This window comes from Ictidomys tridecemlineatus, chromosome 8 (assembly GCF_052094955.1).
Source record: "Ictidomys tridecemlineatus isolate mIctTri1 chromosome 8, mIctTri1.hap1, whole genome shotgun sequence".
Lineage (NCBI taxonomy): Eukaryota > Metazoa > Chordata > Mammalia > Rodentia > Sciuridae > Ictidomys > Ictidomys tridecemlineatus.
This window is the reverse complement of record NC_135484.1, coordinates 27,284,499-27,356,587: the sequence shown is the minus strand read 5'-3', so window position 1 is coordinate 27,356,587 and position 72,089 is coordinate 27,284,499. Positions and strand designations below refer to the sequence as shown.

General features: G+C 38.6%; 1 protein-coding gene across 6 annotated transcripts; it reads right to left on the bottom strand.

The window, feature by feature from the left end:
• Positions 1–23,436: 23,436 nt before the first annotated feature.
• Il20ra (interleukin 20 receptor subunit alpha) lies at positions 23,437–61,438 on the bottom strand. Of its 6 annotated transcripts, none has more exons than XM_078019056.1 (7): positions 60,970–61,438; positions 38,325–38,460; positions 34,454–34,635; positions 32,699–32,874; positions 31,735–31,879; positions 27,674–27,813; positions 23,437–25,773 (listed from the first exon to the last, which is right to left on the bottom strand). In XM_078019056.1, the coding sequence occupies exons 1-7, from the start codon at positions 61,055–61,057 to the stop codon at positions 24,979–24,981; spliced, it is 1,662 nt and encodes a 553-aa protein (XP_077875182.1). In that variant the 5' UTR covers positions 61,058–61,438; the 3' UTR covers positions 23,437–24,978. The 6 variants fall into 6 exon arrangements, with proteins under 6 accessions (XP_077875182.1, XP_005329859.3, XP_077875183.1 ...); XM_005329802.4 differs by having other exon boundaries at positions 34,454–34,632; positions 60,970–61,437; XM_078019057.1 differs by lacking the exon at positions 38,325–38,460.
• Between the last annotated feature and the right edge of the window lie 10,651 nt (positions 61,439–72,089).

Here is a 72,089-nt window from a genome sequence, read left to right as displayed (position 1 = left end):
AGCCGATAAGGTTACTGGTGAGATTTTCCTTGTGGTACCTTGGGATGGACCTTATACATGCTAGGAAAGTGTTCTACCACTGAGCCACACCCCATCCCCTAGTAGATTGGTTTTAAATTACAAAAAGTAATCATTGCCCATATGAATTAGTTCAATAAATTACTATATGTGCATAAAATCAAATATTTTGCAATTTATTAAAATCTTAGTGGTAAACAATACACAACAGTATGGGAAAATTGAATACTATAATATTAGGTGAAAAATAAAGACACACAAAAGACATAAATTTAAATGTAAATTTATAAATAGAGGCTCATTTTTCCCAACTGGCTCTACTGGTATGGCAAAAGCAAATATTCTGGAAATGAAAAATTATTGGCACTGGAGGGCATAGGAGCAAGCTTGGCTTACCCTAGAATAATTGTATGGAAATTGCCTTACATTCCCTGAAGTGATAGGTCTTTGGGAGACTGAAAATAGACAAATAAAAAAGAAAAGAAAACATTGAGTCAAAATATACCGGTCATCTCTGTTTGGAAGTAGATATCTTAAGCCAGTGCTCTCTCCTTTCCTGTCACACTTAGAGCTCACGTTGCCTAATCTGTGTTTCTGGAGACATAACCTTATTCATTGGCCAGGGTCTACACTAGAAGAAATTGATTGCTCAGCCTTGGCCTTTGTCTCCCTGGGAAATGAGAGAACTGCACAACACTATAGGAAAAAATCCCTTCTAAATCCTCAGAGGGTGTGATTACTTTCTAGACAACCTAGCTGTTGATATCCTTTCTCTCTGCATCTGCCTGGTGGGGTGGACCTGGGCATAAAATTCTGGTCTCTCTCTCTCTCTCCTCCCATTTTCTTTCTTATTCTACTTCCCATTTTGCTTCTCTTCCTTCTTTCTCAGAAGCAAAACAAATTCTTGCCTCTTGAATCTTATTTTGGCATTTTTTTTTCTTACCTGAATTGTGACCTTGAGATCTCACCCTCAATCCTAACCAGTTTCATCAAATATGTCTTCCCAATAAATATGGAGTTCTTCTTTAGAGGAAGTCCAGTGAGTGAAAGTTGCTCTAACCCATTACATGTTTAACAGTGATGTCATGGAACTTGCAAAATATGATTTAAAAAATTAAACTTTAGTTTCCTCTTTGAAGACCACCAGTTATTGTACAATCATGATGTTCTGGGCACTCTCCAAGTGATTTTCCCACCTCATCTTACTCACCTTTCTGGGAACTCTATAAAATAAGTACTGCACTCCCTATTGTTCTGATGAAGAAAGTGATCACTAGGAGATTAAGCAATCTGTTGAAAAGCACACATCTAGTGAGCAGTGAAGCTGGGATTCAAATCCAGGTTGGTTATTATTATTATGACATAGTGTATATCTAAGGAGGAAGGGAAGGACTTACGTTTTAATCTAAATGTTGATGGAGAAGCAGGAGATAGTATTAGGAAAGTTAATAAACTTGGAAATATGTCCTCAAAAACTTGTTATACTTTATTAATTATTCTCCTTGTTAGATATTGCTTTTTGTTTGGGATATGAGTTAGGCACAAAATAATTCTTAACTTCCTGCTTGAAATTTGTTTTCAACCAGTTCAGAATTCAAGAAGGAAGTTAGGGGTGGCTGGGTTTAGTGATTAGGGGTGTCTTCTACATAACTGTGCACCTTGCCCTGAAGGTCCTACATGAGCTCTGGTCATTCAGTCTTGGCCATAGGGGCCAGGGTCCCATCCTACCGTCTTGGACACTCCTTTCTATTTAGACACTCAGATTTCTTCTTGAACTGTCTGCTTCCTCTCTGTTATTTGTTCTAGCCTCCCTGGCCCTCTCTTCTTCCAGAGAAGATGCCCATTCCCTCCCCCATTCTGGATGGGGTTTGAGTGGAAATGACCTTGGATAATGCATGTGTAGCGTCTGCAAGACATAAGTCCACTTATACCTCTAGTGGACCTTCAGTGTGGTTGGTTCTTATCCCTTGTGCTCTCTGAAGCTGGGCTCCTGAAGGCCTTCTCTTCATATCTTGTCTTCCATGTGACAGACTTAGAAAGGTGGTGAAGGCAAGGGGATAAAAATAATTTTTCTGAGATGCACCATTGTTTTTATACCTTTATTCTCTTAGACATCAACTATCAGTACATACTAGTATATAAAATGTAGTTTTGGACAAGAGGGATAATAGTGACTATTTCTTGGGAGAGATTACATAATATTTTTTCTGTAAACAAATCTATGTTTTTAAATCCTCACGGCAACTTTAGGGTGGCGAGTTAGATATGCTTATCTTTTGTGAATCACAAGTTTGCATATTTTCTTTATTACTATTTTACTTGTTGTGGCCTGTGATAACTATATTCAGGAAGGTTAGTTTGCTGCATCTGCCTAGTTTTTCTTAACTATCACCGGTAAATTAACCTGTCCTATTCCTTTTTATTTCTTAAGATTGACAGGATATAAAAGTGTTTGATGATAAATATTATAGTGATTTTCTTTTACTACTGACTTGAGAGAATAGCTTCAATGTCTCCCTCCTTTTTTTTTCTGTTTTAAAATTTTATTTTCTTTTGCACTTTTGTGAATGCTTACCTTTTTTCCTCATTTACAACTTATGACACTTTATACATTTTCTTTTGTACAAAGCTCAAAGAATATAAAAGTCACCATCCCTGTAAAACAATTCCACTTAAAAATAAATCTGTAAACTATTTTGTGCATATTCCTTTCATCTTCTCAGGTTATCTCTATTTTTATAGTAGCATAAATCATTACAATTTCTAATTATATAATTTCATTGTTTATAATTTCCCTGTACTTTAAAAGATACCATAAGACTAATATACTTAATATCAGATTACATCTGAAAAATTTCGAGTAAAACTGCATAATCAAATGTGAGACTTTTTCTTGATGAAAATAACCAAAATGCTATCCAAAAGTTTTACCAATGTATGCTTTCTATAACTTTGCAGGGGAATGTGTATTTTATCATATCCTAAACAGACTTAAGCATAATTACTTGAATCTTTCTCTACTTGTGTGTGTGAATTATCTTTTCACATTTCCCCCCATTTTTTTCTACTGAGTAATTAATAAAAATGAGAAAAACCTATATTGTAGAATTCTTTTTAATTGTTCTTATACATGACAGTAAATGCATTTTGACACATCATATATAAATGGAGTATAACTTCTCAGTCTTCTGGTTGTACATTATGTATAATTACACTGGTCATGAACTCATATATGTACCTAGGGTAATAAAGTCCAATTCATTCTACTATCTTTCCTACCTCCATACTTCCTCCCTCCCATCACTCCCCTCTGTCTAATCCAAAGTACCTCTATTCTTCTCTAGCCACCCCCTCATTGTAAATTAGCATCAGCATATCAGAGAAAACATTTGGCCTTTGGTTCTTTGGGACTGGCTAATTTTGTTTAGCACGATATCCTCCAGCTGTATCCATGTATTGGCAAATGCCATAATTTCATTCTTCTTTAAGGCTGAGTAATGTTACATTGTGTATATATATCACATTTTCTTTATCCATTCACCTATGTTGGCACCATAGTTTAGCTATTGTGAATTGAGCTGCTATAAACCTTGATGTGGCTGCATCATTTTAGTATGCTGATTTAAGTCCTTTGGGTATAAACTGAGGAGTGGAATAATAGGGTCAAATGGTGGTTCCATTCCAAGTTATCTTTTAGAGTTATTTCTATACTAAAAATATTAACCTCCTGTCTATCACAAATTCTAATTAGCTTTCCCTTTACCTTTTTAATGGTGGTTTAGCAACTTTTTTCAAATTAAAAAGTATGAATGGTTATTGAATTTTACTAAGTATTTTATTTATACCTATTGATAGTTTTTCTTATTTTTAAATCTACTGGGCAGTAAGGACTTTAAACAATATGTTGAACTATTCTGGTATTACATATAAACCCTAGCTTGCCATGGTATAAGTTTGAATTTTACAGAACTTTTCAGGAGAGCAAACCATCTCAGGTTATCATAGGTGCCCTTTGTTTCCTGCCAGGAGTTAAAGATTCTTCTGCAGCTAAGTGGCCTGGTCTCCTCTACCACAGCATCAAGTGACTATACTAGGATTGGATGCTTGACTTCAGCAGATTCACCAGTGGCCAGGCTGACATGACAGCAGGTAAGACCAATTAGGTTTCCCTCCTGAGGACTTAGTAGTCAATCCACGGTGCTCTCTGAAGCTTGGAGCCCATGCCAGAGATGACATGGCAGGTGTGCTGGACCATGTGGAAGATGAACATGCAGTTGTGCAGGAACCCCTGTAATTCCTGAGAGGTGGTGGTGTTCAGTGGGTTCCTGAGGTTTGAATTCTTCAAATTTCCAATGCTTCTCAGATGTACTCCTTGTCCTTGAAAGCCTCAAGACCTTTCAATTGCATACTTCCTCTTTATGCAAGGTAACTGGAGTAGGTTTCTGGTTATGCAATCTGAAGACCTTCCCTGGACACACACATGCCTTCCTACCCAGCAGCCTGCTGGGTAAAGTGTATGGCCTGTGCGACCACAACCCAGGAGGTCACTGCCTCTTTCTAAAATTAAAAGGGCTGAACTGAGCATTAAATGATCCCCAAGTAGATATTTCCTTCCAGTCCTATAATTCAATGAGTCTTTAAAATTAATGAAGCTTTTTATTTGCAACATTTTCTTGATAGAACTCCAGAATGACAAAGATTCAATAAAAAGTCAAAGTAAGAGAAGGGGCCAGAAGGGATGTGTTATTGAGGCAGACCCATTAAGGCAGGAAGAAGACAGGCACAGTGGTGCATGTCTATGGTCCCAGTGAATCAGAACTGGCAAGTTCAAGGTCAGCCTGTGCAGGGGCTGGGGGGAGCTGGGGGTGTAGCTCAGAATTAGAGCAACCTTGGGTTCCATTAATCCCCAGTACCAAGACATACAAGCAAACAAACAACAAAACTCCACAAAAACAAACAAAAACAAACAAAAAACAGGGAGAAGTTTCCCATTTCCACAAAGTTGTGTTTCTTTCAAACTAGAAGGAACATTTTTCTTCTGCTGTCAGTGAATTGCAAGAGCACCTCTGCTTCCTACGTGTTATGACTACAGCTGTCTGTGCTTCTCTTCACGTACAGAGCAGGCCTCTGGCAGTGGCAGGTAATCAAATCACCTCCAGGGACTGGGCCATCTGCCCCTGATCTGAGCTCCCAGAAGGGAGCTGTTGGAAAGGGTTGCAGCTTTTCATCTTTAGTTACCCAGTGGGTGGGCTCCAGTTTTCTCAATGAAAGTATTGATTTAGGTCTTTGAAAACAATTGCCAACCTTGACATCAAGGTGATCACTCTCAGCAGCAAGATAAAAGAAAATCACACTGTGAATAAAGCTGTTTTCTTTTACATGCAAAACAAAACTTTACAATGAGCTTCTTAACCCATTATGTCCCATTTCCCTACATGTAAGACATCCATAAAAACATAAATTGAGCAATTTTATAGGTAACCTATAAAAATTATAGAGGTTTTTAAAGATCTCCTATATATGTGAAGATGGAACACAATGGGTTAAATGGCCAACAGGAAAGATCAGTAAGATTTCTAGGACTTAGCAATGGAAGATGACAGTCTTGGGAGGTGATAGGAGGCTGAGGGTCCTTTAGCCCACCCCCCCCAGAGCCAGTGCAGTGTTGGAGTGCTCCCTCCACCCTCGGGAAGTTGGTCTGAGATGTGAGAGACAGCTCTTAGTCAACACTTTAACAAATATATGTGTACACACACATGCACACACACATAATAAATATATTATATATTATATATATATATATGTATTCTCTGTGTGTCTCTCATCTGTGGGTAACAAGATGGGGCATTTTCAGAGTGATCATATTTGTGTTATATTTAAACTATTAAGTATATATTTATTTATATTTATAATTTGAATTATATTTGAACTATAAAAAAATTTCTGGGTTTTTCTCTGCTGGGATATGTGAAGAGGGACAGGGTTTTCATTTCTTTATTCCTAATGAAGCCTCAATTTACAAATAAACATGAAAATCGATTGGCTTGTAAATTACTTTTAAATCCCTATTAGTACCTATTCTATTTATAATCTCTGGATTGCATCTCAGGTTGGGTTTCCCAGAAGTGGCCCAGGAGGTGAGGATATATCTGAGAGTAGTCGACTAGGAAATGTGCCCAGGAGAAACTGGTAGCAGGTGGGCAATTAGGACAGAGAAGGGAAAAGCCAAGCAAGGTTGCTATATCAAAATCCCACAGAATATCACTCAGTCCTGCAGTAAGACCTTCCCCAGGGCAAGAGTTAAGAAAGCTCCTCAGAGATGAAAATTCCTTTGCACTTGGGGCTCTGGGATCAACTGGCTTGCAGCCTGAGGGTGGCCCTCTAATAAAGAGCTGCAAGTACTGGTTGGTAGGAGAGCATGCACACTGAGGGAAGGCGTACAGATGCAAAAAGGGATCTTATAGGATATGGAGGAGTCAAGTTGCAAGTTGCAAAAAACCAAAAACCCACACAAACTAATATAAGCAAAGTGATATCTCAATGTAGATTGCATTTGACTGCACATAATGAAAGGCTGACTCAGTGGTCTAGCTGGAGTTTTTATTGCCAATCTAACTTGAAATCCAGAGATTGGCAGCTGGGATTGATGTGGCAACTTCCTGATGCTATCAGCAAACAATGTCCCAGCCCTTGCTTGTTGCTGCATGTTGGCAACGTTACTCTTCTACCTCCAGCCTGGAGTCTGCATTCCTGGCAGGAAGAGGAAGGGGAACAGGAACAGGAAGAAGGCTGTATGCCTATCAGGAAAGCAAACATTTTCCAGAAACCTCTAGCAGACTTCTGCTTTGTTTAATTGGCCATAACTGAATCACATAATTACTTTTAGATATAAGGAATTCTGGGAAAGTGACACAACTCCCCTGAAAAGAACCACTTTTTTTTTTTCCTCTTCTTTCTGTCTCTGTCTCTCTGTAAAGAAGAGAGAATGCGTAATGATTGAGCCTATACTAGGGTCTACCCAATAGGGATTTTTTTTTGTAAAAAAGATATTAACTGGGCCATCTTTTGAGCATCCAAGGACAAGACAGAAGTCGAGCTTGGCTATCTGAGGGATGGTACCAGAACCAGCTGGTGAGGAATTGAGGTGGGGATGGTTCATAGGCTGGTTCATGTGACCTTGGCCCTTGCCCAGAGTCCTGAGCCCAGATTGGTGGCAATGATGGTGACATTCACAGGTGAAGCAGTAGTAGTGAGAGCAGTGGCCAGATCCCGGGAAAAGGAGGAACTCTCCATAAGGACAGTGTTAGGATTCCAACTGGGGAGATTTGCTTGCCTATCTGTTTCTGGGCACTTGTACAAATCTTTATTCTTTGGCCAGAAATTACTGTGTTGCAAGCAATAAAACTGATAATAAATTATTACAAAAAAGTACACATGGATAGTGCAATAAATCCTTTTAGGTACTTATTAGAATTTTAAAAAAATATTTATTTTTTAGATGTACTTGGACACAATACCTTTATTTTATTTATTTATTTTTATGTGGTGCTGAGGATTGAACCCAGGGCCTTGCACATGCTAGATGAGGGCTCTACCACTGAGCCACAACCCCAGTCCTACTATTTTCTAGAAGTTAAAATTTGTGGTTTGAAAACTACTATAACATTGCAAAACAAATAACCATAAGCTTTGAAATAGAAATTGAATTTTAAAGATCATCTCTTTTGATAGAAAATAACTCTATTTGTATATAAAGCATCAAGTAAACCAATTTTTAATGAAGCAGTTTTATAGTTAAATTTTCTCTTGCAATTGATAAGACAGTGATAGAATACATAAATAGGTGTCTGAATTATCACAAATCATGAAGTCAATTTTTTTACAATCCCTGCAAGCTACAGGAAATATTAAAATATCATTGTACAAATTTGCATTTAAAATCAAATTCAGGCTTACATGAATCTGGTTTGTATGAAGAGTTAAATCTTTTTTAGAAAAATTGTTCTGTCAGAATCATCAACCCTAGATGTACAGCTGGTCATATTTCCAAATAATTTATCAGAAATCAATATTGTCACAGCCTATAAAATACTCTTAAAATTGCTCCAGTAAAAGTCTTATCAGCAGAAAGATTTTCTCCAAAATTAAAATTTACCCCAAATTATTTGCAATCTCGTATTGTTCAAAAGCAACTCACATTGCTTTCAATTATGCCAGTTGAAAATGAAGTTCCTCAAAGTATAAATTTTGATGACTTAATATATACATTTGCAGAAGTGAGCCAGAAAAATCTTATGATCAAGCAAGATATCACAATAATAAAGTATTACTTATCTTTTTATATAAAGTATTTGAAAGGAAAGTGACCACAACACTCGGAGCAACCAAGAAATCTTTATTGCAGCAGTGCAACAGAAAAGAGAGAGAGAGAGAGAAGTGGGGGAGGGAGAGAGCACGCGTGCAAAGGAGACAGAGAGAGCAAGAGAGAGGAGAGAGAGGGGCCCAGAAGGAGGGAGTTTTTATAGCCCGAATCTAATGGGGTCTCTGGGTCTGCAAGCTGCCTTGTTGGCACACAAGGAGGTTAAGTGCTCAGCCTTGAGCGGGGGGCTTGGGCGTTTGGGCTTGAAGCAAACAGATGATAAAGAACCAGACAGAAGGTTTGAGTGGCCAGGTCATCCTGCAGCTAACTTTGTTTGGTATGCCCTGTAGACAACTTACTCAGCCTGTCCTGCACCTAACAGTATTATTTATCTCATATATAAGATTGGGACACCAAAATATCTTCTTCAGTTTGCAGGTTCATGTTTTAACTATGTATCACCTTTACCCCTTGTTATGAACTGAATTTTGTGCCCCTAAATTTTGAATCCCCAACCATAAATGTGATTATATTTGGAGAAAGGGTCTTTAATGAAGTAACTAAGACTAAATGAGATCCTAAAGGTGGAACCCTACTCCAATAGGAGTGCTGTCCTTATAAGGACAAAAAAAAAAAAAAATACGAGAACTCTCTCTCTCTCTCTCTCTCTCTCTCTCTCAGTGTAAAAAGAAAAGGTCACATGAGACTCAGTGAGAAGATGGTTGGCAATCTGCCAGCTATAAGAAAAGGCCTCAGCAGAAACCAACTCTGAGTCACCTTGATTTTTGATTTCCAGTCTCCAGAATTCTGAGAAAATTAATATCTGTTGTTTAAACCATCCAGTGTGTGCTATTTTGTTATAGCAGCTGAGCTAATACATATACCTTATTACATTTATAAATTATATATATAATGTATACATATATTATGCATTCATATATATGTATATGTGTGTATATATATGTATATGTGTATATATGTGTATATGTGTGTGTATATACACACACACACATATATAATTTTTTTTGTGTGTGTGTGTGGTGCTGGGGATTGAACTCAGGGGGCCTAGCTACAGCCCCTAAAAATATTTTTAAAATAAAAACTTTTATATTTTAGTACATTTACATTTTTCTCTTGCTTTTAATGGGTTCTCCTAATTTTGCATATTTTCATTTTGTACTAGACTTCACAAATTATATAGCTGGCCATGCTCTGAATTGGGGCCACTCTGTGCCTCCCCTTGCATCTCAGAGTGGTTCTTCTCTCTACTTCTCTCTCTAGGTCAGCTACTTCCTCTCTGACTCTATATGACCTTTTAATTCAAGTGTTAACAGCTACGGGCTACTTCTGTCTCAGAGCTCTAAGGCTGAATGTCTGGCAGAAAGATTCTAATTGGCTTAGTGAAGCCTGTGGATTTGTTGTCAGGTATCCATCTGTTCTGATGGGCTGGACTACACAGGTATACTGGGTTGTCCACACCTACGTTTGCTGGGGCTCAGATGGAAGGCAATTCCAAAGGAGCAAGTACAGGCTGGTTTATACAGCCAACGGAGGCAATTACAATATGTACAAGGAAATGACTTGGCTTCAGTTCCCAAATCAGCTTCTTTTTACAAGGGTATATAGCATCTTCACTCCAAGAAATAAATACAATCCATCACAGCTTAAAAAGAAAAAGAAGATATCAGTGCTATGTGCTGGGAAGTATTTCAGGACTGTTTTGCTCACCTCTACATTCACAAAGAGCCCATTAGCCATAGAATTTATTTGGAGATTTTCAACAGAATATTGTAAATGTCTATTAATTCTTAGTCAAGAGTGCTCTGAATTTATTTTACTTTTTTTTTTTTTTGGTGCCAGGAATTGAACCCAAGGCCTCGTGCATGCTAAGGAAAGTTCTGACACTCAGCCTAGTCCTTTAACATGGACATAAAAAAAAATTTTTTTTTAAAAAGAATTTTTTTAGTTGTAAATGGCCACAATGCCTTTACTTTATTTATTTATTTTATGTGGTGCCAAGGATTAAACCCAGTGCTTTACTTGTGCCAGACAATTGCTCTACTACTGAGCCACAACCCCAGTCCCTTAACATGGACTTTTAATATCTTGTGTCATTTAACATTAAGCTGTGTTTGAAAAGTTTAAGCAGCAAAGATATAAATATTATCTAGTAAAAAAATACTATTTTTTTATTTGTTTTTGATAATGGGGATTGAACCCAGGGGTGCTTTACCACTGAACTACATCCCCATCCTTTTTTATTTTGTATTTTGAAACAGAGTCTTGCTAAGTTACTTAGAGCCTTGCTAAATTGATGAAACTAGCTTCAAACTTGTTTTCCTTCTGCCTTAGCCTCCTGAGCTACTGGCATTACAAGCATGTGTCACTGTGCCTGGCTAAGAACATATTTTTGGTAAAACTGAACTATTGATCATAAAAACATAGTAAAATCAAGATTCTTGCCATAAATATCCACATACGAATTGGAAAGATTCCTGATGAAATAAAAATATAAATTAAAATCACTGATTACCAAGAAGTTTAGTATAGTAACACTTTGGTACCCTAGAAGTCAGACCTAATGCCTACTCCAATCTGGAGCACAGCAATGAAACGAAGTTCCCTCAAGGCACTGAAACAATTTTTACAAAATGAATACACTGAAGCTCATTTGCTTTAATTGTAAACGAGAGACTCAGAGCCTGCGTCCTTCTTTATACTCTGCCTAAGCAACTTTAGTTATTTGGTTTACTAGCCCAAAGCAGATGATAACCAACAATTTATTATAGTCATAGAGGGCTACTAAAATACTGAGAGTGATTTTTGCCATTCTTCAAGGAGGATGCTGAAGAGGAAAAACTGTAAAAACCACAGTGTTTGGAGACATCAATGCCCACATGTATCCATTCACCATTCTTGCATATTTCTACTAACTGAGTTGGGTGCCTGTCACTAGCCCATCACAGTAGTAATGCTCAGGATACAGAAATTAAAAATTCAATGCCTACTCTCAAAAGTTCATAATCTAGCCTAAAGGCTGACCAAAGGCTATAGTGCTGTAGCAAGAAGAATGAACTTAAATATGGCTTAAGTCAGAGCAACGAGCTAAAGTGCATTTCAAGTACTCCAAGTGAGAAGGTCGAAACTCTGAACTAAGACAGTGACGGCAGAGATGGGGCATATTTAAGACTTGAAAGGTTAGAGAAAGAATTCCCAGCTCAGGATGGCTGATTGGATGTGAGGGGTGAGGGAGAAGAAAAAGCCCAGGATGCTCTTTCTGCTTAGATTTCTGGCTGCTGTGAACAAAAACTTAAGAGACTCCTGTCTTCCTGGAGGTATCATTTTCTTATAGCTGACATTTGAAACAAAGACTTGGGAATCACCAGCAAAAGGTCAGAGAACTGCAAAATCCATTTAGCAGTGAATTTCTCTGCCAGGGAAGAAAACACCTCACTCCAAATGACTGGTCCACAGTGGAGGTCTTGTAAGTTCCTTGAGGGCAGGACACACATCATTTATCCACATGTCCCCAGAGCCCAAATATGGTGGGTAATGAATAATAATAAATTTATTTGATTTATAGAAACCAGTTAAAATCACCTTGACCTTTTCTAGTCACCTTCGATAAGACTGAGGCAATTTATAGGTGTCTTCTGTCCTTGGGCAGATAGCAGTTGGCTCCAGGCATATTTCTCTTTCAAACCATTTTTCTTCAAGGGTGTGAATAGCCCAGAATGGGTCAGATTTCCTTAAAACACTGACAGGCAGTCCTTCCATCTTTTCAGGTTTTAGCTGCTTTTATAGTTGCAAACACCTGTCAGCTGCCTGACTCATGCAGGCACGGAGCGGGGCAAGCATGGCATCTCAGGCCACCAGAGCAGCCCTGGGTGTCCACAGCCCAGAGGCATGCTTTCAGGTCTAGTGAAGGGTTGTCATTCCCTCAATGAAAGGAGGTCTTCTTCAGCTAACCTCGGGGAACACATTGTCCCCTGAAAACTTCGGACCCCTAGAAGGTTCCCCTGGGGGTTCTACTCAGAAAAGAAACTCATCTCCACTGGTAAATAATTAAGTCAAGATGCGCTTAAAAGAAAAGCCAGAATTAGGTCGGGTTTGGACAAAGGGAAAGAACAGTCTAGATGCATGATAGAGCTTCTCATAAAAGAACTGTTTTTATGATTTTAATTACTGACATCTATTGGAGCAATTTTTTTTTTCATTTGAATGTTTGATTTTCTCAGCTAAGCCTGGGAAATTGAAGCATTTTATTCTTTATTAAATAGCTGTGAGTCATGGTTGATATATCTGAAAAAAAAATCAGCTCTAAAAAATTTCAGCGGGCTATGAAGCAAGAACTAAAACAAAATAAAACAAGAAACGAATTGCACAAGGAAAACCAGTGCCTGAAACCCTCATGAGAATGGTCATCTTTGTTTATGAAATACACTCTATTACTGCAGATTATCAAATCTGTGAGTTCAAACAGTAGATATTGCCATTATGAAGTCTTTGATTAGACGTCCATGGTGCCGCCTGGGTAAAGGTGCTTGAAATAAAGCTAAACTGGGCGATGAAGTTTATGTCCCTTCTCTGGAAGAGCCTTGTTTGTCCCCTTTTCCCTTTTCTTTTGCATCTCCTGAAACAGCTCAGATTTTCTGCAAACCTGAGCTGAACTGTTTCTGCTTTAGCCACTTCTTTGTGGAGAGATCCTTCTGGATGCATTTAACAGGGCAGAGAGAGGACATTAAGGCTCCTGGGAGCAGAGAGAGGGCCCTATAGGGGGCAAGATGCATGGAGGGTCTTCATCACTCTCCCTGGACTTGCTGCTCTCAACCAGGGGCCACAACGACTTTGGAAGAACGGGCTTATGAACAAAACGGAACCTGTGGCCTGAAGATAGGCAGGCACAGGAGTAGTGGAGGGCGTATTAGGATTAGGAATCTGCACCGGGCAGATTCTAACCCTGTCCCATCTCTGAGTTCCAGCGGGGACCACTGATAACGCCATCTCCCTGTTGAGAGCGGATCTTTGCCCTCAGTGGAGGGGGATGAAGGCATGACAGACGTTTCTGGGAAGGCTGTGGGATCCCATCAAGCCATTTTTGGATATAAATGTCTGGGGCTTTGCCTGCGGCAGTTCAAGGAAGACATAATTGCTGCCTCCCTCCACTCCTTTCCCTGCACTTAACCACCCACCTCCCTGAGCGCAACCGCGGGCTGGGGCGGAGGGCACGGCAGCCAGGCAGCCCGCTCTTTCCCACGCTCAGCTGGCATCTGAGTCTTCCTCGGGGCTGCGAACCCCAGAGCAGAAGGTACCGAGCAGGCCAGGCGGAGGGAAGCTCCTGAGCCACCGATGCCAGGACCGCCCAGGCTGCTCTGGAAGAAACAAAACCCAGGAGTCCCCTCTGCAAAGATACGCTGAGTTTTGTGCATTCTGGGATGAATTCAGGACTTTTATGAATTTTCACTGGGGGTCCCAAAATTTATTTATTTATTTTTCGGTGTTGAGGATGAAACCTAGGGACTCGCCCATGCCAAGCACACTCTCTACTGCGGAGCCACCCTCCAGCCTAGGGTCTCAAAGTTTAATTCGGAGGCACTGCCTTCTGTACTTTCTCTGGAAATACCGACCCAGAAGAGATGCTTATATTGACTCACTCCTGCCTTCCAGATTTGTAGGGTCTTAAAAAAAAATCCTTGTAAACTTTGCAACCTTACCACAGCTTTTTCTGTTATATCTAAGGCCTGGTATTTAAAAGGCATTTGTATATCAAGTTCTATACAAACCCAAAGTGGCTTCCATAAATGAACACCTGTTTTGTATCTAGCAATATCAAAAAATATATAAAAAAATCATCCCACTTAAAACTGCAGATTACTTTAAAAACAACAAAACAATTACAATTCAGGGATGGACCACTTGCCCCTAAGTTGGATGTACTCCTTTTCTGTGACCAGGGTGAAGAGATACCATTGTTCTTATGGACAGTAGTAGACTCTGCTGTTTTCTAATTTCAGCTAGACAGACACCTTGCAGGATTGTTCATCTTCAGCTGTATTCACCTTGCTTTACTTCTGAATTTCTAATGCATTTTGAAAGTTGCCTATCTGAGCTTGTATGCTGGCAACTGTACTTTGTAACATTGTTGGACAGATACTATTCATTTAATTCTCACCATTCCATTCTAATTATTTTTTCTGAGAGGCATTGGGCTTTAAAAATGCACTAGTCTAAAGGACTAAAGGTCTCTCTGTTCCTGAGAGTGGTGCCAATAACAGAGTAAATGTGTTCATAATAGAATTTCCACTGTTCTCTTTTTAAATTCTTTTAAAATGTCACAAGTAATACATATCCATGATGATAAATGAAAACAGGTAAGCAGAAAGAAAAACCATGCATTTTATATTTAGGTATTTATAAATATGTATTTAAAATATGTATGTATTTATAAAAATGTGATTCATTTCATTGCTTTTAAAAATTTCCTGCTTAATTTGGTGTGAACATTTTCCTTTTCTTTAACAGAGGACTAATTGTGCCTTGTACAGCTGTAGTGAAATTGATTTAATTGATCTTTTGTTGGAGTTGCAAATTATTTCAAAATCTTTGCTATTATAAATGCAGTGATGAACATCTTAGAGTTACATTCTTGTGCATTTGCCCAATTCTTTTTGTAAGATACATTTTCTGGGACCTAATTTCTTTTTGATCACAGCTCTGCTCATGGCCTCAACCTCTCTCCTTCAATGCAAGCTGATTTTGCTGATACAGAAGATGGTATTGCCTGTATTAGATTTTTCATGTTAGGTCTTCTGGCCTTACATATTTATTTTGGTTTTATGTTTTTTGGAATTTCTCACTTTGGGTTTTCTGTTCTTTGCTAGAAGCTATCTGGGGTTGGCCAATGTTGCCTCTATAATTTCCCCATTCCCTCCTATCTTTCACAACCTCCTTTCCCTGTCCTCTCTTTAAATGCCACATTTCCCATGATTCTGTCCCTGGCTTCCCTTCTCTGTAGTCTATACTCATCCATAGCTTGTTCATCCTCTGATAGTAATTTGAGAATGATTCATTTTTAATCTTTATAATTTTCCCCAATCATTTGACATATATTTCCATATATTCCTTGGCATGTCCACAGGATGGTAGTGCCATTTATCTCAAAAACTGTCTTCCTCAGACTCAAATTATGCTTTACTCCAACTTCCAGCAAAACAAATTCAAAAGACCCCCTCCCATCCCTCCCCCCAAAAAAGATAGCCCAAATCTAAACATCTCATTTTTCTCTATTTGTTCTCTTTTTTAAAGTTGAAGGTGCCCTCTAGTCTAGAATCACATAGTCAGATGCAAGTGAAATTAACACTTATTGATTGTATCAAATCCTATCAGCCTCCAGTGCAAGGTTCTCTAGTGGCTTCCCATTGCCATTAATTACAGTGTAACCCAAACTCCTCATAGGTGCTTCGGGGCTCCTGTGATCCTGCCCTTGCCTGGTGCCTGCCCTCACCTCTTCCCAGGCTCCCCTGCTTCACCATGAGCAGCTACCTTCTTTCTGACCTCCCTTCCAGCGTACAAGTATGCGTGTGAGTCAGAGACCAAGCACTTGACCTGGTCCTTCCCTTGGCCAAGAACCCCTTTCTGGATTGTGCTTTAGATGTTGTAATTAAAAACTCATTACCAATCCCAGTGTAACCTGGAGTTTCTGTCAACTTTTTGGGAAGTTTAATGGTTTTGCATCTTACATTTAGTTTATAATAATCCATTCTAAGTTAAATTTAGTGTGTATGAAAGGGGGGGGGTCTTTGTTTAGATTCTTTTTCTCTCAGCAGTGGATACTCAATTGTTTGGCAGCATTTATTGAATACTCTATCCTTTTTTTTTTTCATTGAATTACCCTTGTACCAAAGTTTTTTTTTTGTGTGTGTGTGTGGCTTTATTTTGTGGCACAAATTCATATAATTTTTAGGATTCATTTGTTGATACATCCCATCAGCAAATACTTAAATTGAGCAGTGCAATATGATAGGTACAATTTTAGTTGTGGTAAAATTTCAGTGGGATAAAAGAATCCCTGTCTTCATGGAGTTTATTTACATTCTAGAAGTGATATATTACATGTGAGAAAGTTTTTCGAGTTATTCACAATCCTCTCCCAGCTAAGTGGCAACCTGCACTTCTATGCTTCTGAGTCTTTGCTCGTGCTCTCAGGACATTTGCTCAGCACAAACTTGAGCTGGGTGCTGCAAGGTGCTGGGGGTGTGAACATATCTTCCCTCCCTCCCACCTCCCCTTATTCCACAATCACTTTTTTCTACCTGTTGAAAAGCACATGATATGATTTTTAGATTTAAGCATACCTGAGACCTTGAGTGCATTAAGAAATGGGATATTAGCTAAGTTATGTTTCAGAATGTACTGGGATATAGTTGGGGTCAGAGGCACATGCTTGTTAATCCCAGCTACTCAGGAGGCTGAGGCAGGAGGATGACAAGTTTGAGGCCAGTCTTGGCAACTTAGGGAGCCCCTATCTCAAAACCAAAACAAAATAAACAATAACAACAACAAAGGGCTGAGGCTGTAGCTCATTGGTAAAGCACTCCTAGGTTCAATCCTCAGTACCAGAAAATAAAAATGAAAATAACGTAATTTACTTCCAGCAAAGAAACCTGAAAACTTCAGTCTAATGTTAACTACCTATGTTTGTTTGTTTATTTATTTATTTCTGGATCAAAGGTATGAGAATGGATAATTTTATTCAGATTGATTGGTGATACAGGCAATGTTTGAAAATAGTGAACCTATCATTTATTTGAGCCTCTCAGATGCATTGCTGTTCTTGTGATGTCTAGCCTTAGTCTAGGAGTTAGAGGTAGCTATGGGAGCCAGATAGCTTCTGAGCCTTAACTGTACAGTCCTTCCTTTTCTGACAACCCAAAAACTTCATTAAGGAGAAAAATAAATACATAAAATTGACTTACTTACACACGATAGTGTAATGAAAGGGATGGTGGTGGGGGTGACAAAGAAGAGATTTCTAGACTCAAACTAATTTCTTGGAAGGTAGAACACAGAGCTGCCACTGTAGTGCAGAGGTCCCAGGTGAGCTGCTAGTCTGGTGTTTGTCACATGCAAGGACAGGCACTACTTGGCTCTTCTCGACTGTATGGAAGGTCAAGTCCATGACAATTTATGGAAAGCAGAATGAGTTGCAAGCTAGCAAAGCTAGAAGAAAACACTAAATCCTGGATTCTTTCCTAATTTCTCCTTATGTCTTGGTTTCCAGACTCTCTTTAAGCTTTCTTTTTTTAAAAAAAATTGTTTTAGACGTCGTTGGACCTTTATTTTATTCATTTATTTATATGTGGTGCTAAGAGTTGAACCCAGTGCTTCACATATGCTAGGCAAGTGCTCTGCCATCGAGCCATGACCCCAGCCCCCTCTTTAAGCTTTCTTGTTGGTTAAAACTCTTATTAAAATGTGGTATTCTGAAGGATCACAACACTTTTGGTTTTTGAGACTAGGATTTAGATGATATCAAGAAATGTCTTGGGGCTGGGGATGTGGCTCAAGAAGTAGCGAGCTCGCCTGGCATGCGCGGGGCGCTGGGTTCGATCCTTGGCACCACATAAAAATAAAATAAAGATGTTGTGTCCAGCAAAAACTAAAAAATAAATATTAAAAAAAGAAATGTCTAAATTATTCTCAATTATTGTTCTGTTTATACTTTTATTCTCTCTCTCTTTTTGCAAAGATTAAATGCTCTAAATTTCTTTATATGCTTGGATTAAAGATGTTTTCACTTGAAAGTGGTGTTTAAATTTAATTTCATGAATCTCTCAATTTGGAGGTTGGTGGCAACACACTGGCAGGAAATATGGGACAAAGGAAAAGCAAACACATTCTGTTTGCTAATGGCCACGAAGCATTTGTAACCAAGGCAAGTTTATTACAGAAAGGAACAGTTGGCCGAAGTGCAAAGGCAAAGCATTCTCAAATCCAAAGATGATTCTTCTCCACATACTAAAATCAGTTCCACAGAGGTCAGGTATTACCTGTTTGATGGAGAAGGGATCTGTTCACATGGTGTGACTCTCAGTAGGGCTGCCTGCCTGCCTGAGGCCTTATGCCTAATTAATTCTTAGTGCCTGTGAGAAGTAGACAGGTGCTTGCAGTTCAGAGACTTGAGTGAATCACTGTCCTCCTCACTTCCTGCCAAGGCTCAGGTATCCTTTTTGAGTAATGAAAGTTCTTAGGAAAGCCCAAGTGTTAAACTTGGCAATGCCCTTCAACATAGAAACTCAGTTAAACAGATCGTCAACAGCTCTTTCCTATTCAGAATTTTAGACTTAGCTGAAAACTTTGTACACAGAATATGACCATAAATACACTTGTTTTTGACTTCCAAGGGAAACTGGATAATAGCTCTTGTAATTCCAGTGTTGAGAAGCTGAGGGTTCTCTTATCATTTTGCATAATTAAGTATACATACATTGGGGTACATGCTCAGTTTAAAGAAAACTAATCAAAGAAACACCGTTTCCACCACCATTCAAGGAGAACATTGCCAATTCCAAAGAAGCCCCTTGGAGCTCAGTCCTGCTCTGTAGTTTGATTTACATGAAGGAGCCATGATCCTGAGCTTTGTGTCAGTCATGTCTCTGCCTTTCTTTATAGTTTAACCACATAGGTATGTGTCCCTAAGCACCATAGTGTTTATTTCCACACGGTTGGGGACTTTATGCAAGTGGAATTATCCTCTAGGTGGGAATCACTCTTTTTGTTCAATGTTACCTTTGTCAGATTCATGCACATTTGCCATGATCAGCTGTAGCTTATTTATTTTCAATGCTTTCTACTACTGATGAACATTTGTGTTTCTTCTAGATTTCTTTTTCAGTTAACAATGCTTCTATAAACATTCTTGTATGTCTTCTGATGCTCTTTATTTTTATTAGCAACATTTACTGAGCACTTATTTTGTCTCAATCATTGTTCTAAGCATTTTATTAAAATCTCCCATAATCCTATGAGGTATACGAAATTATTATCTTCTGACAAGTAAATTTTTCAGTCAAATGCAACCAAATTATTTTAAAAGCAAAAAAGTCAATAAATTTAAGAGATCCAAGACCCCATACCTCCTTTTATGGGGGTTGGGAATAAAATTTTTATCATGTTTTCCCCATTGTATCAAACCCCCTGAAGTTTCTACATTTTCAATCAATTTCAGGATGGGGAAGAATGTACTTGTATGAGAAGAAAGAATAATATGTGAATTATCTTAACTGTATGAGACCTGTAAGAGCAGAGTCTTATTTTTATGTCCCATAGAAATCAATTCCAGGGACACAAATGGATGATGGTGTTTTCCTCATCAGTGTTCATCTCTCTCTGTGGCCAGAGTATGAAAATGTAAACATGGGCCATATGTCCATCTTCTGGGTTGGTGGGAAGCCTCCAGGTACCACCTAATCCAGAGAATGACAGACTGAGAAATCAAAGAAAATTTGCTGGGCAGGGTAAGGCAGAAAGTGCCTCATATGTTTCCAGATGTAGCAAAGAGCCATAGATCCAGTTCCTTGGGACAGAAGGAACCTCAATCCACCAACACAAACATTAACATAAAGCTACCAAGTCACATCACATACCAGCCCACATCCCGCCCTAGAGGGAGATTGTGTGCAGCAATGCAGGGACAAACTTAGCCTGGCATCTTTACGAGCATGAAAACGAGTTGGCAAACTTGTTAAAGATTAAAATTAGCAAAGTAGGATTAAAATCTTGCAGCTGCCACAGGCAAGGAGCCAGGAGAAACACGGGTCTTGCTGAAATGGTAACAGGACTGGGCTGCAAAGCCTTTGTCAACGAGGGTCTGAAGTCCTGCATGTAGTGCTTTTCAGGAAATAATGTTGTTGAAAGTTTTTTGTGGTGCTGGGCATGGAACCAAGGGCCTTGTGCATATGAGGTAAGCACTCTACCAACTGAGCTATATACCCAGCCCAAGTTTTAGTTATCTTTAACAGACTCATACTATCTGTTCTGGAACAACCCAGGCCCCATGCATGAGAACTGGCCCCAAGGTACAATGAAACTGGAGGAAGAGGCAGACAGATCCAGGGTTGCTCAGAGTGCAATTCATTGGCATCTTATTGACAGAAATGAAGTCCCAGGTGGCAGCAAGACCAGGGGATCCCCACAATTTGAACCAGAAATAGAGGGCTTATAATGTGGTTGAGATGAAAGTGACTTCATCCAAGCTCCACAGACCACTCTAATGCTTTAGCTTATTTACAGTATGCTGGAAAACTATGTGGGAAAACCTAGTAGGGCCATCACGGCAGTTATGATTAATGATGGCTACAGTCATGTCAAGATGGATCCCTGTAGTATCTGTAAAGGAGTCTTAATAGCTCCAAAGTGTGGTCACTGTTTCAGTAAAAAAAAATTCTAAGAGCATTATGTTTAGAGAAAATCATTCCTAATGTGCTGCTTCAAAAGTTCAAGTTTGAATAAGATTAGTGCATTATAAATTTTAATCTAGAGTTAAGATTGTTAAGTATTTTTGAATGAAAGGAGTAAGTTATAAAAGATTTCAATATGATCCTCCTTTTATGGAAAAATATATACAATGCAACAGCAGTGTCTGAAAAGTTCTAAACTGGGGTTTATTCACCTAGGTACTATTGACATTTTGGGCCACATAATTCTTGATCACACAGAGCAGAAGGGCTGTTCTGTATATTGTATGATATTCAGTAACATTCTCAGCCTTTCCCCATTAGAAGCTACATTTTCCCTGTGAGCCATGACAATAAAATATGTCTCCAAGACTTGTGTTTGGGGGGGTGCACCTGCAGTCCCAACTACATGGGAGGTTGGGGCGAGAGGATCACTTGAACTCACAAGTTTGATACTAGCCTAGGCAATATAGTGGGGGACAAAACAACACAAAACAGCAACAATAATAAAAAAAAAATGTCTCCAGACACTGCCAAATGTTCCAGGAGAGACAAAATTGGAAATATTATAGATAATTTTCCTTTTCTTCTCCACTTATTTCTTGTTATTCTAACATATAAACAAACATGTATATAACATGCATATGCTATACATATAAATTTGAGAATATAGAATATACGTCTTCAATAATAAAAATAAAAACTACTATTAAAATACCCACAGCCATAGCATTATTTATTTTAAAACTATAGGCACATGTTTTTGAGCAGTCTTTGAAAAAAAATGTAGATGGAAAATTTATGGTTGATACAACGTGGGGAACAAAAAGAAAATCAAGAAAAACAATTCTAGGTTAATTTAGCCTAAACTCATCTGCAAGATGTGGGGGTGGTAATGTGTGGGCCAGAAGGAATTTGATTTATGACCCAGGTGCACCCATCCATGATGATCAAACCCTCTGTTTAATGTTCTCATTAGATTCATCACCCTGGGCAGGCTTGTGCTCTGGGCTGTACAAATAGTTTTTCCTTGCTGTACTGATTTTTTTTGGAGCTGAGCTCAGCCCAGGGCACTAGATCTTTCTCATTTTACAGCCTGAGGTGACAAGCTCACTTTGCTTCCTTTCTACCCTCATGACACTCAGTTTTGTTTCCTAGTTGTTTAGGATTTATAGGGTATGGAAATAGTCACTAAGACATGTTGTCACAAGGAAAATTAATCTGATGTGGAAGGACCATGTAAAGCTCTAGAATTGAGGGATGCCTAGAGGCAGGAGGAGTATACTTGACTTGTCAAAGACCCTGACACTTCAACATCACAGCTCCACTGGAACCTCAGGCCTAGAGGTGGAATCTTTTGAGGTCCCAGAGGCGGTGGAGAGGTCTGGCCACAGAAGACAGGATGCATGACAGCTGCCTACATCTGAGAAGATGTAACTTTTCCCCACAAGAAATATCCATCATGTACTCGAGTTTGAACATACAGATGTGCCTCAACTAATGATGGAGTTATATTCTGATACACTTGATATAAGTTGAACATATAAGTAAAAACTGCATTTAATAAATTGTGTCAGTCAGCTTCATATCACTACAACAAAATACACAGGCTTCTTATGAAGTAAAGAGAGGTTTATTCTGGCTCACAATTCTGGAGACTTAAGCCCAAGATTGGGTGGATTTGGGCCTCTGGCAGGGGTGGTCCATCATGATGGGAGTGTATGTGGGACCAGTGTTCCCAATACAAGCCAGGTCCTTCAGGGCACAACCCAATGAGCTAAGAACCTCCGACCTCCTAACAGTGCCACCCTGTACAACAAGCCTTTAACATATGGACTTTGGGGGACACTCATCCATGTCATGGTAACCTACACATACAGCAAGGCAGGCCACCACAGCGTCCCTTGTTGCCTCTGGGATCACATGGCTGACTGGCAGCTGTGGCTTGCTGCCGGGGCCTGTTATGCAGAGAGAGGATCATAACCCGTATTGTTAGCCCAGGAAAAGATTAAAATGCAAAATTTGGAGGAAGGTTTCTTCATAATGTGTATGGCTTTTGCACCATGGAAAAGATGAACAAGCATCAAGTTGAACCATCATTAAGCCAGGGACCACCAGTGTATACATGTATGTTGTAAAGTACTGAAGCAGCAAAATTAGAGAAAAGCTCAGTACTTCTGGCATGCCTAGAATGACAAGAGATGGAAAAACAACTCAGAATTAGATTCCCTTTTCAAAAGCCAGAAAATGTGGTTTAACCCCTGAGGGATTTGAATCTGAAGGCATAGAGCAGGGAGCAATATACTACAGTACTGTCAGGTCAGAAAAATAAAGAGAGGCAAGGACTGCTTTTGAATCAAAATAGTCTTATGTCTAAATGGCTTCTCTTTCCAGTACAAAGTGTATGATCTGGCAGTGAATAGTGATGATAACAAACGCTTACAGAGCACCTTTATGTGCCAGGCACTGCTGTAAGTGGCTTCTACAGTCTCTTTTCAAAGCAATTCAAAGGAGGTTGTTATTTTTATTTCACAGATGAGGCTATGGAAAGATATAGTAGATGCTCAATAAATATTTTGTCAATGAAATGAACATGCCAAACTATTATCAGTTACTTTTTTTTGCTTTAATAACAACTCATTCTCTTGCACTCCTGAACTTTTTTTATAGTTCATGTTGAAATTTTGCTCTTCAAAACAACAGAATCATTTCTACAAATATAGTTAGAACAGAACACTCTGGTTAATATAATTATGCTGTAAATTAAACCATTAGATCATAAACTGTTTGGATTTGTGGACAATCACAAAAGACCATGACCCCCAAATCCATCTTTCCTACCAACGTTGTCTGCCTTTGTTAAAAACATGATGAGGAAATATGGATAGTATCTGTTTTCCTGAAAGAGCATCAGTGAATTATGAGTTCATGATTAAAACAAATATATATTAAGGTAGGCCATATGTAATTGCTGTTTACACAGATCTCAAACAACTTAATACCAATAATTTTTTATGGTTCCACTTTATAAATTCTGTCACATTTTAATGCAATATGACTGTAGAATTGTCTAAACAATTGGAAAAGCACATGGAGATAGTTACTGGAATTTAACCAAGAAGGTGTTATTTCATGGTACATTTTAGTTCCCACAGTAAATTATGTCAAATGTTAATAAACTCTCCAAGTTCATTAAATTATCTTTTCTTATGACCTGCATTTATTTACTGATTTTCATATTATGCAGACAGAGGATACTCACTCACACATACTCCAAAGAGTCTGCCAGGCACTTGAAAATACTTGACAAAAAAGAGTAACATAGTACTCCAGCTTCTGGAACCCCCTGGATTACAGATTATGTAAATATCTTTTTAACAACACATTTCCAGAAATAAATGTAATAACCTATTATAAAATGTGGCAATTATGTTTGGGTTAGTTTTGAGGGACAACAAAAGCCCCTACTGAATGACTGAAGGGGCATTTTTCTGTTACAAAAGAATAATCATTTATGTTCATGCTCCAGAACTTAGGGTATCACCTCTTAGGGTAGACAAAAGCAAGTAACATCATGGAGGTTTGTGCCTGAGTACTCCCTCTAAGCCTGGATTATTATGAGTGAAGAGTGGGTTGGTCTTTAACATGTGACCAACTTACGTACCACTGACCTATTTTTTTTTAAATATATTTTTCCAGTATCTCATCCTCAAAATCAAAATGTTCTAGAAAAGTAGCATTGTAACATGAATGGCCTTTATGAACTGTCTTTATAGCATTACATACATGTGGTAAATGCCCAGAAGAAAACTGGAGAAGCATGCTTGTTAGAACCTAATACACAAAGTGGCCTCAATGCACCCTCCTGAATAAGTTCTGCACTCAACATGGAAAACATTCACTGAATGCCCAGTCCAGTGGCCAGTCCCTGTACCCCAGGGGGGCACATCACTGTTGTAAGAGACCCACATGTGTGAGCCAGACACCCACAGGAAGCAAGACCAAACAAGTGCAAAGGAGAACAGGAAGAAGAAATAACTCATTCTTGCTGACCCTGATGAATCTGAATACACTACTTGTAGTCCAGGTTCTTTATTGTTGGGTCCCTCGTTTGCTTGCACTGAGTCATGGTAGGGAAGTCTTGGGTTAGTTTTCCATTTGTACATACAATTCCCATTCCTCCATAAATTGCTTGAGATAGTTTTCCTTCTCTTCTGGTGACTTGCCTGGTGCCTGTTTCTCATAGAGTCTAGACAAAAGGCCCTCCTCTGAGAGTTGGTCAGGCTCATGATGCTCACAGCCCTGGGAGTCCTGGTCAAAGGTAGATAGTGAAGGTATACACAGCCTGCCCGTCCGAGGGTCCCAATCGACCAGTGTTGTGGATGGCTCTTCCTCTAGCCCCTCTTCTGAGCCTGTTTGCTGGAGTTCCAGGTGAAGCAAGTCGCTGAGCCGAGGGGTATAGGAACCCAGTAACGTTTGTGGGCCCAAGTTGGCCAAAGCTGCTTGTTGATCAACTAATTTTCCTTGCGTGGACACCCCTTCCTGCACACAGAGCTCTTCATCTTCAGGCCCCCTGCAGATGCCAGTTGTTACGTCATACTCATATTGGACAACTGCTTTACCCGCGGGGATTGTTCTGCTGGGCGACTCTTGCTGGGTTAGAGAAGTTTCTTTGGCGTTCTCCTCGGAGTCACAGAAGATTTCCATCAAATGGGAAGCATACCCTAGGTGTATGGTCTCCACCTCCTCTGGATGGGGCTCTGGGTCCCCGAGGGACTCAGCATCATTAAGGTTGGTTCCGTCGCTACTTCTCTCCAGTAAACTCATATCCTTCTGAGGAATTTTAGAATCATCCAAAAGACTGAGGGTGATAAAGTTAATCATGATTTTTTCAGCAGGCACAAAGAACCTTTTGTCAAATTCATTTCCATAAATCAAAATCTATAAAGAGAGAAGAGAATGATTTTTCACCTTTTCACTTTAGAAGAGACATTAAAAACAGCTGTTACCTAGAATTTATGGTGTCATCAGATAGTTTGAAAAACCTACTCTCACCAGCTCAGGGAAGTTATGCTCAGAATATACAGAAAATCTCATTTTCTGGGAGCCAAGAGACCCACGACACACAAAATATGTATGGAAGGAACTGTCATTTGCAGGTGGGCGTTTACCCAATCTGAGGCGCAGGGTGTGGCTGTCCCCTCCTCTAACAGGTGGAGGGATTGCAGGTGAGTTGATAAATTTCTTGAGCTTTTAAATTCTTCAAAATTAGGATCTCTGACACATTAAAAGTAGTAAAGATTGAGAGTTTGTATAATTGCTTTGGTATTGATAGCATGCTATGTATTTGCTAATAAGTGGGGGTCCTCTAGGGTGCCATGGCATGTGGAAAGGTATGTTGGATGTAGAATGGATGTAAGAATGTGAGTAGAAATGGTTTTTCTCACTGTCCCCGACTCCTCGCCATGCATGAATCATGGTAGAGTAAGTCCAAACAAGGGACATTGACCTGCCAGTTTATGGTAAATAGAGAACCTCTAAATTGTGTCAGGGAAGGTCATTTGAGATTAAAATTTTGGTGGGATATGTGGAAGGCATCTGTTACCTATGAAAGCACCAGTTGTTGATAAGTTAGGTTATGACTTCCATTATCACCCCAAGACATGATTTCATTTAACATTAGAAAAAAGGACCTTTAGCCTCAGGCTTTTACAAAATATTCAGTATTCAAAAAAAAAAAAAATCAACATCAATTCTCCTGTGAATTTTCCTCCCAGGAAAGGGCTTCCCTTAAGAAATAACTCTGAAACCTAAATGCCAGCAGAATAGCAGAAAAGTCTACAAATGGAACTAACAGGAACAGGTATTCCTGCTGTGTACACATATGTTTGAACACATCTTTTACTAATTCCCAAGGAAATAAGTTCTTATGTGAAACAAATGCTGCTCAGGCCTTGGGGACCTTTCTGCAGACAGTCTGGGGACATTGGGCTTATTCCTTCTTGCTCCCGCTTGCTTCTCCTGGCCTTCAGTGATCAAGACCTGGCCATATTGCTCCTAAGTGTTTTTCCATTCCACATCCCACTTTCTTTGTTTGGTCTTTTTTCTTCCCTGGACAATTGTCCCAGTCTCCTAGTGGCTTTTCTTGTTTTATAATCTTATTTCTTTTAAGGTCATCCTAATATCCAGTTAGATCTAAAAGACAATGGTGGCTATGACACTCTTAATTTAAAACCCTGTGGTGATTTCTCTCTGCCAACAGAATAGAGCTCAGGCTCTTTAGAATATCATCCCAATTTCCCCGTTACCAGGCCTGACCCCAGCTCTTCAGTCTAGCCCCTTATCAGGAACCTTATGGTTCAGCAATATGGCGTGGTTTACCACACATCTGCCCCTTCCCCCCCTTTTCCTCTGCTCTCTCTTCTGCCTACAGTAAATGTCCAAACTTCCCCTGCATACCCAAGCTCTGACGGGAGAATTGGCCCCATATGTAGGGTTGGGGGGGCCTCCCTGTACCTCCAGAGTCTCCATGACCTGATTTCACCTTAACCTTCATGTATTACATTCTAGCCTGATTAGACTGGAACCTCCAGGAGGACAGGGATCATAACTTAATTTTATCTGTGCATCCCAAGACTTTGTCTAATCCAGTCATTAAATATAAAATCTTTTCAAAGTGAAGGAATCTTTATTTTTGGTTATGTTCATGAGCTAATCCAGTATAAAAAGTGCTTTTTAACACATAAACTCTTTAACTTCAAATCCATTCTGCCCTTAGAGGAACTATATCTGTACTAGCACTTCCATTTCTGTCCTGGAACATGGTATGCCAAGCACTCACCAAATTTGCTGGGTGCTTCTCTTTGCCAACGTGGATATATCGGTAGATGGAGTAGCCAATCACAGAAAAAAGAAACACGATTACAGATATGGGCAAAACATACCAGAAGATGATTTTAACTTTCAATGCTGATGATGGATCTGTTTACAAAAGAGAGGAGGTGGGTAAGGATTGGATAGCTGTGATTTCATATGATGAGAAAACGCAGGCCACGTTGAGATGCTTTGAGCAAGTCATTTACATTAGGGACTCAGTCTTCTCACTTCTACATTGAGAAGCTCGAGCTAAATGATACAAAGGGCCTCAGAATTCTCAATCTCCCAACAATAAATAATCAGAAGGAATCATCTAGACTCATCTTACATTTTTATAGTAAGGAAATGTTAACAATTGACATCAGTGGATACTCTAACATCTTACATCTGGCTCTGAGATTTATGCTGGGTTGCACATTTGTGGGGCAGTGTGTCTGACTGCAGGTAACTTACAGCTCTTCAAACCGCATGGCAAAACTCTTGCAAAGATCCCATGAAGCTGCCCCACTTTCCCATGCCACTCATCTGGCTCAATCATTTCCACATATTCAGTAGAGGACATGAATGTATGACATGGCCACGTAGGTGTCTAACAGAACCATTTTGCACTTGGTAGGCCAGACTTTCTGGGTAGGGTCGGAGCTTGGGCACGTGTGTAGGAAGGTGGCCAAGCAGGAGCTCTGGGAATGGCAGCAACACCTTCTCAGTGCTATAGGCTTAGGATGAGCAAAAGTCTCAGAGGAATGAAAAGACCTTACGAACAACTTTCAGAAACGCAGCCCTGGCCCACCATTTCAACCAGGGCCCACCAGCCCTGGATGAAAGTTGGGATGGTTGATTTTATGCATCAATGTGGCTAGGCCATAGTACCCAAATATGTGGCAAAACATTATCCTAGATATTTCTCTGAAGGCAGTTTTTAGATGAGATTAACATTTTAATTGGTAGATTTTGCACAAATTATCCCTTATAATGTGGATGGGTCCCATCCAATCAGTTGAAGCCCTTAGTTCAAACAAGCAAAACAAAACAAATCAAACCTGATGACCCTGGAAGAAGAGGGAATTCTGTGAGCAGACTGCCTCTGGACACAAACAGCAACATCAGCTCTCCCCTGGGTCTCTAGCCTGCCACCTGCCCTACAGATTTTAGACTAGCCAGCGTATATAATTGCATGAGTTGACTCCTCAGTATCAATCTCTTTCTCTCTTTCTTTTCTTTAATTATCTACAATCTATCTATCCTATTGGTTCTGTTTTTTTAAAAAAAATTATGACTAAAACAGATGTAGAAAAAGGACACAAATTTAGCATAAATGGCAAAAGTTCTAAAGTATTCCTTACACAGTAATAAAACCAGTATGAATGTCACGGGAGCATTCTAGTCTAACATTCTAGAATGTTGGATGCTTTTGATTCCTGGGTCTAAGAGAAAGCAGCAAAGTAACTGTCCAGATGGCAAACAGGTGTGTCTTGGAGAGTGCGAGTGGTCAACAATAGCCGGTGGGAAAAGTCCAGTATAGGGTGGAGCTCAGCCTCTTCTACATTGCTCAGTTCCAGAAGAGCATGCTTATCTTCAGCTCCTACACAGTAACATGCCAAGGCTGTGGTGCAGGTGGTACATGTGTCCAAATACCACCTGTTTCCGCTTTAGGCTGCAGGTCAGCTCTATCTTCTTAATACAACCCCTAGGTCCTTGATTGAGCCTGTCCTAATTAAGAGGAGTCATGACAACAATGACTGAGGGCATCTGTGTACACTAGCACATGAGCCTCAATGAACCTGATCACCTGCATCTGCATTTTAGGGATTGGGAGATTGTGGAGAGCAGAAATATTTTTCAAAGAATTACCTCCAAAGAGGTAATAGTGATTTTTAAGAAAGTGGTGCTTTGGAAAATTAATGTCCAGTGATCTAACAGTTGAGATGATGGGGGAAGTTCAGAATCAGAAATGCCTCATTATTTTATTCCTTTTTCTACACTGGTGAGAAAGTGGGCTCCATCTGCTCACCGGGAAGTGTTTAATTCAATCTGTGCTTTAGTTGGCGTTGGTTCTGCCAACTGAGTAAATGATTTCCACTGGAAATTAATTCCCACCATTTGGCACTGATCAAGCTGTGAGTAAACACAGCACTTTTTCCAAATACAAAAATGATTTCTTCAATCTGCTTTGTTTTGCTCTTTGCTTGCTGGGCATTTTAGTTTTAATTATAATATTGCAAGGGACTCTTCATTGTAAAGAAAAAGGTATGAGAAATACAGGAATTCAACAATGATGAGGATTTCCATATATCTTCACAATAGTCCCCCCTTTTCCTTAAGTTTCCTTAAGTTTCATCTTGGATGATGAGAGGGAGAGGGGAGAGGAAAATGGGGGCTCTGGAATCCTATTTATAGCTGGCAATAGAATCGAGGCTTTGGGCAAAGTGTGTTTGTTGGAAGGGAGAAGTGAAGAATTATGCATAAAGAGGCATTCCATGCAGCTTTAGGATTTATTCAGGTTTGAGGTAATGCTCCTGTCAACCTTGGAGCAGAAAGATTAAAGAAGTGCCATGCTCAGAACACCAAATCTACTAACAGGAGCAAATACCTTCTACCAGAGCTCCTCGGCAGTCCCACTCAGAAAATGTGAGAAAGAGACAAAGGAGAGACAGAAGCCAACTCTAACACCAGGGGAGTAATTACTGATTTGCTGATTCCATCCCCTCATGCAGCTAAGTGGTATTGGAGCACAACATGAGAAGCCTGTAATTTGAATTCCCAAGGGAGAGCAAGAACAATTCTGTTTTTAAAGATTTTTTCAGGACAGTGCTTTGTTTCTTGCAATAAAATTTTCGGATGCTCTTGAAGACCACTGAGCTTCTATTGATCAGAGTGATTATGACTTTAAAGAAGAAAAAGGATGTGTGTGAACATTCTTAAGGTTATTTCCTAAGACAGGAAGCTGTGTGACCAGGGAGGGTTGTTGGCAGTGGACCCTGGATCCTGTGCTTAGGGCTCCCGGAGGTGGTGACAACATTCCTTAACATTGGCAAGCTTGAAGGCTGAGTCTCAGGCAGTTTAATTCATTTCAGATGATAGAAGTTTCTGCCTTTGCCTCAACCTGCCTTTCTTGGGCATGGATTCGTCAGCATCTTGTCTAAACTCAAATCAAGAAAACCTGATAATTTATCATCTCCAATTAATTTGCAGAACAAAGTCTTCTAGTGTTAGTTAGGAGTAATGATCATTATCACCTGGAAACAGTTAATAAATATTTTAGTCATAAGAGTTTAAAATAGCAGACAGCTGTCATTTTGCCCACAGTTGTGAATGCATCCCTTCTTCCTATGTCTCCCCTCAGAGTACACTTGTTTGGTGGCTCTAATCTTCCCTAGGCTGGGAAGAGTTTATGATTTGATGTTTCAATGGCTTTTTAGTCTAACAGTAGCAGTAGAAGAGGAAGGATAACTGCTCTTGAGGGCATTATTCATTACCATATACTCAAGTTTTTTTTTTTTTTTTTTGAAGAACTATTCAATGTTAGTATCAGGAAAAACTAGATTGTTATTAAGCAACTGGTTTAATTGGAGTCCCATGGGTCGTGATTGTGCAACTGGTTATGTATCTCTTTCTATCTGGTCTGTTGAAAAACCTGGAAACAATTTAAAGATTACTAGTAGCAACCATAGAGATTCTCTTACACTGCTTTTCTAGATTGGCTTCTTTCATGGATCAATTTCTATGAACTTGCCCATTTTTCTTTCTTAGTTTGTTTACCTTTAATTTATATTACCTTATTCTAGTACATATACTTTAAATCACTATCAATCCTTTCTAGAACAAAAAGTAATAAAATAAAAGACAAAGTGAAATGTAACCTTGTTTCATTTTGTGTTAGAACTAGTGAACATAAACTGCTTTAAATAAATTGTCTTCAAGGTTTAAAAAAAAAAATCTTGTTTAAACTGCTATACTTCCTTCTAGCCTTATCAGATTTCCTTCCTCAAATTAGCTGAGATTTTTTTTTTTTTTTTTGAAGCTTACCTTCCAAAGTACTGACACACTGCTTCTGAGAAGGTCGCATGCGGCGAGGGGGCCCTGGGACAAAGGACTCCACGTGGACACAGTATAGAGTGTTTGGCTCCAACCAGCTGAGCACCAGTGTGTGGTTGGTGACACACTGGGACCACTAGGACAGGGAATTGCAAACAGCAGTTAAAGTCAAAGATTCTGGGACGACCAGACAACTCCAGAAGGAAATAGAAGACTGAGCTGCCATTTGACCCATGAGTATCACTACAAGTTTTTACTTTTTCAGGAAGAATTTTAAAAATCCTTTTATTTATTTGTTTGTTTGTTTGTTTATAGCTCAGCAAAGCATGGTTAGGAACTGGACCAATTCTAGGAACAATTCTAAGTAATAACATAGGGCTGTGAGTTTCTTAATCATCTTTGTCCTGTATTCTTGCTGACTTTTTGACTTTTTTTTTTTTTAATCCTTAGAGTGACTGACAGGTGACATATAAGTAAAGGCTCTTCATCAAGGGAAGCACACAATTGCTCTATACTCCAACAATAGCATCAGGCACTGTTAATAGAGCTTCTAGGAGGAACATCTTAGCTCAGCTCTGTAAATTTTCTACAAATGAGCTTCAGCTATCTCTCATATCACACATCTTTTTCTTTTTGGTACTAGGGATTGAACCCAGGGGCGCTTAACTACTGAGCCACATCCCCAGCCCTTTTTATATTTTATTTAGAGACAAGATCTCAGAGTTGTTTAGGGCCTTGTTAAATTGCTGAGGCTGGCTTTGAACTTGTGATCCTCCTGCTTCAGGCTCCCAAGCAGCTGAAATGACAAGTGTGTGCCACCGTGACCACTGGGGCATCTCTTAAAGAGCGCGTTTCCCTTATTCTCACACAGAGAGAAAGGATTAGGGCTGCTTGTTCCACTTGAGTGACAGAAAGTGGTACATGGGGTATGTGCCCCATTCCATTTCAGGCTTACCATTCTTTTTGATTTGGTGTTATACACGGACACGTTGTACTTCAGATTGGAGTATATTTGTTGCATGGAAACTGTTCTGTCTTCTGGATTTCTCTTCCACTTCTCTGGAGCCGTCAGGACAATAGAAATGGACTTTTCGTCAGTGGTTAGAGCAACCTCTGGTGGGCCAATTTGTGCTTAAACGGGAATAGGGAGGGTATTATGTTAAAAAAATCACCTTATTGTTAAAGTACAATATAATTCTACTTTCATCAAAGACCTAAAATGCCTGCTGTAAGAGATGCCACAAAACATGCTAAGTTGGGCTTCAGGTACACCAGATCTTGAAACAGTCATTTCACACACCTTGACACAAAGTTCAAACAGCAAATCTGGGGCACAGTGTATACTTAGTTCCTAGGCACAGGGATAAACAGTACTTGGTGATGGTAAATAGAACCAAAAGTGTTTGCAACATCGCTGTGACTTGAAAAGTGGTGATATTAATATTATGATTCAATAAATGGAAAAATCAGAGATAACAATTAGAATGATCTCAGAGATCAGTGAACTTTTATCAAAAAGGTCCAGAAAGGAAATACTTAAGACCCTGTGGGCCATAGGCTTCTGTTGCAACAATTCTACTCTAGCACAAAAGTAGTTAGAGATAACTATGTAAACAAATGAACATGGTTTGTGTCACAAAATATTCTTCTTTTGATTTTTTTCCCCCAGTATTGGGGATTGAACCCAGTGATACTCTACCACTGAGCCACATCCCCAGCTCTTTTTATTATTTTGAGACAGGGCCTTGCTAAGTCACAGAGGCTGGCCTTCTACTTGAAATCCTCCTGCCTCATCCTCCCAAGTTACTGGGATTCCAGGTATGGACTACCTCATCCTGCTTTCTTTAGAGTTTTTAAAAACTATTTAAAAATATAAGCACCATTCTTAGCACCTGGAGAAGAATAGAAAGAAGGAGCTGGATCTGGCCTGAGGGCTGTAGCTTGCCAACCTCTGATTTGCAGAGCACTGGGAATGGCACCAGCTCTGGGAGCCTCTGGAGACCTTGCAGGATTCATCATGGTGGCCCCATGTTAGTTCTTCACGGCTGAGTCAGCCACAGATCACAAGAAAGCAAACTATAAAAGCAAATACCAAGAAGATGTTGCCTTAATTCTGAGTCACACCTTGAAGTGACATCACCACACTACCAAGTTTATGACAAGGAGAGACTTAGTTGAGTGATCAGGACAAAAAGGACAATCTCTGAATTGCATTAATTTACAACATTAAAAAGAATCTGTTGGCCAGGCGCAGTGGTGCATGCCTGTAATCCCAGCAGCTCAAGAGTCTGAGGCAGGAGGATGGAGAATTCAAAGCCAGCCCCTGTAAAGGCAAGGCATTAAGCAACTCAGGAAGACCCTGTCTCTAAATAAAACATTAAAGAGTGCTAGGGAAGTGGCTCAGTGGCTGAGTGCCCCTGAGTTCAATCCCTGTTTCAAACAGAAAAAAAAAATCTGTTGGTTGTTTCTCAAATTTTATAGCTTCCACCAAATGATAAAACAAAATTAAATTCAATATTATTAGCACTTGCCTTGATTTTGGTTTGGCAAGGTAAGTACCTTGGCCTGGTCACTCAACCTGCTGGGGCAGAACAGAACCAAGCAGAGCCTTTTCTCTGTGGTAAGATTGTCTATGGGGCTGAGAAGTCAAACCAGGAGGGCAGAATAATGTGATATTAATGCATGTTTGACCAATGATTGCATTACTTACTTTCTAAAAAAGGATAGAATCGTCCAGTTTCAGTCCATTTAGAACAATTTTTTTCCCAAATGGCCTTAACTTTGGCATAATATTGGTGTTCATAGTCAGAAGTTTCAGCAGAAAGATCACAGTAGGTCCTATTGATATTTCTACATTCGGATTTATTCAGCCACTTCTTTTGCCCATATCTGCTAAGAGGGAAACTATGAATTAATAATGAGGTACCCTCTATGTTTTACAATTACAAAAGAAAAAAAAAAGAACAGCCATTATATAAAATTGAATGGAAGACCTTCTCTTCAGATAAACAAAAGTGCCTGTCATTGAGATAAAAAAGAATCCACTTTTGCTGCTGGCAATTTTTTCATTAGCTGTCAGGAATATGAGTCAGAGTTTCTGTAATCACCTTTCTTTTCTGTGAATTATAATGTGGATAGTACATTTTGAAAGCATGTATTTTATTTTTATTCTTCACCTACAGTAAAACTTACATATTATGTGATCAATTCTTCTAGTTATTATCTAAGGTTTTAGTCCACTCTGTAGATGAGGTCAGTTTGATGGGTTATTTTAAGAAAAGTTAGTCATTTTTTTTTCTTGAAAGAAAAATTACCATGACATTCTCATAAAATTTAAAAATCTTTTAGTCATCCAGAGTGTTGGTGAAAACTCACTAGGTTGGAATATGTACCAAAAACTGAATTTTCAATAATGATGATGTTGATGGTGATGATGATACTGACTAGGGTTATTCATTTTGGTTTTCTTTTCCTTTATTAAAAATACACAACATTCATAAAAATAGGGTAGGGGAAATATTTTTAGCACTTTTTGGGTGGGAGAGACTGAAGTATAAAGGGTTTAAGTAAAATGTGATGAGCCAGTATAGGGATGCATGGGAGGCTACTAAAGAGATTAAAGGTGAGGACAGGAGAGAGGCATGGTTTAGAAAGCAACTCTGCTTTGTGGTGTGGAGAATGTAATGGGTTAGGAGTGGCATCCTGGGAGCAGTTGAGGGGATACTGCAGTCATTGAGGTGGAAGACACAGATGCCTTGGACAAGATGGTGACCATGGAATGAGTGAGGACATGACAGCAAGAAATAAAAGGAGACAGGACTTGGTGATTGAGTGCATGTGAGATCAAAGATGGGATGGATGGAATAGTGGTAACATTTACCATGACAAGGGACATTAAAAAAGGGCAGGCTTGGGAAATGGGGATGGCAGGACTAGAAAGAGGGAAAGAGTGAGTTCGGTGTTGACCCATTGAGCTTGAATTATGTGAGAGCTATCTAAGTGCAGATGCCAGGGATTGGGCAATGTGGTTCAGGAGAGAGGTGTAGAGGGAGGGAGAGGATTTGGAGTTAATGGCATACATCTGCTCATTGAGGGAGTAGGCGAGAATGAACTCATCCATGAATGCAAAGCATAGTCTAGTGGAAAACTTCAGGAGCATAGAGATTTGAAGGGTGGATACAAAATCAAATTGGAAATAACAGCTAAAGAGGGAGGAGGAAAGACAGATATCACAAAAGTTAAGGTAAGAGGGTGTCTTGATAAGGAGGATCTGGCAACTTTATCAAGTATTGCCAAGGCTTAAGGATGCCTTTCCTTTTCAGAATGTGGCAACAGATTTCTGAAAGCCAACATTTCTCACTTTATGAATACCATACCTGCCAAACAGGTATTACAAATACTGTCAGATCTTATGAGCCAACTTCTCCATCTAAGTGATCAAAACTGCCTAGGGACTCTCAAACATTTTTTACTATGATCCACTTTCAAAAGATATATTTTACATTGTGATCCAGATCATAGAGCATACATATCTAACATATGAAAATGAAAGTTTTATAGGAAAATACCCAAACTGCACTACATACCATGCATTCAAATTCTTTTCCATCCCATGCCACCACACCACCCCATTTTGTTCTCTTCCATTAAATGTAATGCTAGTGATGTGGCCCAAAATTGATTTCTTGACCCACTAAAGTGTTTTGACTTGAGGTTTGAAAAATATTGGCTTTGCCTATTCAACCCTCCCTCCTGCAGCTCTTCACTCTGCCAAGGGTAGGATACCTTCCCATGACAGATTCTGAAAATATGCTTCACTGGATTCTCAATGAAAAATGTAAAATTAATTATTCAACAAATATTCTAGTAATGATATTTATCCATGGTAAAAAGTCATGGGAGCCCTTAGTATTTTCAGACTGTTTTTAGTAATAACTAGAAGCATCCACCAAGAGCCTCTTCTGTGCTCAGACCTCATGCTCAGCATTCGAAGACTTCATCTCTTTGAATCATAGTAACAACCTTAAGAGGCAGGCGTGATTAATTTTATGCCACTTTACAGGTAAAGAAATTGAAACTCAGCAAGATTAGATTAAGGGATCTGTTTAAGTTCACATGACTAATTAAAAGGAACATCTGAGATTTGAACCACTTTTCCCTGATGTCAAATTTTGTGATTTTAGTGTGACACTCTATTTTCAGCATTCAATTCTTTTGGTGGATATTGTTTGTATTTTTGTTAACATTTTACCTTATAAACAAAGTTCACTCAAAAGTATCAAAGAAAGTAACCCGCTGAAGGTTACCCAGCTAGGTTCACAGCCTGGCTGTGAACTGGAGACTGATTCTGCATCAGCTCTGTATTCCAAGTAGTGGAAAATCTACTCAGTATTCCTGTCTGTCTTCCACCTGCATGGTCATGTCAGAACTCTGAACCAGCAAGCTTCTATTTAAGTCTTCTTAAAAGTTGCACAATCTAAATTATCTGCTCTCATAAGAGCAGTAATGAGCCTGCCTATTTTTAAAGTTCTTTCTTTGAAACACATAAAAATATAAGAGACAGAGCAAGCTCTTTGCTCCACCTAATGGAAAAAAAAGCAAGAGCATGCTCACAAGCTATTTCTCTTTGTGAAGTTGGCGTCTCTTCCTCTTTCCTAACACACCACAGAATGAAACTAAACACTCCACAGACTGAAACTCCGATTCTGGATAAATGAGGTGGAGATTGGGATACTAGATAAATGAAGTCAATGTGAATACCTGCTGAAGTCTTTAACTTATTTTGGTGGTCAGAATATATTTTTTTTCAAAGATGAAAATGACTTCTTTTTGTAAATGTGACACTTTAAAAAAATTCAAACGATCAAAAAAAAAATCAGAAAAGTATAATCAAGAGAGGAACAAATCACCCAGAAAACCATTATCCTAAGACATTTGGTGTACATGATTCTGGACATCTAGTTGGGCTAAATATAAACAGAAGGATGATTAGATATTTGAACAAACAGAAATTAGATTCTACCATTCATAAGGTTTTACTAAAGTAGTAACTTTATGGTTTGTGGTCTGGAGTTGTGGCCGTTTCCTTTGTCACGCACGATGAAGATGCAGGTGCCTCTCTGTTGTGCATTCTTTTGTGTTTGCAATGAGTTTTAAAGGAGAGGTGGAAAGCAAAATTATCTACTCACCACTATGTTTAATATCAATAGCTGGTTGCACAGAATTTGGATTTAGTTTCATTAAGTCTAAGTCTATGATTTCATTAGGTCTAAGTCTATCATTCCAGTGCCTTTATAAATTTCAGAGATGAGCTACTGCCTTGCTTGCTTAGCCAAAGAATCGTATTTGACCAACTAATTTTCTCCATTTAAATAAATGCCCCTTGCCTGAGCATCCAATGCTTCTGTCTCTGTAAAACAACTACTTTCTAATTTAATATAGCAAAACATATCATGAAACCATGGAATTTCAAAAACCTATCTTTTCCAAAAAACTAATATCACAGATTGTTTATCTTTGTACAATTAACAGGAGTCTGAGTCTTGAGTTTAAGACTAGCCAGAGGAAAAGGACCAACTTACATGAAGTACTGCACAGTGTACCTAACTTCAATGCCTTGCAGATCTTCTGGTGGATTCCACTGTAGGACATTCTTCATGTTTATGGATAAGAAGGTGATATTTGTGGGTTTAGGTAAGCCACCAGAGACACAGGGAACTGAAAAAGGAGTAGAGAGGAATTGAGGTCTTAGTGCAGGAAAAGGAACACTTAGACTTATAGTAGCTGGTCTCTGAAGATGGCCCTGAGTGGGGTCTTCCACTCCTCAGTCCCTGTGTATTTTCTTCCAGTCTGAACCTGATCTGACTCTGTAGTGCACTTCAACCAAAAGAATGTGGCTGAAGCAACTCTGGGTGGAAACTGTAAGGCAGCCTGGAACCTTGCACTTTGTCCTTTTTGAAAGCCTTGGGTTGCCATGTGAAACAACAGCTAACCTGCTGGAGAGATCATGTTAAGAGGTCATGTGAAGGAGAGGTCAAGATGTTCCATGTTACAGCTGAGCCCAGCCTTCCAAGTAAGGGAACAGAATGAAGTTCTGTCTCACACTAAAACTGCGTGAGGACCCAAATGAGACCAACAAAGAAACGGTCCAGAGGAGTCCCAATTGACCCCCAGATTTGCGAGAAATAACAAAATGATTATTTGAAGTCAGTTTTGGGGTAGTTTGTTATGCACCAGGAGACAACAACAACAAAAGCTCTATTTAGAGACAGACATACAATCTAGGGATCTGTGCAGAAGGCTGTACTCTGCACACAAGCCTCCCCGGTTCTCACCTATGTCTCTGCTCATGCTCCACAAACTGAAGGAGCTCATAGTCCTCTCTTCTGTGAAATGGGGATAATAATTGCCCATCCACCTCACAGCCTGGAGGCCTGTTTTGAAGAACAAAATAGAAAAGTGTATTGAACTGTTGTGAATCTTATGTGGGAGCTATTCAGATTCAGATGTTATTGAGAAGCCTGGCAAATTTTTCTTTATATTCTTACAACTGAAATTTTATTGAAATAAAATTTGTTTTAAAATATGTTATTATACTAAAAAGGAAATAAAATTTAGGATAGATGCTCCTGAAAAATCAGAGCTAGGAGGTTGGAGTTGACGTGGTTTTACTAAAGTATATAATAAAGCAACACAAAAGGAGCCAATGGCTGGGTGCTGTAATCCCAGGGATTCAGGAGGCTATGGCAGGAGGATCTCAAGTTCAAGGCCAGCCTGTGCAACTTTGGGAGATCCTATCTCAAAATAAAAAATAAAAAGACTGCAGATGTAGCTCAGTAGCAAAGCACTCCTGGGTTTGATTGCCAGTACCAAAAAACAACAACAACAAAACATAACTATGCTCTAAGAAAACTATTTTAGAGCATTAATTTGTGGAAATCCTTTGACAGAAATGATAAAGAATTGAAAAACTACCACAAAAGTATAGAAGGAAAGTGGAAGATATTTTTTTTAACTTATTATTTTTATTGGTGCTGAGGATCAAACCTAGGACCTCAAACATCCTGGGCAATTGGCAAGTGCTTTGCATTGAGCCATACAACCCCAGCCCAAAGATAGTCCTTGATTTAAAGAAAATTCAAAAGTTTAGTGGTAACATGTAAGGAATCGAAACATTAATTTAGAATATTGGAAAGATTACCAAGTTCCAATCAGATTTTATTGAAGAACTTATCCTATCATAAATATGCATATTCCAGTCAATGAGCTTGGAAAATATCAAATTTTGATATTGCAAATCAAACCTAGGAAATAAAATTTAGCTCAGTCACTGAAAGCTGGCTCATTCTTGGCTAAGTCCCATAATTCTTGTGTAAATTAGCTGGGACTAATGTCAGAGAAAGGAATTAGCTTAATGCTTGGGGTAATCCTCCGCTAAAATTAGCTCTATGTGATACATTGTATTATCACAAGCCAAACAAAAAGAAAGAAAAAAATCATTTGTTTTAGAATTAAACGTTGTAATATGACCCCGATTCTAAGCAAAATAAACTCTTTAATCTAGGTTTTAGGTGTGTTCTTGTGTGTTTGCATGTGCTATATTTGTAATGAATGCTATGTTCCACCTTGATCATTTAAAAAATATCCCAGGTTTATTTTTAAGAAGAAAGTTAAATACAGAGAAAGACTACTAACTGATCATTTCCATACAATGCAAGTTTGTCTACTTGTGTGGAAAAGATAGGAGATTCTCAAAAGGACACAGTCTGCCCCAAATCTGTCTTTGATTTCCATTCTTCTAACACTTGAAACCATTGTGTATCAACTGATATTGGTATTTTCTGGAAATGATATATAGAGAATAATTACCATGATTTACTGCTCTGTGGTATTACTAGGTCCTTAATTATAGTTAGATTTTTAAAGACAAACAGGGAACTGAGAAGGCAGCACCATCTATTATAATATTTCCCAACCTTTACAAGAAAGAATAATCCTCTTAACATAAAAAAGATCTAAAGATCTTTCCAGATCTAAAATGCTGTGATTCTACATTTTTGGATGACCCCAACATGTACAGAATGGTTAGGATCTTATAAGAAATAAAATTTAAATAGTGCATTATAATATCAATGATGGAAGACTTTGTCAAAACATGGCTTTATTGATCTCACTGATAAAGAAACAGAATATTCTGGTTTGTGGTAACGTGAGTTTGGAGTTATAAATGACAAGTAATCTTAGATATTAATGCCTACGCATATTTTCTCAATGTTTAATCTATATGAATATTCTCTGCTATAAAACCAGTTTCTACTTGTCTTTTAACATAAGCAAATAATTGACAGACTCTAAAGATGCTTTAGGCACCTTCATATATGGCAAAAAGTTTTAAGAAATAACTTGGATTAAAAGAAATAGATTGCCCATCTTATTTTAATTTTAATTTGATTGATATCATGAGGAAGAAAGTAATTTTGCACTTCTAAACTGTTTGTTGTTCAATATACATTTTGATTAATGCTTTTTAGTTTAAAAAAAGCATTAATGCTATGCCAGTTATCAAAATTTCTATGCCAATTATCACAAATGCTATGCCAATTATCAAAATTCTGGTAAGGTTATCAAACTCTGATAATAATGGGGTTAAAGAGAATGAATAATGTAACAAGAACATTAAAACATTAAATAATTTTATTATCTTGCCATTATATTTTTTAAAAGGAAATATATTCCATTATAAATTTGTAAACTGCGTATATACCTCCCCCTCAGGTCTCCATTATGGGTAAATCATATCTATCACAGAGCCAGCCTCTGAGATGGCCTCCAATAATCCCTTCCTCCTGGCACTCACAGCCTGTATAGTTCCCTCTGCACCATACATGGGTTGGTTTGTACGACCAATAGAATATGTTTTGAGGTTAGGTTATAAAAGGTGCTGTGGCCTCTTATCTTGTTTTCTCTTATATAATTTGCTCTGGGAAAAGCTTACTAGCCTTGTAAGTGAGCTCTATGGGGAGAACTATGTGGTGAGTAACTGAAATTTCTGACAGCTGGTGAAGAGCTGGGTGAAGCCTCCTGCCAAGAACATATTAGTAAGCACTGAAGCAGAACCTCTGGTCTTAGTCCTGCCTTCAGACATGGCAGCCCCAGACTTCTTCTTCACTGTAAAGACCCTTAGCCACAATCACTGGGCTAAGCTGTTACTGGGCTCTTGATCCTCAGAAACCCTGCGAGGTAAAACGTGTTGTTTTCTGCTACTGAATTCAAGGTAACCTGTTACACAGCATTTTAGAGAACAAATATAACAAAGAATATAGAAATGAAAGAAACTAAGGGAGACCAATTGGTAAAACAAATAAAACAAATTAAATGTTATAAATGACTCTTGCTTGAATAATTTTGAAAAATATTCTTTTTAATAGTTCAATTTGCTGAATGTGGTAGTGTACACCTCTAATCCCAGTGCCTTGGGAGCCTGAAGTAGAAGGACAGAAAGTTTGAGTCCAGATTTGGCAACTTAGCAAGACCCAGTCTTCAAATACAAAATAAAAATAAGGGTTGGGGATGTGGCTCAGTAGTGGAGTGCCCCGGGGTTTAATCCCTAGTACCAAAAGACAAAAACAAATAATGTTCCACTTTATCTTTATGAAGAAAATAAAAATCCAGCGAGAAGAGCAGAGACTTTCCATCATCCTTTTAGTAGAAAGTGAGGATCACAGCAACAACATTTTGATTTTTTTTAAAAAAGATGAATCCTTAGTTAAGGCCATTGTGAGTACACTGACAAGGTTTCAGAGTAGCAAACACCTTTAACAGAAATGCATCCTAAAGTGGATGTTATTGGTTTGTACACTCTTTCTGTGGAAAGAATATTGTAGCCTTTATAGTCCTGCAGATTCTGCTTTTGGATTGACATTATTTTTTGATTGCATAGGCAAAAAAGATATCATCTCCTTGTCAATAAATCAACGTATTATTGAGGAGCAGCCCTATCATGAGCAAAGTAGGGCACATCTTATCTCTAAATCTCCCCAGGACACAAAATATATTCCTTGTTGTGACATAGTCTGTTGGTTTCTGTACCATTTTTTTATCAGAGCAAATTAAGATATGTTAGTCATCTTTCTTGATTAAGGCACAGTACATCTTGCCTCTCTGCTCATAGAAATTTTATTTCCAGAAACAGATATTGATCAATTGCTGTGGGTTGGTAGAAAATTGTCTATCTGGACTAATTATAACCCTATTTAAAAAAAAATCAGGAATTGAACTGAGGGATAGTTAGGCACTGAACAACACCCCAAGCCCCTTTTATTTTTTATTTAAGACAGCTTCTGGCTAAGTTGCTGAGGTCCTCAGTAAGTTGCTGAGGCTGGGCTCGAACTTGTGATCATTTTGCCTCAGCCTCCTGAGTTGTTGGAATTATAGATGTGCCCCACCAGGCCTGGCCATAAATTTCTTAATTATGAAATTTTAATAATTGGTCTCTGATCAGTGGAAATATATGGTTCTTATTACAGTGTAGTTTGACCTTCCTGCAAGGAAGAGTTGCAAGGATCGTTACATGGATGGCTTGCTCCCTTCACTAGCTCTCTTTTCAGAAGAACACAAGAGGTTTTTAGGTACAATTAAAAACAACAGACTAAGAGGCTCTATTTTTTCCCATATTTAAAAAATTTGCTCTTTTTAGTTATACATGACAGGAGAGTATATTTTTACATATATTATACACACATGGAGTATAACATTCTAATTATACATGATGTAGAGTTTGACTTGTCATGTAATCATATATTAACATGGGAAAGTTCTGTGCCAGTTTGTTCTACTGTCTTTCCTATTCCCATTCTCCCTCCCTTCCCTTCATTCTCCTTTGTTTAATCCAATGAACTTATATTCTCCACACCAACATGCACACACTCTGAATCAGCATCCACATATCAGAGAGAATATTTGGCCTTTGAACTTTTATTCCAATTAGCATGATATCCTCCAATTCCATCCATTTACTGACAACTGCCATAATATCATTCTTCTTTATGGTTGAGTAACATTCCTTTGTGTATATATACCACAGTTTCTTTATCTGTTCATATGTTAAAGGGTTCCTACATTGGTTCTTAGCTTAGTATTGTGAATTGAACTGCTAGGAACATTGATGTGGCTGTGTCACTATAGTGTGCTGATCCTTTGGGTACATGCTGAGGAATGGGATAACTGGGTCAAATGGTGGTTCCATTCCAAATTTTCTGAGGAATCTCCATATGCTTTCCAGAATGGTTGCACCAATTTGCTGTCCCACAAGCAATGTATGAGGGTATTTCCCCCCCATATCCTCACCAACATTTATTGTTACTTAAATTCCTGATAATTGCAGTTCTGACTGTGGTGAGGTGGAATCCTAATGTAGTTTTAATTTGCATTCCTCTAATTGCTAGAGATGTTGAACATTTTTTCATATTTTGTTGACCATTTGTGTTTCTTCTTCTGTGAAGTGTCTGTTCAGTACCTTTGCCCATTTATTGATTGGGTTGTTTTTTGGTGTTAAGTTTCTTGAGTTCTTTATATACTCTGGAGATGAATGCTCCATCTGAGGTGCAGGTAGAAAAGATTTTCTCCCATTTTCTAGGCTCTCTCTTTACACTCTTGATGGTTTCCTTTGCTGTGAAGAAGCTTTTGAGTTTGAAACCATCCCATTTATTGATTCTTGATTTTTACTTCTTTGTGTTTTAGGATTTTAGGATTCTTGTTGAGGAAGATGGTTCCTAAGCGGACATGATGGAGATTTGGGCCTACTTTTCCTTCTAGTAGGGGCAGGGGCTCTGGTCTAATACCTATGTCCTTGATACACTTTTAATTGAGTTTTGTGCAGGGTGAGAGATAGGGATTTAATTTCATTTTGCTTCATATGGATTTCCAGTTTTCCAAGTACCACTTGTTGAAGAGGTTATCTTTTCTCCAATGTATGTTTGTGGTGCCTTTGTCTAGGATGAGATAACCGGAGTTATATGGATTTGTCTCTGTGTCTTCTATTCTGTATCATTGGTCTATATGTTTGTTTTGGTGCCAATACAATGCTGTTTTGTTACTATAGCTCTGTAGTATAAATTAAGTTCTGGTATTGTGATGAAGAGGCTCTGTTTTAATAGTGGCTATAGTATCTACATAAAATTCAGTTTGTACAGGCTTAGAAAATATAATACATATTGTGAAGACCTTTATAAGTTATAGTATTTGGTTGACTTGAGGCAAACTGGCTAGTATTTAATAAAAATAGTTGCTAACATTTACTGACTCCTTACCATTCAGCTGGTATATTTCTACGTGCTTTCCACAACCAACTCATCCATCTTCACAGCAGCCCTGTGGTAGGCATGGTGAAGTATTGCTCTCATCTCCATGATGCAGATGAGGAAACTGAGGCCCAGAGAAGTTAAATGGCACAAGTTTATGCAGCTAATAAGTGGAGAAGCTAACTTCAGAGCACTTAACCTCTTGACACCCTTGCAAACTAATTATAATCTAAACAATGACAAGGCAAGGCCAATGGAAAAATTTGTACTGTTCTAAGATGTTAATATATAAAATGATTGAAGTATTAAAATACTTGATATTGATCTGGTCAGTAATTTAAAAAAAAATTGTACCACACCTTATAGTAAGAGGTCCTTTTCCTTTTCTTGCCAGAATATTTCCTTCTGCATCTGATCCTAAAGAATACAAGTAGGAACTTTATTCCTCCTTTGACACATTCCTCAGACCATGAGTTGATGACAAAGTTAAGCATTCTTAGAATGCGGAGAATATCATGCTAAGTAAAATAGTCAAAATCAGAAATTCAAAGGTTGAATGTTTTCTCTCTGTGGAAGCTAGAGTAAAATAAAGAAAAGGGAGAATGATGAATAGGATAACCCCTAAATATAGGGAATATCAGTAATGGAGAAGAAGGGGATGGAGAGGCAGAGTGGAGGGATGGGTAAGGGGAGGTAATGCAAATGGAGGTCTTAAAAAGTCATGTTATCTGCTTTAGATAATATACCACAGGGAGCTTCAACTTTATGCATAGGTAGAAAGAACCAATCTAATATAAATAAATAATTGAGTGAAAGTAAGTCTAACAGAGGAGGGAAAATGGGAGATGGGAGGGAGGATAGGGGAAAAGGAGGAGGGAAAATGGGGGAGAACAAGAACTGAAATCAAATTTCATGCATGTGTGAGTTTTTCAGGATAACCCCCCCCCCAAAAAAAATCTAAAAAAAAAAAAAAAAAGAGAATATTGGTGTTTGAGTTTGTTCTGATTTCTTTTAAGTTTCTGAGTATAGGACCTATATCAATCTGAAATGCTAACAAAACTCATGTGTAGATAGATATATTTCATCTTGGCCTTGGGCCGTAGCTCTTTTTCTCACATATAGAACATATTACAGTCAATCCCATGTGAATGATGAGAAATATCGGTTCCAGAATCATCTTCCTTGTTCATTTAACTAATACTTATGGGTATTGTTATGGGGTGAGTTGTACCTCCCCCAAAATACACTCTAACCCCCTGTACTTTGGAATGTGAATTTATCTGGAGATAGGGTTGTGGCATATGACAAGGTCATAGTCGGGTAGAGTGGACTCCTTGTCTGATGTAATGAATGTCCTTAAAAGAAGATGGCCATGTGAAGACACAGGGACCCAGGGAGAACACTATATAAAGATGGCAGCCAAGACTAAAGTGATGCATCTATAAATCAAGGACTTCCTGGGACGACCAGAAGCTGGAAGAAACAAGGAAGGAGCCTCCTCTGGAGACTTCAGAGGGGGTGTGGCATTGCCAATGCCTTGAGTTTAACTTTTAGCTTCCAGAACTGTGAAAAACTTAGTTCTGTTCTTTTAAGCCACCCACTTTGTGGCACTTGGTTTCAGAAGCCCTAGGAAATGAATTCTGGTGCCCACCTAAATATCTAATGGTGAATAATGTGTTCCTTTCCTCATATAGATCTTCTAGGTCTGTGGAAAGACACTATTAAATAGTAAAAAACAAACAAACAAGACAAAAAAACCCAAAAAACAAAAAAACAGGATTACAAATGAGGACATGTCAAGGAATCCTTGCCCTTTTATCTATTTTTGTTGATGAAAAGAAGAGGTAAGAATTAGCACTTCTTTTTTTAAAAGGAAGACAGAAATAACATACTTTAAAAAGAAAACCAAACTGATAACTAGTATTCTCTTGTGGTTTTAAAAAAATATTTTCAAAAATTGGGGGCACTGTATCAAGTTTGGAAAATATAAAGAACTCAGGAATAAACATTCCAATTGAGCTAAGTCATTTTTCTAAACTTCTAGCACTGATAAGATTATCTGATCAATACCTAAGTGAAAACAAGTCATACCCATATCATTATTGAGTCATGTGCCAATTTATGGGTAAGAAAAGTATTTTTATACCCATAGATTTATGGCCAGGAAGCACAGTTCTGATTCTCTGATAGTCCACAGATTTCACATCCCACATTAAAAAGCAATTTAAATGGTGCACACAGTTGTATATCTGGAGAGTGTTGGAACAACACAACTTTGGTTTGGCACCTGGGCTCTTCATGATCATGTCTGGCCTCTTCTCTTGCAGTTCTGTGAAATGTACTATTATCAGCAGCCACACATAATTACCTCAAACACTAGAACTTAATCTGCTATTTTATACCCTTACCATTTTGTTCCCCTCTGCCTGTAGTACCTTTTGGAACTAAAAGATCTCTGTTCCTCTGTGTGTGCATCATTCAATGAATATTGGCCTGGGCTATTTTTAGCAACATGATTATGATGTTATGTTGTGTAAGGTATTCATGGCCTCCACTCAAGTGAGTGTGCCTTCTGTTTAGGACCCTGGACTTTTAAGAGAAAATGGATCTCGGAAGGTGGAGGAAAAGGGCAAGAGTTCTGGGGGCCCTTTGAACTTTCCTAAGCTCTGAACTAGGTTCCCTTAAGTTGTAGGGATTAAAAATGGCCTCTGCTTCAACAAAGTTGTGAGGGGTTGGCAAGGACATATCCATTTGATGAACTTCAAATAATGACTGGTTATATGTATCTTGTGTGTCCTATCATTTATATTAGCACCCCCTCTCAGTGCTTAATTTCCTTTTGTTTTATCTTAATGCTATAAACCAATTCATAGGTTAAAGCCTAATGTCCAGTATAATACCATTTGGAGGTGAGTCCTTGGGAGGTCAGTAGGTCTTAAGTCTTGAGTGGAATTACTGCTCTTATAAAAAAGAACCCAGACAAATTCCTCCTCCCTTTCACCATGACACAGTGAGAAGATGGCTGTCTATGAACCAGGAAAGAACCTTCCCCAGATGTCAATTCTATTGTCACCTTGCTCTTGGACTTTCCAGTTTCCAGGACTGTGAGAAATTAATTTCTGTTTTTCATAAACCACCCATCCTATGGCACTGTTATAGCAGCTTGAATGACTATGCCACTGGGCCTTGGGGGCATCTTCTAGCCCAGCTTCCCCTATGTTACAGCAGCAAAGAGAGGAGGTGCTGTGTCTGCTCCTAGGTCTTTTCCAAGGCAGAGAATGAGTTAATGAGTGAGTCTAGGACAATCTCATAATAATGGAGTTTTATAAAATGTGACCAGTACATTTTTTTTTTCTAAATGGTACCTTGAATACAGATCTCTAGGTTCAGCAAAAGGGTATATGACACTCTCTTAATGGATTCAAAGCTAATATCACAGGTCATCATCTAAGTATGCTACAGTTTTAATTTTACGCCTAAAAGCAAAAGCTATTTCTGTTTTGTTATTCTGCAGGAAAACCTGTGCAAAGATTAGTGCCTGATGAACACTAGTAAAAAGTGGTGAACTCACAAAGAGCAGGGGTAGCCAGCCTCTGTGGTTACCACTCTTTAGAGGCTGAGGCATTCCGTTCTGACTTTCCATGAAGGACAGTGTATGATCATCAACCAGTGCAGAAAATAACCAGACTGTGAGACTGAAGAGCCAAATGTGGCACTTCTTTGGGATCATTCGATTTACTCAGTCTGATAACTAGGGGAACGTTTAGCCTTGGGGATGTCCTGCTCAGTCTTGCCCAGAGAAAGAACCCAGATGCCCCAGCCCATTCTATCCTTCTAAACTCACAGTGAAGGAACTGTGAGGCTCTGAATTATTAGACATTGGGTCAATGTGTCTTGTAAGGTCTTTGTATCCACAGAGCCTGGCAAATAAATGCTTTTGGATGAAACTGATCAGCAACTTGTGGAGCTGCTGGAAATCATGGCGATGGGCCTGGACTCAGATATACATGATCATCTCAATTGGAGTGGAATAGCTTGAGCCACTAAATGTTTACAGCTTGAAATCACCTGGGTAGGCTTCCATTACACAGAGGGAGCAGTATGGTTGGCACATTCTGAGAGAAGCTTTGTTCGTTTGTTTGGTGATTGAACCTAGGTGCACTTTACCACTGAAACACACCCCCAGTCTTTTTTATTTTTTTTTATTTTGAGACAGGGTCTCACTAAGCTGCTGAGGCTGGCCTCAAACATGTGATTCTCCTGCCTTAGCCTCCCAAGAGTTGTGGCATTATGGGTGTGCACCACTGTGTCCAATTCAGAGTTGCTTTTTAATGAAGACATAGAAACCCTTGGCAAGTGGTTGCTACGTGCAGCAAGTATATTTCTCAATAGGAAAACACCTTAATAGACTTTTAAGAAAAAAAAATCCCACCCTTGAGTGAGAGGTTAAAAAGATCTCAAGTATGAAAAACACTAGAGGGTGATTAGCCAATTTCAGGAAGTAAAATTTGTAAATAATAGTATCCTATTTACCAAAGAAGAGCAAAACAGGTATGACTGCCTTCTAATAGATTATCTTAAGTATTAGTCTAACTTTGTCATGTTGAAAGACATGTTTTCTTCTGTAAACCAATTCTCTTGAAAAAATATTAACTTTTCTCTCTTCCTCTCCCTCTTAATTATATATCATGTGCCCTTGACAAGTAAGTCTTCTGAATGGCACTTAAAATATGATTCAGGTAGTAACTTCCCTGAGAAGAAATAAAACACTGTGTTGTGTAAAGGAGAGGGCATGGTTTGGTTCTCATATTAGTTACTTTGAACTTAAATTTCCTTCCTGAGCCACCATCCCTACTGTCATTCCTCACAGCTGTACTTGGGTTTTACCGTGGTTTGTCTGTACTGTTCATTACACAGGGTACTGCTGTCTACCCTATCCTGCTGCCTTCCAGTAACTGTTTACATGAGCAGGTCAGAGAGATTCTAGAATGCTTGTTTTAGTTTTGTTTCTAGACACATGGGAAATTAAATTACCCTTATTACAAAACTTACTAGCTGTGTGCCCTTAAGTAAGTTACTGAACTTCTGTAGAATTTGCACATTTTGATAAATGGAACAGACCTGTCTCTTAGGCTTGTTGGGGGTGATTAAATAAAATTCTTTTGCATGTTACAGGCAGTAGCTTCTAAGAAGAGAGGGAAGAAATCCAATGAGGCAAACTATTTTTCTTGATTCTTTTCCTGATGGAACTATCCATAGTGATATAATTCATTCAATGAAGAGTTACTGAGCACCTGTGATGAGCTAGATATAGAAACTGTGGTAGTCACTGGAGTACAGCAGGGAGTAGAAATGACCAGACTCTCATGAGGCTGGGACACAACTCATTAATATACAATTTTCCTGCCAAGTATGTGCGCACTTATATGGATGAGCGATGTTTAAGTCATGCAGAAAAGTCAATATTATTTCTTTATAGTCACATCTCAATATATAAATCTATGTGCTTAAACATGTTTGTGAATATTTTGCTTTTGGTGCTTGACAGTAAGCAAGACTTCAAAATACAAACTAATTTTAAAGATAAATATATTGGAGTTTATCCATTAAAGAGAGTATGCATCTTCAAAGTAGTTTATTTTCCATGGTACCACTCAGCTCATGGCATTTGAGAGATGCTTCCTTTTGGATAAAATTGTCTGCAGAAGTAGTTTATAGGCATGTAAAAAATTCAATATCATTTTTTCTAATGGCTGTATTTTTTTTCTCAGCCTAGCATTTCCAAGCTTGGTTCTCAAAAGTTGTTGAAAGTGGTTTTGAAAGCTTTTGAAAATGCAATTCACTGTAAAGATGAATCTTTGCCACTGAACAGGCTATTCAGATTCAAGAGAGCCAGGCTCTACCTGCAGCTCTGAAAAGAGGAGTTTAAGAAATTCATTGGTGGGGGATACTGTGTGAATAGCCTCCCAACATGCCTCTTTGGCGGATGCCACTCTTCATTTGCATATGCCAGCTTCATTGTTTGTTAGGGAACCAGCTCTGCTAAATTATGTCATCTTGGAATGACTGGTTTCCTTTCTTTTCCTTTTTAGAAAATAAGCCTTTTAAAAGCAAGAACCTCCTTTTCTCCACATTTCATGATCTCCAAAATTATTATGATTTTCATAGTACCAGTGGAAAAGTAGATGTGGGTTGGTATCTCTACTTGATTCTATGCCACAGAAAGAAAAATATAAAAGAAAGAGCAGATTCAAAGACAAATAACTGGGGACTCCTGAGGTACTGAAAAGAATTGCAATTGGAAACTCCAAGTTCAATCAATGGATATTTATTAAATATCAACATACATGTTCCACTTACTTTTCAAATAATTTTCTGCTTCTTTTTATCCTCCCAGAGGCAATGTAATTCTTTCATTAATATCGCCATTGCTTGAAAATTTCAGAAAGTCAGCAAGATACAAAGGTGAAAAAAAATAAATAGAAAAAGTAAGAGAGTCTTGAAAGCAATTACTCTTTGGAGACTTGGAAGCAAAACATCAGGCAGAAAAGATAAAATGGTAAATGATTAACAAAAGGACCATAGAGTGAGAGAGGGAGGAAAATGGAGACTAGTTTTTTTAAAAAAAAATTATTAAAGAATTGTAGTAAAGAATGTCAGCAGTTTGTGACTTTTTAATGCACATACAGGCTGAGCATCTAAAATCTGAGCTGCTATCAAATCTGAAACTATTGAATGTGCATATGATGTTATAGGTGGTCCCTACCCAGTCCCATGTGACACTTATAGTCAAAATGAGAGCTCACTAAGAATATTGCATAAAATTACCTTGTAGGCTATGTGTATAAGGTGGATGTGAAATATAAATGAATTTAGTGTTTAGACTTGGGTCTCATCACTAAGAGATTTGTTGCAAAATCTGATAAACTTCAAAATCTGAAACCCTACTGCCCAAAGCATTTCAGATAAGGGCCACTCAACCTGTAAGTTGAGAAGCATCAGCAAAACTAATTAGCAAAGAATAAATAGGATTTATGGAAAGAAAAAACAGGGTAGCTCTTTTCCCTCATGACGCTTCTATGGTGTCTCATTCATAAGGAACACGTCTCTTAAGACCAACTTTCCTCAATTTTTATATTTATCTATTTAATTTACACTTTACATGAGAAATTATTTTCCTTATAAAGAATAGAAAGAAGCAAAGAAAAAGGAAAAGAAACAACAGAACAAAATTTAATTTTGACAAATCATTTGAGAAAGTCAGCACAGCTAATTGTTAGTTATTGATTAGCCCTAAGGTATGGTTATATTTCTTCTTTGAAAGGAAAAATGAAGAAAAATAGTTTTCCCACACTCAAAAGTAGTAACTTTTCACTTTGCTCATGGGATCAGAATGCAGGGATGATTCAAATGCCCCTTAGCTCTTACTGACATGGCTTGAGCACGTTTTCAGTATTACCATTATCACTCCATCCATGGATCTGCTAATTCTTGCCTCCTATACTTATTGCCTTCCTTACACCCATGCAAATATTTACTATTCATGACAATTTGAAATAACAATTTTTCTAAAAAAAAACTAGCACTACTATCAGTAACAAACACTACAATAAACTCTTTTTATCTGTGAAAAAGAGATAGGCAAATCGAAGGAGGATGGTGGTGGATAGAAAATGGCTCAAGACACAAACTATTTCCTCCAGTCACATGCAATTCATTAGCCTCTGTTGGTCAATCTTCCTTCACAAGTTACCTTTTAGCTCATAATAGCTCTCGTATGCAACTGGGTGCAATTGGGTGTTGGTGTACTGCTAGCTGAAGGGTAACTTAAGCCGCTGGAGCAAACAGCAGAAATGTATAAGAAGAGCATATCCTGGACATAATCCTGCTTCAGGTAGTGATCAGGGAAATGGAAAAGAATGTCTTGAAATCCACCCACTGGTGTGAGTTAGAATGAGTCTGTGGAGAGAAAATAAATTGCTGAATTGTTACTAAAGTGGTATCATGGGGAGTCCAGTGGGGGAGATGTAATGAGGCTGCTCTGTGGAACTTTGTGCTGGGGCTGGTGTTAGTGCAAGAGAGAGTGAATGGAAACCTGTGGAGGAAGCAAAGGTCTGTGGGGCTGGCCATCCTGAGGACAAGGAGTGACAGGAGCAGGTTTTCTCTGGCAGTTGAAGGGAGCAGGGTCAGGTGGAGTGCTGGCCTGGTGCCAGGGAGTAGCCTACTAGCAGGGGTGAGTCTAGGTACAAATCTGTCCACAATTGTATGATGACCATCTCTGGACCCCAGAAATCATTGAGACCTGCTCCTTCATGGCGCAGTCCATGTGTGAAGAATTTACCGCCCATCCAAGGTAAGAGACTTGCCCATAAAGAGGGAGTGGAAGAAGAGTGGCTGGAACTTCTATCTTTTGACTTCCTGGCCACCATATTTCCCCTTCTGCCCTGGACTCCTGGTTGAAAGAACTTTCTATTTCAGCAGAAGCATTTTTGAGAAGTAAGTCAATGTAGCATTTTCCTTTAATTCTCAGGAAAATAATCAACAGAATCTACTTCTGTTCAGTGCTGGTTGGGATTTTGAGGCAAATGAGGCTAACAGCATGATCTCAGACTTTCCATGGAACACAATGAAAACATGGAGTAAGGCACAGCACACACTGTCAAAAGGTGAACTGTCTTTCTGTAGGCTAACTCTTCTCTATAGTGACAAGCAGGTATTCTGGTATTTTGAGGGTCACCAGAATGAAGATCAGACCTCTTCAGGGTTGAACTATGCCTCAATAAAGCTGTTACAAAATGCAATAAAATAAACAGGGGTCCACGTTCTACATAGATCTTTTAGAGGACTGGTTCATTCAGTATCTACAGTATTTTGCAAGATATAACAAAGTGAGTGGTCAGGATAAATGCAGAGCAACAATGAAGACAGGACCCATAAAGAAGGGTCAAAGGCACTTATGTCAGTTTTGTAGGGTTGCCATAACAACAAACCACAAACTAGGTGGCTTAGAATAATGGACATGTATTCTCTCAGCATTCTGGAGGCTAGAAGTCTAAAATCAAAGTGTCTTTAGAGATATGATCCCTTAGAGAATTCTCTCCTTGCTTCTTCCAGCTTCTGAGGCCCTGGTGTTCCCCTTAGCTTGTGGTGCATTGCTGAGAGCCATAGCCAAGTAGGAATGACGCATGGCAATTTCTTTCTCAGCCTACCCCATGTTGCTTAGAGGAAGGACTCTCCACTGTGGACCCAGGTCATTTGCAGTGACTTTGCATGAAAGGTGACCTTGCTCAAGGACCCAGGCAGATCCAGGTTTAGGGTGTATCCTGCTGGGAATAGAGAGTATCTCGCTCCTTGGATTTAGGGAGGTTCCAGGTTTAAGGTGTACCCTGCTGGGAATAGGGTGATCCTGATGCCTCAGGCACGCCCTGAGTTCCCACTGAGTTCTTGCAGGATTCAGAGAGTATTTTTGGATTCAGAGCCCAGTGGAGAGAGTGGATTTCTCCAGAATGTGTGTGTAGAGTGCCGGTGACAGTTCGAGAATAAAGAGTTGCTGTTTGAATCTACAAGGTGTGAGTGGCTCGTGATTTTGTGCCCAGCCAGACTGCGGCAGTGCATAACTTCAATGTCTGCCTGCCCTTGTCTTCATATGGCCTTTCTGAGTCTGCTTCTCCTATAATAGTCCACTCTAATTCAAGGATGATTTCATCATGAGATCCTTAACTAGTTACATATGCAAAGACCTTATTTCCAAATAAAGTCACAGTCTGAGGTTGTGGGTGGACATGACTTTGTTGGAGACACTATTCAATCTATACTTGCATTGATATCATTGGAACTTCTCCAGAAACAACATGGAGACTGGATTGATCCAGTCATTCCCTTTGCTCTTGTCCATTAAAGATAACAGGACTTGTAAAGAACTGTGTAGACTCAGGAAGTGGGAAATAGTACTTAAATTAGAAACCACAGCTGTGTGCCTTTTCATTACTTTGGTTGATTCAGTATTGCAAGGAGCCACAGACCACAAGGCTGCCAATGACCTTGAGGTCAGTCTATAGCCACAGAGTTCCTGACTCCTCCTCACTGGATAAGCACTTCTCTCGGAAGGATCATTTTTTTCCATGGGATTTTGCTGTTGTTGATTTTTGATTTGTTCATTTTTAGCTTTATATAAAAAAAGAAAGTATGTGTAAAGGAATACTATTACCTGGTAGTTTACAGATAGTATTTTGTCTAGAGCTGGTTTTAGCTTTATTATCTTGTTAATATTTAAATTAAAAGACCAGCCATTTACAATAAATTATAAATATTTCACATAATAGGGATGGCACACTGCCTATGACTATGTTGAATTTATTTGTTTTTTCCGAAAAGTATTCAAAGTATTTATTTGCAATAAGATTTATTTGGATATCAAGCTTCTTTTCTGATTCATCTATTCTCCTCAAGTAAGGAGAATATGATATAATGTATACATATACACACATACACATTAACCCCTAAAATCTCAGTTTAAAGAATGTGTCCTATAGGAAGCACTGCCTGATACCCTGACTAGATCAGGTGCCTTGTTCTGTGAATCTAAGGAAACTTGTTTTCTTTAATTCTGGTATTTATATCCTAATACAATCACTTGATTGTCTCTGGAGACTCAAGTACAAAAGGGCTCTGCTTTCTTGTTCACCCAGAAACCTAGAACAGTTCTTAATATGAATGACACTGAATGAATGAATAGCATTCCAAGGAAGGTTATATAAAAATCATATTGAGTCAGGATATATTTAAACTTTTTGAAAACTGAAAATAGATGCATTTTGAGATAGATATTAAGGAAATCCTATTTTGTTAAATTTGATCACTTTAAGTACCTCATTCCCCTGCATTTGAAATTCTATTTTGCATTTAAAAACCTAGAACATCTGGGTGTGGTGGCACACACTTGTAATCCTAGAGGCTTGGGAGGCTGAGGCAGGAGGATTGAGAGTTCAAAGCCAGCCTCAGCAACTGTGAGGCACTAAGCAACTCAGTGAGATCCTGTCTCTAAATGAAATAGGGCTGGGGATATGGCTCAGTGGTTGAGAGCCCCTAAGCTCAATCCCCAGTGGCCACCCCTGAAAAAAAAATCTATGCACTAACCTTAAAAGTTACATGTGAGAATTTAGTAGGTAATTGTAAGTAGACTTTTTGCAACATATATATTTAAATCTGAAACAGATGGGGTGTTGAGACAAATAATACAGATAGTTATGCTTCACGTATGGAAATGGTTCTGCTTGGAGTAAGGGCCAGAGTTTGCAGCAAAAGTGCTTCATGGAATAAAGATAGGAGGCAGAAGTCTGGGGAGACTCAATCCCACTGCTAAAGATGTTTGACCATCATGTCTCTATTATGCACCCGTTGGTGGCTCTCCCTTACATTTGTGTTTTGGAAAATATTCAAGAAGCCTCATTTCTGCCTTCAATATTCTAAGTGGGGCCTTTCAGGTCTGACACTTCTGCAAGTTTCCCTTCAGCCATAGACACAGACTACTAGCCACGTTCAAGAGGGGCTGGAAAGACAGTTTATTTCCCACTCTAGAAGCCCAGCCCATGCATCCTGCTCACTTCCCTACAGGTCTTTGAGGGCAAATGAGATAAACTGAATAGTATTGCTCAAGAGAAATTGTTAGGTAGAAATCTTAAACCCTAGTACCTTGAAATGTGCCCTTGGTTGAAAATAGTGTTTATACAGAGCTGATCAAGTTAAAATGAGGTCAATATGAATCTAAGTCCAGTATGACTGACTGGTGTCTGTATAAAAAATGGAAATTTGGATGCAGACTTCTTAGAGACTGCATAAAGAGATACAGGGAGAATTCCATATGAAGATGAAGGCTGAGGTCAAGTGATGTGTCTGTAAGATTAGGAATACCCCAAATTTCCAGTTACCAGAAGCGAGGAGAGAGGCATGGATCAGATTTTTCCTCGAAGCTCTCAGAAAGACTCAGTCCTGCTGACACCTAGAGGCTGAACTTCTGGTTTCCTGAATCATGTTATGTTCTTTTCAGCTGCTCAACTGTGGTCCTTTGTTTTGGCAGCCTTAAGAGACTGTACTGTAGTGGTCATCTGTTGCTTGCCTATGTCTTTCCTCAAAAATGAACACAAGTCAATTGAAGAGAAAAACAAATGTTCTAAGGGTTACTGAATCACCTGAAGGTAGAGATGAGGGGATTTATGTCAAGGGGGAAAATACCTACAAACATTGGGAGGGAAAAATTTAAATGGGAGAAGTGGTATAAACAAATGTTACAATATTCCACATTGCCAGAACACAAATGTAGCTGCAGGAAATGAGATTTTAGATTGTAATTTATCTGAGAGGAAGCTGGATGCAAAGAACACATGTTGAAACCAGGTGGTATAAGGAAAACGTAGTGACTTGTCTTTAGGATAAACAACACCCATCTTGTGTCCCAGGTAATTGATCATGTGGTGGATACAGTGAGCAAAGTAGACATTTGGGTGGCTCAATGTGCAATGGCTCACCCTCAAAATCAGAACTGATTTTGTAGAGATAATATTTGAAATCATTGAAAAATTTTCTTTCCAGAAAAGAGAAGCTTTAGTAGCATTAAAGATCACCATTACAGGCAAGTCCTAGATAAATCATTAAGTCATGCTTTCTTTTTTTAATACTCTGAGATGCAAATAGAAAATCACTTCTACTAAGTGAAACTGTATTAATATAAAATTCTGAGTCTGAATGAGGTGTCAGAGTGCATATGTCATTAAAGATAACAAAAACCAGAAAGGAGTACCATGTAGGCATCATGGTACCTAAAAGGGGTGAAGGAATAAAAAACTAACTTAGGTCTTTTATTAACAGTATCTTGATTGATAATATAAATCTCAAGACTAAAGAAATATATATATATATATATATATATATATATATATATATATATATTTATATATATGCTGTAACCTAGATAGTAGATGTGTTTCTCATGGGAGCACAAGTTGGCAATTCTGAGACTACGTAGAATTGAACAAATAAGTCAATGTATTGTAGATAATGAGTATGAGGTCATGGAAGCCAAGAAAGGCCAAGGAACTGTTACTGGAAATTAAGGGGAAATGATAACTAGATTTAATGTGAGATCCTGGATTAGATGTTGGAATAGGAAAGGAGCATTTGTGGAAAAATGGGGAATATTCAAGCAAGGTCTTTAGTTTAGTGAATAGAATTATACCAGTGTTCTACATATTGTACAATGATTATGTAATATGTCAAAATTTGGAGGAAGCTAGGTGAGGGATATATGGGAACATTGTACTATATCTGCGACTTTTATGTCTCAAAGTAGTTCAAAATAAAAAGAAAAAAATTGAAAGTTTTAATTAGTTCACTGGAATCATTTATGTATGTGTGCAGTTGCATGTGAAGTATGCCATGGAATTCCTCAATGAAACAAAATACCCTAAGCCTCTGTTTATATCAAATGAGACATTTCAACAAATACCCTCACTGTGTTAATTATAGTGTATTAGTTCCAATAAGCATAATTGTGACAGTAATATTTAAATTGCATTCTAAATCTCTAAAACTAAAGTTAGGTTCATTGTTTCATGGACATAGTTAACTTGGAATTTTTCTCCTCTGGGGATGCAGATCTCCTTGAGGGGAACACATTGGGGCTGAGATGAAAAGTCTGAGCAGGTGTTAGACAGGACAGTCAAGAGTAGGAACATTCTAGAGGCAGTTTGACGGTTTCTCATCTAGGAACTAGAAAAGGGCTAGAATAGCAGGAATTTAAGTAAGATTGGAGAGACAGGTATGAGTAGGCCACATAGGACCTTACAGGAGAATTTAGAATCAAATGGAGGCCTTTGAGGGGTTTTGAGCATAGACGCATGATCTGGGAAGTCTCATTGGCTTTGAATATCTGTTTATATAATGCTGTTATTGGCTTTGAATATCTGTTTATATAATGCTGGCCACAGCTCTTTATCATACCTGCAGGTATGGTGTCCAGGCAACTACCTTCTAGCCTGGTTTTCTCAGCAGTCCCCAGAGGACAGGAGGATGCTAAGATCTCATGGGTCAGAAAAGAGTTTTTGTGTTTCTTGCAAATTTTGCTTTGAAGTTAACAATATGACTACCTTCTAATGCCAGTCCACTGTAATTAAATGTCTTTGATTTTAAAGAAAAACAAGCAAAATATTATGTTAGTTGAAGGCTCAGTGTTGCCAAAGTCAACAGTATTCTCTTTCTATTCAGCCTATCTGGGATTATTAAAGGACCACTAAACCTTCTGATAAATTTAGGATTTAGAGGAGAAACTATTTTGTGTACAATATCTGTTTTCAAAAATCCTTACAAGAGGGAAGAAGGGAGTGATATCCAGGGCAATAAAAATGAATTGGAAACATTAGCACAGTTCCATATTTTCTATTGAATTGACATGTTTTAATAAATATTTGGAATTATGTAGGACTATTTAAAATAAACCTGGCCAGTTCTTTCTTATACATATTTGCAGATACTCCCTGAAATTTGCTTTAAATGAGTCTGTGTTGAATCTGTTTCTGAATGTTCATTTATTACATGGTATACAGTGACATTCCACATATTCCACAAACATTCACCTTGCTATAGTATTATAAAAATAATTCAATACATTATTCTGATTCTTCACAGTAATTAGTAATTTCAGGTTGAAGATCGTGCAAAAAGAACAAGTTTATCACCTAAACTATTGTTAGGGACCATAATTATGTTTCTTCAAACATGAAACTTCAAAGATAATTTACTCTTTGAGAATGCTTATAGTTCTGTTGTTCCCTTGAAATTAAAAGAAAAAGTTTCCATATAATAAAAGGTTGTTCTAAGTTAAAAACTAATCTCAGTTATAATCTAAATCTGGACTCAGTATATTTCTCTTACCAAAACTGAAAAAAGAAAGCTAGAAAAATAATGTTTTTTTTTTGTTCAAATTAGCTTGTTTAAAATTAAACTTTGTTTTCAAAACAAACAAACACAAAGATCCTTCCAAGACCTGTATACACACTTTTCTTTTCAACTTACACAAATCGCCCCATCCCCTTTGGCTATTAAGGGCAGGACAGCTTCTCAGACAACTCTTTCGCCCCTACATTCGCTGTTGCTCCTCAGGTCTGGGATAAAAGTCACAGAAGCCTGAACCTAGTCTACATAAAGTACAGTCTTCCCAGAAGCTTTGTGATTGTTGTCTTTAACTAAAGATAAAAAAAACCCCAGGTATCTTGCTTTTTCCCCATAAGACAGAAATACAGAAGGAAAAAAAAAAGTCATACTTTACAAATTATTCTGGTTTACTGGATTCCAATTTGTAAAGAGCTTAAGCTTCAAAATAGCAAAAGAAAAAACCCTCCAATACCTGATGTCATAAATCTGAAAAGTTTTGTTATTTCTGAAAATCAAAGTTCACGTATCTGTACATGGTCACAACTGCATAGGGAAAAATGTGCCCAGGAGAGGGGGATGCTGCTCTGAAGCGCTGCTCCTTCTAGATCCTGTCACTTTTTCCAGAAGTTTGGTTTTTAAAAACGCAATCTTCTTATTCTTGTCGCAGAATTCTGATCCGGAGTCTCAGAATCCAAAAGGGACCTCTGCACCGCCACAGCGGTGGTGGCGGGAGCTTGAGACGTGCGGGCAAGGGCGTCCCGCACGGTAGCTGCAAGGAGCAGGCTGTGGGTACCACTCGGAGCGACCGCCGCCAACCTTCGCAAAGGCAGGCGCTAACCCGGAGTCGCGCAAACCTGACCCTGAACCCGGACGCCCCGGTGGCGGCGAGTATCTCTCCAGGGCTCTGTGTGCAGAGTGGGCAGGACGCCGGGCGCCAGCTTACCGAAAGCGAAACTCGGCTCCACCAGGTCCGCCACCCGCACCAGGCGGCGCAGCCACCTACCTGCACATCCGGACTGTGCCGCCCAAAGCAGCACCAGCAGCAAAGGCAGGCCCGGGGCACCGGGGGCAGGGGTCCCGGGTGCGCGCATGGGCGGCGGGGCTGGGTCACATCTCCGCAGCAGCTGATTAACTCCTATGTCCCCTTGGACCGCGGGAGGCAGTGCGTCCTCCGCGACGCGCCCGGGCTCTGCGCGCTGCTCCCCAGGGCTCCCCAGGTGGATGCCAGCGGGAGGGCACCTTCCCGTCGCTTTGTGGTTCCCAGGCGCTCCAGGTTTCAGTAGTGAGAGTGTCGGCCTTTCCACCTCCTGGGTTTCACCGCTCTGGCCAACCGGGGTCACTATGCAGGTGACAGCTCACTCCACTCCAGAGAGGGAGGCGAGTACATTGCAAAGCGAGTCTAGTATTCAGGTTTATCTGCCGGTCACTTAAAATGTCAGATTTAACACCGGAAGAAGGTTCTGGGAGAATGAAATGGATAGTTATTTCCCAACGTACTGTTAGGCACCCTGCCATATCTGTTGGATTTTGTTCAACCTTCACTACCTACAAGTTAGATATCCTTCTGTGTTACAGGCGAGGACAGGAACACTTCACCTCCAGCAATCAGTCTGAATTAAGTTTCCCAGGCCTGTAAACAGTAGCTCGAAGTTCACCACAGGTCTGATTTGAGGTCCAATTCTCCAATTAGTCGGGGAGAAGAAGAGGGAATTTAAGGGAGATTTATTGGAATAGAAAAATCTGAGAGTTGCTCTCACTGCTGATCCTTTCTAGGTAGTTCTAAAGGTTGGGCACAGCCTGGAAGTAGAGAAGTAAATGATTTACCTCTCTGATATGCTTTCTGACTCTTCCCTCCCATAGATGTCTGTTTTCAAATGCACAAATAAAGAAAAACGACATTAAAATTGAATCAATTACCCTTATTTTAGGGGAATAAAGAAGGTCTTCAGTAACTGAGAAAACAAATCATTTCATTGGGAAGGGAGTGAAAGGATGGGGCAATTTCCAGAATTCCCTAGGAAAAAAAAATATGTCAAGAGCTTTGTAAGGTTTTGAACAACCAATAAAAAAAAATATTTAGTTAAAAAATTTAAAAAAAAAAACCATACTGGAGATGGAACCCAGGGTCTCACACATACTAGGCAGTGCTCTTCCACTGAGCTACACCCCTAGCCAGAATTCCCTAATATTTGCTACTTTCCCCTGCCAGAAATTCGTAGAAACAGGAGTCCAAGTCAGGTTGTCCCTTAGGCTGGGACTCTGGATGTGTGATGCTGAAACTAGTACTCCACAAATCACACATCCAGGTGGCATCTTTAGTTTACAGGGTTGGGGGCACTGGAGGAAGACAGAGCTGGAAGAAGAGAGGTGGGGTTTGCTTTGGAGTTATTTGCTGTTTGTAATGTGTCACCTTGCCTCTTTGTCCTGGCAAAGAATTCCCCTCACTGCATCCTTGGAAATACCAGCTCTGTGCAGACCAGACCTAATTCCCAGGGGTTAGAGTCCCGATTTTGTGAGGCTCCTCTTCTGGGATGTAACACTCACTTTCCCTTGTTCCTTCTCCCTAAGGGCAGCAGTGGCTTCCAGTGGTTTCTCTCTGTTTTAATCCCAGTATTCCTTTCTACTTTTTTAGTTCTCTAGTATCTGTTTGACCAATTCTTTATATAGTAAATTCTTTCTCCTAAAATAACTAGTGCAGTTTTCCCCACTGGACTCTTACTGATTTGGTTGTAATTCCTGAACATTTTAGGAAAAACTCTGTTATTATTAGTGCACCATCTGTATTGCCTTGAATTGCTGATTCTTATTTTTTGTTATAGATTCTATTAGTTTATCTCCATTGCTATCACCTTTAGTGGGTTAAATATGGTATAGATTATCTACAAAAACATTTTATATCAACAACTGTTTGATATCTAAACTTCAAGACTTATGTGCATTTCTGTTCAAATATGATTTATTTGAATAGAGGCTAAAGCAGACATGCATAGTAGCCCTTACAATCTAATATTTCTTCACTTGAACAGCATCATTTCATAAAGTTCTCCCCCCAATCAAGAAGTGGGAATGGGTGGTGGAATTGGGACAGTGAGACACCCCCTCTCCCTGCCCCCCACCCTCCCCGCCACCTGCTCCCAGCCAAGAGTGGGCTAATCCTTGTTTGGGGACCAATAGTTTTCTGCAGGCCTCTCCTCCACTTTCTCCTTTCCTGGAATTCTCTTTGGTAGTTGCCAGAGGGCAGCCCACATTTCCCTTCCATGGTAACAAACTCTTCACTCTTGCCTCAGGGAGGATGAGTGTGGCCTGAGAGGTATTCAGGTCATGCTCATGCACCAAAATGAAGAGTTTCATCATAACTTTTTACCTGTGTCCCAGATTTCACTGTAGGGAGGTTCCTTACTAACTTTAAAATCTGACCTCTTAAAGGAGGACTGCAGCTACCTCTGTTGACTTCAGGTAGTAGCAGTCCTGGGTCCTGGTCCCTCCCATTTTAAAAAACAAACAAACAAACAAAAAACAAAACAAAACAACAACAAAAAACTCCACTGTATACTTCAAAGATCTTTTTCTCCTGTAAAGGTTTTTAAAATGATTCACTACATTCAAATTAATGTTTTCTTCTACTTATAAACATTATGACCCCTCTTGCCTTGATTTAGCACACTGAGATCTTAATTTTGTGGAGCTGGATGTACTATGAGATTCTGAGCTTTCTGATTGAAAAGGCCATAAGCCAGCAACCCCACACCTCCCACTTCCAAACACTAATATCACAAACAAACAATAAAAACCTGTCACATTTTTCCTATTTTAGTTTAATTCTTAAACTCTTTCCAGGAACGATACATAACAATAATAACATGAAGTTACTGAGTTCTTAGTTTGAGCCAGATACTATGCTAATAATTTGACATTTCCTGCCTCCTTCGATCCTCACAGCAACTCTGTGAACTTGTCACATTACCCCAAATTCCAAAACAAGGAGACAAGCTTGCCAGGTTGCTTACTTAATGAACAAGAGAACTGGAATTCAAGACCTGGTAAGTCTAATTCCAAAGTCTGTGCTTTAATGACTGCCTCATATACTTCTTACACTTGGGAAAATAAAACAAATACATTTGAGGTGTGAATTGTAAAATAACATGCATTTCAAAATGTGCTCATTAATTTATGGAAAAAACAGCACTGTTGTGATTTCTGTATTGTAAACTACATTGTGAATAGGAGAAAATACTCATCCCCGACACTTAAGTATGGTCAGGGAAAGTTTAGATTGTATTGATATGACTGTTTCTAGAGTGAACTTTAGAGATTAGTGGCAGTAAGAGAGAGAGCATTGGCAAGATAAAGTACACTGGAAAAGGTTTGGGGGGATGGTGGTTACAAATGTAGAGAAGAAAGTCCCGGGTGGATAATAAGCATCCTTTACGTTAAGCTCTGACACTTCGTGTAAATATTGGGGGGGTGGGATTGCTAGCAATTTCTAACTTTATGCTATGTGCTTGCACCCAAATATTATCTAATAAAATCCTATAGAACCCTATCTCACCAAATCGTCTTCTAAATCATTCAAAGTTTGTTTTTGAGAAATAGTTCATGCTTTTTTAAAAGTTATGATTGTGAAGTATAAAATTCACACAGAAAAATACAGTGCATTTAGATAGATGTTATAACTCAATGAGTTATATCACAAAGTGATAGCCCTATGGAGGCCAGCCCATTACCTTCTTTCTTCTCCCACAAATAATTATTGTGTATTCCATCATTTTTAGCTTCTTTCACTCGAAATTAGGCATGTGCTGCTGCTTATAGCTTGGCACAATGCTGTGAAGTTATCATTGTCCGATCATACTACAGTCTACTTACTCATTCTATTTTTGATGACATTAAGATTGTTTCCAGTTTGAGGCTACTAGTAATTGTGCTGCTTTGAACATTCTTGTACATGTCATTTGATTAGGTGCCTATATTTCTGCCAGATATATACCTAGGAATGTAATGGCAGGGCTACAGGCCAGATACAATTTCAATCTAAATAATTAATGCCAAACTGTGTTTCCAAAGAAGTTATACCTATTTCACTCCCATCGGCTGTGAATGACAATTCTTCCACATGCTTTCCAACACTTGGTATTTTTAGGCTTCACAATTTTATCCATTTTAGAGGATAGAGGATAGGTAATTATATCCATTGTGGTTTTCATTTGAATTTTTCCTGATGATTAATGACATTGAGTTTTTACAATAATTTAACTGTCATTTGGATGTACTCTTTTGCAATTAGTCTTCTCAAATTTTTTTGGCTTTATTTTTAACCAATTAAATTGTCTTTATTTTTTTAAAAAATTTGTTTTGAAAGAATTTGTTAAACATATGCTAAATTGGGCCTTTAGCATTTACATATTTTGTAAACACCTTTCCCCTATAGCTTGCTTTTTACTCTTACAAGTGTCTTTTAATGAAAGAAATTCCTTAATGTAGTCTCACCATTTTTTTCCCCTTATAGCTGTTGTTCTTTGTGTCCTGTTTAAAAACACAAAACAACAACTTATCCCAGCTTTAGGTCATGAACATATTCTTCTAAGTTATCTTTTAAAAACTTTATTGCTTAATTTTCACATTTCAAATTATGAACTATCTGAAATTGATTTTGAAACATACAAAGTATACAGTTGGGGTTAAAGTTTCTTTTTTTTTTATGAGTTTCAGTTGACCCAGTACTGTTATTAAAAAGTATTCTTTCCTTAGAGCTCTTTACTTTCATCTTGGTTATAAATTCAGTATTATTAATGAGTAGGTCTGTTTAAAGACCATGTTCTATTTCATTGGTCTATTGATTCATTATTTCACCAATACCACACTATCTAACACTTTATCTTTTTGTTAGTAGAGTAAGTCCTTCCGCTTTGTTCTTATTTGGGTGACTTAGTTAATTTTTACCCTTTGAATTTTCATATAAATTTTAGAAACACTGTCAGTTTCCATAATACAACCAGCTGAGATGATTTTTTAAAAAAATTTTAAGTATAACATAGACTGAAATGCACAAACCACACTGATCTCAAGATTTTCATATGCACATAGCATGTTACCAGCCTCAGATCAAAACAGAATATTTCCTGTGCTCCCGCAGATTCACTCATGTTCCTCCTTACATCTCTGTCACATTGGGCCTCTCTATTGTGACTTTCATTGCCATTTGATTAGTTTTGCCTGTTCTTGATCTCCTTATTAAGGGGAACACACTATGTATATTCTTTTGTGTTTGGCTCTTTTTATTTTTCATTCAATAGAATCTCTTTGAGATTAATTCATGTTGCTGTTTATATCAGTAGATTATATATTTAAAAAAATATTATTGCTAGAATATTTTGTAAGTTTTAAATGTTCATATTTGTTCCAAAAGTTGCTCAGACTAGTCTCAAGTATTCAGGCTATTTCTATCCTGAAAGGAAACATGAGTTTCTAGAGCCAAGATCAGAGTTAACTTTGACAGCAATAATTGCATCCATTGTCCACACCCCATTCTTCTCTGTCTTCTGAGGTCATGTGATGAGCGGGGTGGATTCTGTGTGTGAGCATAGGAACAGAAGCCCCTCCTGATAAGTCCGTAGTTTATATAGGATATATACTGCTTCACTGCCATGCTTTCTTTCTGAGAGAGGAAGAGAAACCTGAGCTCTTTATTGTAAACAAGTTCTTTGGAAACTCAATTAATTCTCTCTAAAATGAAAAGGGGAAAGTACCTATCTTGAAATGCAAACATTGGACTATGGAAGAGATCATTTTTATTACCCTTTGAATGAGGATAGATGGTTCCAAGTCTAACACCATTACCATGCAAAGAGGAAATGAATCTGGGTTAAGGAGCTCTCCTAGGACATGCTAATTTCTTTTGCTCAGAAACACAAACCATCCAGGAACATGAAAACATGGAGTTATTTGAATATGTTGTGTTTAACTTATTCATTTCTTGTTGATTGGCATTGGGTTGCCCTCTTCTTCCTCATCTGGGGACTGAGCCCAGGAACTTTTCCACTGAGCTACATTCCCAGTCCTTTCTGTTTTTTTTTTTTTTTTTAAACAACAACAATAACAACGAAATAAACTAAGTTGCCCACACTTGTCTTTAATTTGTGATCATCCTCATGCCTCAGCCTCATGAGTGGCTGGGATCCCAGGCCTGAGCCATAATGCCTGACTCTGGGTTGTTTCTTATTATTGACTTGTAAGAGTCTTTTATGTATCCTCCATAAAAGTTTGTTTTAAAAATTTGCATTGCCAGGGAATTTCACCATTATACATAAATTTAAAAAATCAAACAAATATAAATAAACAGACGAGTGAAAGGAAATCTAGTAGAGGAAGAATTGGAAAGCGGTGGGAATGGAAAAAGGGAAGATCTTAAACTGAAATTGAATTCCATGCATGTATGAACTTGTCAGGATAATCCCAACTACTCTGTATAACTATAAAGCTCCAGTAAAAAAATATGTGTTGGAAATATTTTTCCCAGTTCATAGCTTATCTTCTCATTTTCACAATGATGTCTGCAAGAACAAAAGTTTTTAATTTTGATAAAGTCCCTTTTTCCATTTTTATTACTTAATGATTGTGTTTTGGTGTCCCATCTAAGAAATATTTGGGCATCTCAAAGTTAAAAAATGTTTTACTAAGTAACTTTAATTGGTACATTAATATTAAGTAAGCATTAGGCTTTATTTGTATTTCTCTAATTTTTTCATTTCTGTTGCAGGATCTATCTAGGGAATCCAGGACATCATGTTGCATTTAGTTGCCATGTCTTCTCAGCAGTCTTTTCTGGTCTGTGATAGTTTCTGTTTTTTTTTTTTTTTTTTTTTTAGGGGGAAGGGGCATGGCCTTGACAAAAGAGTCATCTTTGTATATTATTTGTGCATTATCTTCTTCAAGGAAGATTTGTCCATTTCCCCCATTTATTTATTGGCTTATTCAATCTCTTATTTATATTAATATGAACACAAATAGATTTATTTTTTTAATTTAGGTTATAGTCCAACGCTACCTTATTTATTTTCTTGCTTTTGCCATTGGGAGCTTTTTCAGTGGGCTCTTCTGTCCCTTTGATATGTCCCAATCCTTTTCTGTCTTGATTCACATTGAACACTTCCATACTTTCTGGTTTTTCCTCTACGAGCTTGAAAATCATCCATTTCTTCATGGAATGATGGTTTGGTTCATTGGAGAATGGCACTCCATTGTTGGAAAGACAGAATATAAAGGTACTTTATTTGTGCATGTCTGTACATTCATGAAGGAAAGAGAGAAATGATTGTGTATGTTTAATCTGGAGGAAATCAAGGAAAAAACTTCTTTTCTTTCTTTCTTTCTTTCTTCTTTCTTTCTTTTTTATCTCTCTTTCTCTCTCTCTCTCTGCCTCTCTTCCTCTTTTCCTCTCTGCCTCTCTTCCTCTCTTCCTCTCTCCCTCTCTCCCTCTCTTTCTCTCTCTCTCTCTCTCTTTCTTTCTTTCTTTCTTTCTTTCTTTCTCTCTCTCTTTCTCTGTCTTTCTTTCTTTCTTTCTCTCTTTCTTTTCTTTCTTTCTTTCTTTCTTTTTTTCTTTCCCCTCTGTGGTGCTGGTGTTAGCCCCTAACAGAGGCAGGCTACTTTGTGGGCAAATTCCTGCATTAATGCATCTTCAGAATTGTCTCTTCTTTTTTGTGTCAGCTAACACTCTTTGGAAGAACTTGCAGAAGACCAGCCAAAGCCACCATGCCACTCTGACTCATTCTTTTAGGCAACCTAGGTAAACTCATTATAACATTGAACTAAGCATGACTCACAGCGTTCATGACTACCATCTTAAACTTTTTGAACACATGTTCCATGTTCTTAAGCTAGGCATGCTCAAAAATGATTTTCTACCATCTCCCCTTTTTGAACTATGACCTAAGCTAAGCCTGCTTGAAAAAGTACACCACAGCCTGGGCATGCCCAACCTTCCATAGAGTACTTTCCTATATGAATATATATAGGTTCCAGGAATAAGATCCCCATGGTTTCCTTCTTCAGGGAGAGTATTGTTTTGGAAATAGCCTAGTGCTTTCTATACCTGCTTCAGGTAATAAATCTTCTTCACCTTTTAATCACCTGGTTGTACTTTTTGGCTTTGTGCTCACTTGGATGGGAAACCATCATATTTGGTTATGTTGGGGATCAAACCAAGGAGTTTTCTTTCTTTCTCTCTTTCTTTCGTTCTGTTTTTAAGGTGGTGTATCACCATATTGCTTAGGATGATCATGAACTCTTGGACTCAAGGGATCCTCCCACTTCAGCCTCCTGGTTGCTGGGATTATAGGTCAGAGATTTGCTTTTATCGCACAGCTAGATTTTGACTTTTAGTATCTCATTAGACAGGATGTCGCATAAACAGCGACATCAATGATTTGTCTACTTCTTAATAATAAATGAATCACATTTCCATAATATTAGGTATTTATATAAAATCTGGAAATTTGATGGTGACATAGCCTCTTCTTCTACACAAATTGTGCTATTGCTATAGGGGACACTAATCTCATGTAGTACAGGGCAGTGGTTATTTTTCTAAATGGTTCATGGAGGCTCATGGTTCTGGAGGACTGGGAGGGCAGGGGACCACATCTGGTTAAGGCCTTCTTGCTGATGGAGTCTCTTTGCAGAGATGCTCTGCACCTTCTGGGCATCACATGTGAGAGGGTGTGCTGAGGTACAGTTTCTTAGAAGAGAGGTTGTTGTTATAGTTTGGATCTTAAATGTTTTCCTAAATCTCATAGTTTGAAAACTTGGTCCCTGATGCAGAAAGCTTCAGAGGTTGGGCTTTTCGCAATGATTGGCTTATGGAAGCTGTATCTTTATCAGGGGTTAATTCCACCTGATGGTTTAATAATCTGAAGCATCCTGGTAACTGCAGGCACGACGGGTGTGACTAGGGGAGGTGGGTCACTGGGGGTGTGACCTTGGGGATGATATCTTGTCCCCTAGCTCCTCCTGTTACTTCTTTGTGCTACCTGGCTACCACTAGGTGAGCAGCTTTCCTTTGCCACACCCTTCCACCAGAGTGATGGAGTCGGCCAACCATGGGATGAATCTCTAAAACTGTGAGCTCAAATAAGCTTCTCCTCCTCTAAGTTGTTCTTGCTAGGTATTTTGGTCATAGTGACAAAATCTAACAATAAGCAAATATCTCTCAAAATTGAGTCACAGATTCAATATGATTCCAAACAAACTAGTAACAGATTTTGTGAAACTTGACAAAGTGATTATAAAATCTGGTTGGAATCACAAAGGTACAAAATAATCAAGACATTTTTGAAAAAGCTTAGGGATTTTCCCTTACCATATCAAGACATATACAATTCTAGGAAGACAATGTTGCAGATGAAAAGATCAGTGACGCAATATATGGCGTCCCACATTTATGGACATTTGAAAAATGACAAAGGGGTGTTTCAGATTAGTGGGGGAAACAGGATTTGCAGTGAATGTTTCTGAGAAAATTGGGTAATTCCCTCATTTTACACTGGTATAAAAATAATTTCAGGTGGATTAAAGAGCTGTTATGGATTGAATTATATCCCCCCAAATTCTTATATAGAAGTTCTAACTCCCAGTACCTCAGAAGGTGACCTTATTTGGAAATAAGGTTGTTGTAGATTTAATTAGGTAAGTTAGGATGACATCATACTAGTATAGAATCTAATATATCTAATCTCATATGCCCATGTCTTTATAAAAAGGAGATATTTGGGCTGATGTGCATGGGGAGAATGTCATGTGAACATAAAGGCAGAGAGTGGGGTGATTTTCTTTTCTTGGTACTGGAGATGGATCCCAGGGGTGCTTAACCACTCAGCCACATCCCCAGCCCTTCTATATTTTGAGTCAGGGTCTCAATACATTGCTTGGGGCCTTGCTAGGTTGATGAGGTTGACCTTGAACTTGTGATCCTCCTGCCTCATCCTGGGGAGCAGCTGGGGTTACCGGCATGCACCACTGTTTCTGGCGGGTGATATGTCTTTAAGCTAAGGAATGCCACAGATTGCTGATAAACAACCAGAATCTAGGAGGGAGACATGGAGCAGGTTCTTTCTCACAGGCCTCAGAAGGAACCAAGCCTCCTGACATTCAGACTTCTAAGCTCACGAAGGATGGGAATAAATTTCTGTCATTTCAGTCACCAACTTGTGGTACTACACTATGGCAGCCCAATATGAGATCTAACCAATATGAGATCTAAATTTGAAGGCAAAACTAGGAAGCTATTAAAAGAGCTTATGGTCAAAGGTCTGTATGATCCTAGGCTCAGAAAGCATTTCTTAAACCAAAAAGACTAGCCAGAAATAAAAGGACAGATACTTTTGACTACATTAAAATTAAGTACTTTTGCTCATCAAAAGACACTAAAGAGGGGCTGGGGTTGTGGCTCAGTGGTGGAGTGCTCGCCTAGCATGCACGAGGCACTGGGTTCCATCCTCAGCACCACATAAATGTAAAATAAAGATATTGTGTCCACCTAAAACTAAAAAATAAATATTAAAAAAAGACACTAAAGAGCCGAGAGACAAATTACAAATTGGAAAAAATATATGTACACTAGATATATTGCATATTATTTAGAATATTATGTTATATTCATATAAGCATATATTCTGGATTCATACCTATATATTCTGTATTTTAATCAACTCTAACTTAACTTGAAAGATTTTTAATTAAGGATTTGTGAAACTGTTTGGGTCATTTCCATTTTGAGGGTGAGAACTTCTATTCAGAATGGAAAACAGGGCACCTGACAATAGAACACTGGCTTCTGGAAGGGTTTGTAAATAGCTACAGAAGTTCCTGCAGTCAGCACCATTAAGAGTAGTGGTAATAAAGAAGATGGAAATGCTAGCAAGTGTCGAATGACCTTGGCATTCAGGAAAACCAAAAAAAAAAAAAAAATCTCAAGGAAACAACTGTTGGTTATAATTCAGCTGGTGACTGTATCTGCCTGGCATGCTAATTAGCCAGAATATGAAAAGGAACCAAAGGTTCTTCTTTTCTGGTTTGGAAAAACAAAGCACTACATTAATAATCCACTTTGGTCCAAATCCAGAGGCAGTC

Excerpts from the sequence above, each read along its gene's own strand:
- Il20ra (XM_078019056.1), bottom strand. The coding sequence starts at position 61,057 with ATGCGCGCACCCGGGACCCCTGCCCCCGGTGCCCCGGGCCTGCCTTTG. Across the intron at positions 32,875-34,453 it reads ATTCTATCCTTTTTTAGAAA|CACAAATTGGCCCACCAGAG; the intron begins GTAAGTAATGCA and ends TTCCCGTTTAAG. Across the intron at positions 25,774-27,673 it reads AGAAGCACCCAGCAAATTTG|ATTTTGATTTATGGAAATGA; the intron begins GTGAGTGCTTGG and ends CTCTCTTTATAG.